Source organism: Bos taurus, chromosome 3, assembly GCF_002263795.3.
Source record: "Bos taurus isolate L1 Dominette 01449 registration number 42190680 breed Hereford chromosome 3, ARS-UCD2.0, whole genome shotgun sequence".
In the NCBI taxonomy this organism is placed as follows: domain Eukaryota; kingdom Metazoa; phylum Chordata; class Mammalia; order Artiodactyla; family Bovidae; genus Bos; species Bos taurus.
The window spans coordinates 13,394,807-13,466,895 of record NC_037330.1 but is presented as its reverse complement, the minus strand read 5'-3'; the positions used below and the strand labels follow the sequence as shown (position 1 = coordinate 13,466,895).

General features: G+C 41.1%; 1 protein-coding gene across 2 annotated transcripts; it reads left to right on the top strand.

Moving 5' to 3' along the window:
• The first annotated feature begins 21,530 nt into the window (after positions 1-21,530).
• On the top strand, positions 21,531-40,462 carry LOC100850659 (uncharacterized). 2 transcript variants are annotated; one of them, XM_024989910.2, is made up of 7 exons: positions 21,531-21,658; positions 24,530-24,603; positions 26,841-27,218; positions 32,204-32,500; positions 33,949-34,083; positions 34,283-34,371; positions 36,265-40,462. In XM_024989910.2, exons 3-7 carry the CDS (start codon positions 26,912-26,914, stop codon positions 36,391-36,393), a joined length of 957 nt encoding a protein of 318 aa, XP_024845678.1. In that variant the 5' UTR covers positions 21,531-21,658; positions 24,530-24,603; positions 26,841-26,911; the 3' UTR covers positions 36,394-40,462. The 2 variants fall into 2 exon arrangements, with proteins under 2 accessions (XP_024845678.1, XP_024845676.1); XM_024989908.2 differs by lacking the exon at positions 24,530-24,603.
• Positions 40,463-72,089: the final 31,627 nt, after the last annotated feature.

Sequence of the window (72,089 nt, the reverse complement as noted above, 5' to 3'; positions counted from 1 at the left end):
TGGTCATAACTTTCCTTCCAAGGAGTAAGCGTCTTTTAATTTCATGGCTGCAATCACCATCTGCAGTTATTTGGAGCCCAAAAAAATAAAGTCTGACATTGTTTCCACTTTTTCCCCATCTATTTCCCATGAAGTGATGGGACCAGATGCCATGATCTTCGTTTTCTGAATGTTGAGCTTTAAGCCAACTATTCACTCTCCTCTTTCAGTTTCATCAAGAGGCTTTTTAGTTCCTTTTCACTTCTGCCATAAGGGTGTTGTCATCTGCACATCTGAAGTTATTGATATTTCTCCCGGCAATCTTGATTCCAGCTTGTGCTTCTTCCAGCCTAGTGTTTCTCATGATGTACTCTGCATAGAAGTTAAATAAGCAGGGTGACAATATACAGCCTTGACGTACTCCTTTTCCTATTTGGAACCAGTCTGTTGTTCCATGTCCAGTTCTAACTGTTGCTTCCTGACCTGCATACATATTTCTCAAGAGGCAGGTCAGGTGGTCTGGTATTCCCATCTCCCAGAATTTTCCACAGTTTCTTGTGATCCACACAGTCAAAGGCTTTGGCATAGTCAATAAAGCAGAAATAGATGTTTTTCTGGAACTCTCTCACTTTTTCGATGATTCATTGGATGTTGGCAATTTTGTCTCTGGTTCCTCTGCCTTTTCTAAAACCAGCTTGAACATCTGGAAATTCACAGTTCACGTATTGCTGAAGCCTGGCTTGGAGAATTTTGAGCATTACTTTACTAGTATGTGAGTAAGAGCAATTGTGTGGTAGTTTGAGCATTCTTTGGCATTGCCTTTCTTAGGGATTGGAATGAAAATTGACCTTTTCCAGTCCTGTGGCCACTGTTGAGTTTTCTAAATTTGCTGGCATATTGAGTGCAATGCTTTCACAGCATCATCTTTCAGGATTTGAAAGAGCTCAGCTGGAATTCTATCACCTCCACTAGCTTTGTTCATAGTGATGCTTTTTAAGGCCCACTTGACTTCACATTCCAGGATGTCTGGCTCTAGGTGAGTGATCACACCATCGTGATTATCTTGGTCATGAAGCTCTTTTTTGCACAGTTTTTCTGTGTATTCTTGCCACCTCTTCTTAATATCTTCTGCTTCTTTAGGTCCATACCTTTTCTATCCCTCATTGAGCCTATCTTTGCATGAAATGAAAGACCTTTTGGAACTAACACCCCCAAAAGATGTCCTTTTCACTATAGGGGACTGGAATGCAAAAGTAGGAATTCAGGAAACACCTGGAATAACTGGCAAATTTGGCCTTGAAGTACGAAATGAAGCAGGGCAAGGCTAATAGAGTTTTGTGAAGAGAACGCACTGGTCATAGCAAACACCCTCTTCCAACAACACAAGAGAAGACTCTACACATGGACATCACCAGATGGTCAGCACCAAAATCAGATTGATTATATTCTTTGCAGCTAAAGATGGAGAAGCTCTATACAGTCAGCAAAAACAAGACCAGGAGCTGACTGTGGCTCAGACCATGAACTCCTTATTGCCAAATTCAGACTGAAATTGAAGAAAGTAGGGAAAATCACTACAGCATTCAGGTATGACCTAAATCAAATCCCTTATGACTATACAGTGGAAGTGAGAAAGAGATTTAAGGGGCTGTATCTGATAGACAGAGTGCCTGATGAACTATGGATGGAGGTTTGTGACATTGTACAGGAGACAGGGATCAAGACCATCCCCATGGAAAAGAAATGCAAAAACACAAAATGGCTGTCTGAGGAGGCCTTGCAAATAGCTGTGAAAAGAAGAGAAGCCAAAAACAAAGGAGGAAAGGAAAGATATTCCCATTTGAATGCAGAGTTCCAAAGAACAGCAAGGAGAGATAAGAAAACCTTCCTCAGCGATCAATGCAAAGAAATAGAGGAAAACAACAGAATGGGAAAGACTAGAGACCTTTTCAAGAAAATTAGAGATACCAAGGGAATATTTCATGCACCAACCTTAGGAGGAGAGAAACCAAAAGCAAGAAAGAATTCAACTTTGCAACCTGGGAAAAGGAGACCTCAAATGCAGTAAGTTAAACAAAATAATGAAAAGGCAGAGAAATACTACACAAATGTAGGAACAAACTAGAAACGCACAAGTCCAAATAAATGAAGAGGAAATAGACCAACTCCTTGAAAAAGAATTCAGAATAATGTTAGTAAAGATGATAAAAAATATTGAAAAGAAAATGGAGAAAATACAAGAATCAATTAACGAACACCTAGAAGAATTAAAGAATAAACACACAGAGACAAAGAACACAGTGCTGAAATAAAAATACTTTAGAAGGAGTCAATAGCAGAGTATCTAAAGCAGAAGAATGAATCAGTGAGCTGGAAGATAAAAGGGTGGACATAACTTCTGAAGAGTGGAATAAAGCAAAGGAATGAAAAGAACTGAGAATAGTCTCAGAGACCTCAGGCCATATCAAATGCACCAACATTCGAATCATAGGGGTCCCAGAAAAGAAGAGAAAAAGAAAGTGCATGAGAAAATTTTTGAAGAGATTATAGTTGAAAATTTCCCCAACTTGGAAAAGGAAATAGTCAATCAAGCCCAAGAGGCACAAACAGTCCCATACAGGATAAACCCAAGAGGAAACATGCAAAAATACATACTAATCAAACTAACAAAAACTAAACACAAGGAAACAATATTAAAAGCAGCAAGGGAGAAACAACAGTTACAGTAAAGGAAACCCCATATATTTAACAGCTAATCTTTCAGCAGAAACTCTGCAGGCCAGAAGGGATTGGCAGGATATATTTAAAGTACTGAAAGGGAAAAAACAACAAGCAAGATTACTGTGCCTGGCAAGGATCCCATTCAAAATTGATGGAGAAATAAAAAGCTTTTCAGACAAGCAAAAGTTAACAGCTTTCAGTACCACCAAACCAGCTTTACAACAAAAGTCAAAGGGACTTACTTATATAGTCAAGAAATATAACAGAAGAAAAAAGATCTACAAAATCACCCCCAAACAATTAAGAAAATGGCAATAGGAACATATATATATCAATAATTACTTTATTTTATTTTTTATCATATTATTTTTATTTTATTTTTTAACTTTACAATGTTGTATTGGTTTTGCCATATATCAAAATGAATCCGCCACAGGTATACATGTGCTTGTAAATGGATTAAATGCTTCAACTAAAAGACACAGACTGGCTGAATGGATACAAAAACAAGACCCATATAAATGCTGTCTACAAGAAACCCATTTTAGATCTAAAGCACATATAGACTGAAAGTGAGAGGATGGAATATATATTCCATGCAAATAGGAAGCAAAAGAAAGCTGGAGTAGCAATCCTCATATCAGACAAAATAGACCTTAAAATAAAGAAGATTAGAAGAGACAAGGAGAGATACTACATAATGATCAAGGGATCAATCCAAGAAGAAGACATAACAATTGTAAATATCTATGCATCCAACATAGAAGCACCTCAATACATAATAAAAACACTAACAGACATAAAAGGGGAAATTGACAGTGACACAATAATACTAGGAGACTTTTTAACACCCCACTCACACCAATGGATAGATCATCAAAACAGAAAACTAATAAGGAAACACAAGTCTTAAATGATACATTAAATAAGATGGATCTCATCGATATCTTCAGGACATTCCATCCAAATGCAGAAGAATACACCTTCTCAAGTGCACATGGAATATTCTCCAGGATAGACCACATCTTGGGTCACAAATCAAATCTCAGTAAATTTAAGAAAATTGAAATTGTATCAAGCATCTTCTCTGACCACAATGCTATGAGACTAGATATCAGTTACAAGAAAAAAAGTGTAAGAAACACAAACACATGGAGACTAAACAGCACATTTCCAAATAACCAATAGGTTACTGAAGAAATCAAAAGGGAAATAAATTTTCTAGAAACAAATGACAATGAAAACATGACAACTCAAAACCTATGGGATGCAGCAAAAGTCGATCTAAGATTGAAGTTTTTAGCAATACTCCTACCTCAAGAAATAAGAAACACATCGAATAGACAACTTTACACCTAAAACAACTGGAAAAAGAAGAACAGAAACACCCCCAAAATCAGTAGAAGGAAAGAAATCATAAGTGAAAAAGAAATGAAAGGAACAACAGTAAAGATGAATAAAACTAAAAGCTGGTTCTTTGAGAAGATTAAAAAATTGACAAAACTTTAGCCAGACTCATCAAAAAAAAAAAAAAAAAAAAAAAAGAGAGAGAGAGAGAGAGAAGAATCAAATCAGCAAAATCAGAAATGAAAAAGGAGAGGTTACAACAGAGAATGCAGAAATATGAAGGATTATAAGAGACTATTATGAACAACTATACGGCAATAAAATGGATAACCTGGAAGAAATGGACAGATTCTTAGAAAAACTCAATCTTCCAAGACTGAACCAGGAAGAAATAGAAATTATGAACAACACAATTACAAGCTATGTAATTGAAGCTGTGATAAAAAATCTCCCCCCAAAAAAACCTAGGACCAGAGGGCTTCATAGGAGAATTCTATCAAACATTTAGAGAAGAGCTAATGCCTATCCTTCTAAAACTCTTTCAAAAAGTTGCAGAGGAAGGAACACCTCCAAACTCATTCTACAAAGCCACCATCACCCTGATACCAAAACCAGACAAAGACAACACAAAAAAAGAAAACGACAGTCCAATATCACTGATCAACATAGATGCAAAAATCCTCGGCAAAATTTTAGCAAACAGAATTCAGCAATACATAAAAAAGCTCATACACTATGATCAATTTGGGTTTATTCCAGGGATGCAAAGATCCCTCAATATACACTAATCAGTCAATGTGATACACCATATTACCAAATAGAAAGGTAAAAGCCATATGATAATCTCAATAGATGCAGAAAAAGCCTTTGACAAAATTCAGCACCCATTTATGATTAAAAGTCTTCAAAAAAAAAAAATGGGCATGGAAGGAACCTACCTCAACATAGTAGAGGCCATATATAATAAGACTACAGCAAACACTATTCTCAGTGGTGAAAATTTAAAGGCATTCCCCCTAAGATCAGGAATAAGACAAGGTTTTCCACTTTCACCACTATTATTCAATATAGTTCTGGAAGTCCTAGCTATAGCAATGAGAGAAGAAAAAGAAATAAAGGAATCCAGATTGGAAAAGAAGAGGCAAAGCTCTCACTGTTTGCAGATGCCATGATACTGTACCTAGAAAATTCTAAAGATAGTATCAGAAAATTCCAAGAGCTAATCAGTGAACTTAGTAAAGTTTCAGCATACAAAATCAGTACACAGAAATCATTTGTATTTATATATACTAACAATGAAAAATCAGAAAGAGAAATTAAGGAATCAATCCGATTCACCATTGCAACAAAAAGAATTAAATATCTAGGAATAAACTCAACTAAGGAGACAAAAACTGTACACAGAAAATTATAAGACACTAATGAAAGAAATCAAAGATGACATAAACAGATAGAGAGATATTCCATATTCCTGGGTAGGAAGAATCAATATTGTGAAAATTACTGTACTACCAAACACAATCTACAGATTTAATGTGATCCCAATCAAATTACCAAAGGCATTTTTCACAGAACTAGAACAAGGAATTTCACAATTCATATGGGAACACAAAGGACCCAAATAGTCAAAACAGTCTTGAGAAAGAAGAATGGAGCAGGAGAAATCAACCTTTGTGACTTCAGATTATACTACAAAGCTACAGTCATCAAGACAGTATGGTACTGGCACAAAACAGTACCAATGGAAATATAGACCAATGGAACAAGATAGAAAGCCCAGAAATAAACGCATGCACCTATGGATAGCTTATTTTTGACAAAGGAGGTAAGAATATTCAATAAGGCAAAGACAGCTTCTTCAATAAATGGTGCTTGGAAAACTGGACAGCTACATGTAAAAAAATGAAATTATAACACTTTCTAACACCATACACAAAGATAAACTCAAAGCGGATTAAAGACCTATATATAAGACCAGAAACTATAAAACTCGTAGAGGAAACATAGGGAGAATACTCAGTGACATAAATCAAAGGAAGATCCTCTATGACCCACCTCACAGAGTTACAGAAATAAAAACAAAAGTAAACAAGTGGGACCTGATTAAACTTAAAAGCTTTTGCACAAAAAGGAAAACTATAAGCAAGGTGAAAAGACAACCCTCAGAATGGGAGAAAATAATAGCCAATGAAACAACTGACAAAGGATTAATTTCCAAAATGTACAAGCAGCTCCTACAACTCAATGTCAGAAAAACAAAAAACCCAATCAAAAAGTGGGAAAAAGACCTAAGCAGACATTTCCCCAAAGGAGACATACAGATCGCTAACAAACACATACAAAGATGCTCAACATTGCTCATTATTAGAGAAATGCAAATCAAAACCACAATGAGATATCACCTCACACTGGTCAAAATGGCCATCATCAAAATGTCTACAAAGAATAAATGCTGGAAAGGGTGTAGAGAATAGGGAATGCTCTTGCACTGTTTGTGGGAATGTAAATTGATACATCCACTAGGTAGACGGTATGGAGATTCCTTAAAAATCAGGAATAAACCAAAATATGACCCATCAATCCCACTCCTAGGCATATACCTTGAAGAAACCAAAATTGAAAAAGACATATGTATCCCATTGTTCATTACAGCACTATTTACGATAGCTAGAATATGGAAACAATCTAGATGTCCGTCATCAGATGAATGGATAAAGAAGTTGTGGTACATATACACAATGGAATATTACTAGACCATAAAAAGGAATGCATTTGAGTCAGTTCTGGTGAGGTCGATGAACCTAGAACTTATACATAGAGTGAAGTGAGTAAGAAAGAGAAAGATAAATATTGTATTCTAATGCACATATATGGAATCTAGAAAAATGATACTGAAGAATTTATTTACAGTGCAGCAATGGAGAAATAGACATAGAGAATAGACTTATGAACATGGGGAGAGGGGAGGAGAGGGTGAGATGTAATATGGAAACTGATATTACCATATGTAAAGTAGATAGCCAATGGGAATTTGCTGTGTGGCTCAGGAAACTCAGCCAGGGGCTCCTCATCAACTTGGAGGGGTGGGATGGGGAGGGAGATGGGAGGGAGGTTCAAAAGGGAGGGGATATATGAATACCTATGTCTGATAGACAGAGTACCTGATGAACTATGGACGGAGATTCATGACATTGTACAGGAGACAGGGATCAAGACCATCCCCATGGAAAAGAAAAGCAAAAAAGCAAAATGGCTGTCTGAGGAGGCCTTACAAATAGCTGTGAAAAGAAGCAAAGCCAAAAGCAAAGGAGAGAAGGAAAGATATTCCCATTTTAATGCAGAGTTCCAAAGAATAGCAAGGAGAGATAAGAAAGCATTCCTCAGTGATCAATGCAAAGAAATAGAGGAAAACAACAGAATGGGAAAGACTAGAGATCTCTTTAAGAAAATTAGAGATATCAAGGGAACATTTCATGCAAAGATGAGCTCGATAAAGGACAGAAATGGTATGGACCTAACAGAAGCAGAAGATATTAAGAAGAGGTGGCAAGAATACACAGAAGAACTGTACAAAAAGGATCTTCACGACCCAGAAAATCATGATGGTGTGATCACTGACCTAGAGCCAGACATCCTGGAATGTGAAGTCAAGTGGGCCTGAGAAAGCATCACTACGAACAAAGCTAGTGGAGGTGATAGGATTCCAGTTGAGCTATTCCAAATCCTGAAAGATGAAAGTGCTGCACTCAATATGCCAGCAAATTTGGAAAACAGCAGTGGCCACAGGACTGGAAAAGATCAGTTTTCATTCCAATCCCTAAGAAAGGCAATGCCAAAGAATGCTCAAACTACCACTCAATTGCACTCATCTCACACGCTAGTAAAGAAAGGCTCACAATTCTCCAAGCCAGGCTTCAGCAATATGTGAACCATGAACTTCCTGATGTTCAAGCTGGTTTTAGAAAAGGAAGAGGAACCAGAGATCAAATTGCCAACATCTGCTGGATCATCAAAAAAGCAAGAGAGTTCCAGAAAAACATCTATTTCTGCTTTATTGACTATGCCAAAGCCTTTGACTGTGTGGATCACAATCAGCTGTGGAAAATTCTGAAAGAGATGGGAATACCAGACCACCTGACCTGCCTCTTGAGAAATTTGTATGTAGGTCAGAAAGCAACAGTTAGAACTGGACATGGAACAACAGACTGGTTCCAAATAGGAAAAGGAGTTCGTCAAGGCTGTATATTGTCACCCTGCTTATTTAACTTATATGCAGAGTACATCATGAGAAACGCTGGACTGGAAGAAACACAAGCTGGAATCAAGATTGCTGGGAGAAATATCAATAACCTCAGATATGCAGATGACACCACCCTTATGGCAGAAAGTGAAGAGGAACTCAAAAGCCTCTTGATGAAGGTGAAAGTGGAGAGTGAAAAAGTTGGATTAAAGCTAAACATTCAGAAAACGAAGATCATGGCATCCGGTCCCACCACTTCATGGGAAATAAATGGGGAAACAGTGGAAACAGTGTCAGACTTAATTTTTCTGGGCTCCAAAATCACTACAGATGGTGACTGCAGCCATGAAATTAAAAGTCGCTTACTCCTTAGAAGGAAAGTTATGATCAACCTAGATAGCATATTCACAAGCAGAGACATTACTTTGCCAACAAAGGTCCATCTAGTCAAGGCTATGGTTTTTCCACTGGTCATGTATGGATGTGAGAGTTGGACTGTGAAGAAGGCTGAGTGCCGAAGAATTGATGCTTTTGAACTGTGGTGTTGGAGAAGACTCTTGAGAGTCCCTTGGACTGCAAGGAGATCCAACCAGTCCATTCTGAAGGAGGTCAGCCCTGGGATTTCTTTGGAAGGAATGATGCTAAAGCTGAAACTCCAGTACTTTGGCCACCTCATGCGAAGAGTTGACTCATTGGAAAAGACTCTGATGCTGGGAGGGATTGGGGGCAGGAGGAGAAGGGGACGACAGAGGATGAGATGGCTGGATAGCATCACTGACTCAATGGACGTGAGTCTGAGTGAACTCAGGGAGTTGATGATGGACAGGGAGGCCTGGTGTGCTGCGATTCATGGGGTCACAAAGAGTCAGACACGACCGAGCGACTGATCTGATCTGATGGGATGAAACCATTTACATAGATGTACATTTGACTCTCATCAAGCCTGGTAGTGTCAGCTGGCCTCGTCCCATTCTAATAATGTATTATTATGTCACACTGTTTACCCTTTCTTTTTCCTGAGTCTCTGCCTAGGGAATATATGGAGGAGGGAAGTCAAGTCCATTCCACATTCTCTGTAGGGCTGGCAGATCTAGGATGACTTGTTTATTGGAATCTAGGTAATTGATCTACATCTCCAACCCCCATGTGTACCACTAATTACTCTGCCTGGGGATCACTATATTTTGGCCCTTGAAATAGTGCTGATCCATATTCTAAAACTACCCTCACTAAAACCCCAAAAATGCAAGCAGAGCTGTTTAGAGAGCACCTCTGGTGGGCAGGGGCCAAGTAGTGTGTCACCTTTGGGGCTCTCCTCTCCCTGCAACCTAGAGCGGGCACCACAGTGAGCCCTTCAGGCGGTCACCGGGGTCTGGGCACTGGGAATTGGGGGCAGCATGTGGAGGTGCCAGGACCATGCAGCTGCACACCCAGGAGCTGAACAACTTCAGGTGGAAGAACCTGGGCACAATCATGTTGTGGAGGCACCAGGTTCTGAGCTTGTGCAGCTAGCAGGACATTGAGGGCTGGCTTGAGGGAACAACAGATGCAGGGACCCAGGCCTCTTCTCAGCCTTGTGCATGAATGTGATCCGTGCCCCTGAGCCTGGCCTGGCAGGCGACGGTGGCCCGGGCCCACCATTGCCTTCACTGGAGATGCCTAGGAAGCCATTCGTGAGCTCTCAATGAGCAGCCCAGGTAGGATGTGGACCCCATCATGGGCCTGTTAGCACTGTGTCAGAGGCACCTGGCTAACTTTCCCGACACCATCCAAGTTCATAAAGGAGCTCTTACCAAATTAGAGTTGGTGACATGTGGAAGAAGGAAAAATTGAAGTGCTGATGGCCTTGAGGATTGCTGTTACACTATTTCTTTTTGCCACTTTGGCTGAAATTCATCACTTTCATCAAACTGGAGTAAGAGACTTTAAATCACAGAGGCAGCATTCCTTACAACAACAAATAAAATTTTTCCCAAAAGAGTGACACAGAAGTTGGAAAAGACTCTTCATAAAGTTGGTAGTGTTTAATGACTGGACTTGGATTATGGAATGTTTTCCAGTTCAAGGATAATTCTTACAGTAGAATAAAAGCTGCTATTAAAGAGCTATTACCAGCTATCAGCAGTGGTAAAAGGATGGTTCCATGTTCAACTAAAACTTGGCTGAATAGATAACTATGTAGGAAAAAAGCAGTTAATATGATTGTATAATAGAAACATTACCACACATGGTAACTAAATTATACCATGTATGCCTACACCACTTTTGCAACTTTCAGAATAATGATTGTACTATTTGTCTTATTGCTTTTTGAAGTATAGTGCATACTTTGTAGGCTTCAAAACCCTTTAGTTCAGTTCAGTTCAGTCATTCAGTCATGTCCGACTCTTTGTGATCCCATGAATCACAGCATGTCAGGCCTCCCTGTCCATCACCAGCTTCCAGAGTTCACCCGAACTCATGTGCATCGAGTCGGTGATGCCATCCAGCTATCTTATCCTCTGTCATCCCCTTCTCCTCCTGCCTTCAATCTTTCCCAGCATCAGGGTCTTTTTCAATGAGTCAACTCTTCGCATGAGGTGGCCAAAGTATTGGAGTTTCAGCCTCAGCATCAGTCCTTCCAATGAACACTCAGGACTGGTCTCCTTTAGGATGGACTGGCTGGGCCTCCTTGCAGTCCAAGGGACTCTCAAGAATCTTTTCCAACACCACAGTTCAAAAGCATCAATTCTTCGGCGCTCAGCTGTCTTCACAGTCCAACTCTCACATCCATACATGACCAGTGGAAAAACCATAGCCTTGACTAGATGGACCTTTGTTGGCAAAGTAATATCTTTGCTTTGTAATATGCTATCTAGGTTGGTCATAACTTTCCTTCCAAGGAGTAAGCGTCTTTTAATTTCATGGCTGCAATCACCATCTGCAGTGATTTTGGAGCCCCCCAAAATAAAGTCTGACACTGTTTCCATTGTTTCCCCATCTATTTCCCACAAAGTGATGGGACCATATACCATCTTCGTTTTCTGAACGTTGAGCTTTAAGCCAACTTTTTCACTCTCCACTTTCACTTTCATCAAGAGGCTTTTTAGTTCCTCTTCACTTTCTGCCAAAAGGGTGGAGTCATCTGCATATCTGAGGTTATTGATATTTCTCCTGGCAATCTTGATTCCGGCTTGTGCTTCTTCCAGCCCTGCATTCTTCATGATGTACTCTGCACATAAGTTAAATAAGCAGGCTGACAATATGCAGCCTTGACATACTCCTTTTCAAAACCCTTGGATGGTCTCAAAGAAGCTGGCTGGTTAAAAGCCTACTGTGGTTGCCTTTTTACTCTCATAGGTTGGGATTACCTAAATTCAACCTATTCTCTGTTTCCAAACTCCAAATAGAGCAGCTATTGAACTTTGTGCCTTTAGACTCCTGGTTTTTCATTTCTCCACCCCATTCCCCTTTTAAAGTAACCACAACTTTTCTGATTGAAAGAGTGAAAGTCCAGTATATACACAATGACAAACTGCTGGGAACCTCCTATTGGTGCTGGGGGCAAGGTTGGAGGATGAGCTGTTATCAGTCTCGTGATACATGCTGGCAAGCACAGTGGAAGAAGACTCAATGCTCATCTTTGAATACAGTGTCTGTCAGGGAAGAAAATGGTGCCATTCTGTTCTCTTAGATGTTGGCGTAGCCTCTTCACTCAAGTGACCTGGAAACTTGGTGTGGAGATGTAACCAAACATGTCTTATAACCTGAAGAAGAGGTTTAATTAGTTGGGGACTTGAGCACAGAATCAGTGACAAACCACACTCAGTTTTAATATTTAGGAAGGTTTTCTTTTCTGACTGGTAGATGTGATCTCTCATGTAGTTTTGATTTACATTTCTCTAATAATTAGTGATGTTGATCATCTTTTCATGTGTTTGTTGGTCATCTATATAGAAATGTCTGTTTAGGTCTTCTGCTCATTTTTTGATTGAATTGTTTGTGTTTTTGATATTGAGCTGCATGTGCTGTTTGTATATTTTGGAGATTAATCTGTTGTCAGTTGCTTCATTTGCAAATATTTTCTCCAATGCTGAGGGTTGCCTTTTCATCTTATTTATGGTTTCCTTTGCTGTGCAAAAGCTTTTAAGTTTATTTAGGTCCCATTTGTTTATTACGCTAGGAGGTGGGTCAAAAAAGAGCTTGCTGCAATTTATGCCAAAGAGCATTCTTCCTATGTTTTCCTCTAAGAGTTATTATAGTGTCTGGCCTTACATTTAGGTCTTTAATCCATTTTGAGTTTATTTTTGTGTATGGTGCTAGTGGGGCTTCCCAAGTGGTGCTGGTGGTAAAGAACCCATCTGCCAATGCAGGGGACATAAGAGATGCGGGTTTGATTCCTGGGTGGGGAAGAGCCCCTGGAGGAGGGCATGGCAACTCATTCTAGTATTCTTTCCTAGAGAATTCCATGGACAGAGGAGCCTGGCAGGCTACAGCCCACGTTGCAAAGAGTTGGCATGACTGAAGTGACTTAGCATGCATGCATGGTGTTAGGGAGCATTCAAATTTCACTCTTTTACATGTTAGCTATCCAGATTTCTCAGCACAACTTACTCAAGAGGCTGTTTTTGCTCCATTGTATATTCTGTCATAGATTAAGTGACAATAGGTGGGTAGTTTTATCTCTGAACTTTCTGTACTGTTCCATTGATCTATATTTCTCTTTCTGTGCCAGTACCATATTGTCTTGATTACTGTAGCCCTATAGTATAGTCTGAAGTCAGGGAACCTGATTCTTCTAACTCCCCCTGCCCCCCCTCAATATTGCTTGCCCTTCGAGGTCTTTTGTCTTCCCACAGAAATTGTAAACATTTTTATTCTAGTTCTGTGAAAAATACCATTGTTAATTTGATAGGGTTTGCATTCAATCTGTAGATTGCTTTGGGTGGTATAGTCTTTTTCACAGTATTATTCAGTGCATGAACTTGGTGTATCTCTCCATCTGTTTATAACATCTTTCATCACTATCTTATAGTTTTCTGCATGCAGGTCTTTTACCTCCTTAGGTAGATTTATTTCTATGTATTTATTTTTTGGTTGTTGCAATAGTAAATGGGATTGTTTCCTTAATTTCTCTTTCTGATCTTTCATTGTTAGTGTATAGAAATGCAAGAGATTTCTGTATACTAATTTTGCATCCTGTGACTTTACTAAATTCATGGATTAGCTCTAGTAGTTTCCTGGTGGCATCTTTAGGGTTTTCTATGCATAATATCTGGAGAAGGCAATGGCACCCCACTCCAGTATTCTTGCCTGGAAAATCCCATGGGTGGAGGAGCCTGGTGGGCTGCAGTCCATGAGGTCGCTAAGAGTCGGACATGACTGAGCGACTTCATTTTCACTTTCATGCATTGGAGAAGGAAATGGCAACCCACTCCAGTGTTCTTGCCTGGAGAATCCCAGGGACGGGGAAGCCTGGTGGGCTGCCGTCTCTGCGGTCGCACAGAGTCGGACACGACTGAAGTGACTTAGCAGCAGCAGCATGCATAATATCACGTTATTGCAAACAGTGACAGATTTACTTTTTTTTTTTTTTTTGCCAATTTGGATTTATTTTACTTTTTTTTCTTCTCTGATTGTTGTGGCCTGGACTCGCAAAACTATGTTGAATAATAGCAGTGAGAGTGGGCACTCTTATCTTGTTCCTGATCTTAGAAGAAAGGCTTTCAATTTTTCACCCTTGAGAATAATGTTTATTGTGGGTTTGTTATGTATTAAATATGACCTTTATCAAGTTGAGGTAGGTTCCTTCTGTGCCCACTTTCTGGAGAGTTATCATAAATGAGTGTTTAATTTTGTTGAAAGCTTTTGTTGCATCTATTGAGATGTTCATATGGTTTTCATTCTTTAATTTGTTAATATGGGGTATCACATTGATTGCATATATCAAAAAATCCTTCATCCCTGCAATAAATCCCACTTGATCATGGTGTATGATCCTTTTAATGTGTTAATGGATTCATTGTCTAGTATTGTATTGAGGTTTTCTTTGTCTATGTTCATCAGTGATATTGGCCTGTAATTTTTTTGTTTGTGATATTTTTGGTTTTGTTATCAGGGTGATGGTGATCTTCTTGAATGAGGTTGGGAGTGTTCCTTTCTCTGCAATTTTTGGAAAAGTTTGTGAAGGATAGGTGTTAGTTCTTAGCTAAATGTTTAATAGAATTCACCTGCGACTACCTGGTCCTGAACTTTTGTTTATTAGATGATTTTAAGTGATAGTTTCAATTTAATTATTTGTGACTGGTCTGTTCATATTTTGTAGTTCTTTCTGGTTCAGTGCCTGTCTAAGAATATGTCCATTTCTTTCAAGTTGTCCATTGTATTGTCATACAGTAGTAGTAGTAGAGCTTGTATTTGTCTCTTAAGATCCTTTGTATTTCTGCGGTGTCAGCTGTAACTTCTTTTTCATTTTTAATTTTACTTATTTGCAGCTTCTCTCTTTTTTTCTTGATGAGTCTGGGTAAAGATTTTTCAAGTTTATTTATCTTCTCAAATGATAAATTTTTAATTTTATTGGTCTTTGCTATTTTTTTCCCATTTCTCTTTCATTTATTTCTGCTCTGATCTTTGTGATTTCTTTCCTTCTACTAACTTTGGGCTTTGTTTGCCCTTCTATCTCTAGATGCTTTAGATATAAGGTTAGATTGTTTATTTGGGATTATTATTGTTTCTTGAGTTGGAATTGTATTGCTATAAACTTCTCTTTTAGGACTGCTTTTGCTGCATCCCATAGGTCTTGGGTCATTGTGTTTTCATTGTCACTTGTTTCTAGGTATTCTTTTATTTCCTCTTTGATTTCTTCAGCAATCTCTTGGTTTATTAGTAGCACATTATTTGGTCTCCTTGTGTTTGTGTTTTTTACAGTTTTTTTTTTTCCTGTAATTAATTTCTAATCTCATAGTGTTGTGGTCAGAAAAGATGCTTGATATGGTTTCAGTGTTCTTCACCTTACCAAGCCTTGATTTGTGACTCAAGTTGTGATCTATCTTGGAGAATGTTCTGTGTGCACTTGAGAAGAAACTGTTTTCTGCTGCTTTCGAATGGAATGTCTTATAAATAGCAACTAAGTTTATCTGTTCTAATGTGTCGTATAAGGTGCATGCTTGCTTATTAATTTTCAGTCTGGATAACCTATCCATTGGTGTAAGTGGAGTGTTAAGGCCCCCCATCATCGTTATGTTACCATCAGTTTCCCCTTTTGTGGATATTAGCGTTTGCCTTATAAATTGAGGTGTTCCTATGTTAGGTGCATAAATATTTACAGTTGTTATATCTTCTCCTTGGATTGATCCTTTCATCACTATGTAGTGTCCCTCTTTGTCTCTTTTAAAGTCTATTTTGTCTGATATGAGTTTTGCTACTCTGGCTTTTTTTTGATTTCCCTTTGCATGAGATATCTTTCTCCATCCCCTCTCTGTCAGTCTCTATGTGTCTTTAGGTCTGAAGTGGGTCTCTTGTAGACAACCTATATATAGGTCTTACATGTAAATGGATTAAATGCTCCAATCAAAAGAAATGGAAAGCCAGCCCATTTCTTTTGATGGAGCATTTAATCCATTTACATGTAAGGCAATTATCAATATGTATGTTCCTATTACCATTTTCTTAATTGCTTTGGGTTTTTTTGGTTGTTGTTTTTCTTCTCTTGTGTTTCCTACCTAGAGAAGTTCTTTTAGCATTTGTTGTAAAGTTGGTCTGGTGGTGCTAAATCCTCTTAGCTTTTGCTTGTCTGTCAAGCTTTTGATTTTTCTGTCAAATATGGATGGGAACTCAGTTAGGTGGAGTAATCTTTGTTGTAGGTTTTCCCCTTTATCACTTTAAATCTATTCTGCCACTTACTTTTGGCCTGTAGAGTTTCTGCTGAAATATTAGTTGATAATGTTATGGGGATTCCCCTGTATGTTATTTGTTGATTTTCCCTTGCTGCTTTTAACATTTTTTCTTTGTATTTAATTTTTGATAGTTTGATTAATATGTGCCTCAGCATATTTCTCCTTGGGTTTACTTTATACACAACTCTCTGCACTTCCTGAACTTGATTGACTATTTTCTTTCTCACACTGGGGAGGTTTTCTACTATAGTCTCTTGAAATATTTTCTCAGACACTTTCACTTTGTCTTCCAGGACCTCTATAATTTGAATGTTGGTGTATGTAATGTTATCCCAGAGGTCTCTGAGGCTGACTTCAATTCTTTTCATTATTTTCTCCTTATTCTGCTCTCAGGTAGTTATTTTCACCATTCTATGTATCCACCATTTTATTAACCTCATTCATTCTTCTGCCTCAGTTATTCTGCTATTGATTACTTCTAGTGTGTTTTCAATTTCAGTTATGGTGTTATTCATGTCTGATTGTTTGCTCTTTAGTTTGTCTAGATCCTTGTTAAATGTTTTTATATTTTATCCATTCTATTTCCAAGATTTTGGATCATCTTTACTATCAGTACTTTGAATTCGTTTTCAGGTGAGTTGCCTAGTTCCTCTTCATTTATTTGGTCTTGTAGGTTTTTACCTTGTTCCTTCATCTGCAACGTATTTCTCTGTCCTCTCATTTTGTCTAATTTACTGTATTTGAGTTCTCCGTTCCACAGGCTACAGGATAGTAATTCTTTTTGCTTCTTGTATCTGTCTCCAGTGGGTGAGGTTTGTTCAGAGGCCTGTGTAGGTCCTGGTGAGAGGGATAGGAGCTTGTGTTCTGGTGGTTGAAATAGGATCTTTCCCCTCTCATTGGAAGGGCCATATCAAGGGGTGTGTTTTGGGGGTGTCTGTGGAGAAGACAATGGCAACCCATCCAGTACTCTTGCCTGGAAAATCCCATGGACGGAGGAGCCTGGTAGCCTGCAGTCCATGGGGTCACGAAGAGTCGGACACAACTGAGCAACTTCACTTTCACTTTTCACTTTCATGCATTGGAAAAGGAAATGGCAACCCACTCCAGTGTTCTTGCCTGGAGAATCCCAGGGACGGGGGATCCTGGTGGGCTGCCGTCTATGGGGTCGCACAGAGTCGGACACGACTGAAGCGACTTAGCAGCAGCAGCAGCAGCAGCAGTGGACTTAATACAACTTTAAGCAGCCTGTCTGCTGATTTGTGTGTTTGTGTTCCTGTCTTGCTTGTTGATAACATGGGACATTTAGCATTGTGCTTGCAGGTAGTTGAGTGGATCCAGGTCTTGGAATTGAGATGGAGACCTCTGGGAGAGCTCTCATAGATTAAAATTCTCCGTGGCTTGGAATTCTCTAGTGTTTCAGTGTTTTGGACTCCGTGCTTCCACCCCAGAGGCTTAGGCCCGACCCCTGGCCTAGGAACCAAGAATCTGCAAGCTGCACATCTTGGCAAAAAGAAAAAATAAAATTAAAAAAGGATGGGATGAAAACAAACAAGCAAAACCCAAGGGAAATAGCAAAGAAAAAAACAAGCAAACAGCAATGATTAAAAACAAACAAACAATACCCCAGACAAATGGTGAAAACAAAAGCAAAAGAGCCCCAAAGAAACAGATGCACATTCAAAATAAGAAACAAAAATGAAAATCCCCAAATGAAATCAAACAATTAAAAACAAATCTAACAAAATCAAGATAAAAAACAAAATGCAAACAGAATGCAAATGGAAGGAAAAAAGCAAACAAAACAAAACAAACACAAAAATAATATAGAAAAACAAACTCAGATAGGGGCTTCCTTGGTGGAACAACAGTAAAGAATCTGCCTGCAATGCAGAAGACCCCTGGGTCAGGAAGATCCCCAGGAGAGGGAAATGGCAACTCATTCCAGTATTCTTGCCTGGGAAATCCCATGGATAGATGAGTCTAATGGGCTACAGTCCGTGGAGTCTTAAAGAGTCAGATACCACTTAATAACTAAACAACAATAACAGGAACAATTAGGACAAAGAAACAAAGTAGAATAAAAGAGGGGAAAAAAACAAGGAAAAACACAGAGCAACTAAAAAGTAACATTTAAATAGAAATATAAAACATTAAAAAATACATTAAAAATTAAAAAAAACTAAAACTAAAAACAAATAATTATAAACAACAACAGAGCAAAACAAAACACAAAAAAGTAATAGTGTTTTCCTAGTGTCTTAGCTGTCAGTATTCTGTCCTCACCGTGAGTCACAGCCAAACTTTGCCTCCCTAGGAGGCCGTTCAAAACCTCTAGATAGGTCTCTGGACTCTATGTACGCTGTGAGGGGAGCTTGGACCTGGCCCTACTCCCACATGTACTAGTGCCCAAAATCCACAGCTGCTAGAGCTAGATTGGTTTCCTTTGTGGGAGCACTCATTGTCTATTCAGATATTCCAAGGATGTAAGGTTTACCAAGGTGATCTTGGGAATTTAAGCTGTGGTTTGTGCCACTTCACAGAAAGATTTTTGTTCCTCTTCCTTAGTCACTCCATCCCTGGGGCTCAGCTCTGGTTTTAACCCCCTCTGTGTATGGGGCCCAGTCACAGGAGTCTGCTCCCAAGACCACCCTGGAGCAGTCTGCTCTGGCGAGGACAGGATGCAGAGGTGGCATAACTGCTTGAGTCATGGGGGCCTCGGTGGCAATAGGTGAGCAGGAAAGCCAGCAGCCATGGGTGCAAGAGATCTGGCCTTAGGGGGAGACTCTCATAGATCCTGGCAGCCAGCACCAGAAGGCCAGACATGGTGGGAGCTTTTACTAGTACCTGGTGGGTCAGGGGGCTATCATGTAGGGAGAGTGGGGCTGCAATGGTGGCTTCATGCCCTGCATGTGATGTCACTCAACAGTGGTGCCTTACTTCTGTGGCAGTCTGGATATCTTCCACAAGCATTCCTGGTTGTAAATTTCCTCCCTTCCATCCCCTCAGACTGTCTCCTCACAGTCAGTGGCAATCTTCCTCCTGAGTTTGGTCTCCAATCCCCATGTTCAAGCTTTCAGCCCCCACTGTGAACTGGCAAACACACCCCCAAGTCTTGGGTGTATAGGGCTTTGGCACAGACCATCTGTAGGTCTCACTCTTCTGTCCACCACATATCAGCTGTTTCATCCTCCTTCAATAGCTTCAGATGCTTCCCTTCCATCCCAACTGATTTCCCCATCAGTGAGTGGGCTTCCCTGGGTGCAGGAACCTCTCTACACCCCAGCTCCCCAGGGGTGCAAATCCTGTCCTGCCTCCTCTCCTTTCTTTTTCTCTTCTTTCTTTGGGACTGGTTTCCTTTATGATTGACTGGTTTGATCTCTTTGGAGTCCAACTGATTTTCAAGAGTCTTCTCGAGCACCACAGTTCAAAAGCATCAATTCTTTGGCACTCAGTCTTCTTTCTGGTCCAACTCTCACATCTGTACATGACTACTGGAAAAACCATAGCTTTGACTATTGATCTTTTCGACAAAATGATGTCTCTGCCTTTTAATATAGTGTCTATTTTTGCTACAGTTTTACTTCCGAGGAGCAAGCAGGTTTTATTTCCTTTAATTCCTCAAAGATTCCTGGCACCAAGGGTTTGTGTTTAGTAAACTCTTCACAAAGTTTCTGCAGTTGGTATGTGTGCTTGCTTATGTGTTATGCCCTAGTACAAGGTGGTAAGTATGTTGAATGTGAGATAGGATACCTCAACTTTTTAAAAGTTCTAGGTGTTTTTCCAGCATATAAATTCTACTGTCTGGCTCTCTCCCAGTGTCCGTGGCCTGAACCACATTGCTGGTTTTCTCTCTCTAGGCTCCTCCTCCCCAACCCACTTAAGCAAATGATGTTCAAAACCAGACAGTTCTCACACGAAGATTGCTCACTACAGGGGTAGGGACTTGGGGGAGGAGGATGTACCAGACTCGTTCCTCTTCACCCTGGGAATGACCAGTAGATGAACTGCCTGGATTTTGACTGCATTCAGAAATTTCTGACCACAGGACTCATGGACCAACTTTTGAAGTAATTACCTCATTAGTAGATTGGGTTGGAGGGAATGAGCCGGTGCTGGATATTCTCTTGTCTGAGATGTTGCAGAGCGGTTTAAGGGAGCAAGCAGAAAATGGACTCCTGTGAGTTGTGTGAGGCCATAGAGAGGGATGGGACAGTGACTGTGATGTGGGGAAATTTTTTTCTAGAGTTTGTTGTCAAGAATCCAGACCTTACCCGTGATTCACTGTGTGACTTTCTGCAGGTCATGCAGCCACTCTTGATCTCAGTTTTCACATCCAGAAAGTGGGTTTAGAGCACTGTGCCCTGAGTACCTTGAGTGCATGATTATGGGGCCAGTCTTGTGGATGCAACACTGGGGCATGGGCAGCTGAGGAGAATGCCTCAGTGGGCAGGAGAAGGAGGCATGGACCAGGAGTTAGGTATATGGGGTTGCTCCTGTGGTGTGTGGGGCATGACAGTTCTCAGGTGTGAGGTATTCAGTCTGGGGAGAAGACACCAGCGTGTGAGCCTCAGTGGGTGGTAGTGAGTCTGAGGCAGCTGAGGCTGTGGCCAGAAGGAGTATAGATATCTACTCCTGCCCCTCTGTGATAGCAGGAGCAGTGCTGGCAAAGGATGAAAGGGAAGTGGTGGGTGTAATGCAGACAAGAGCCTATCAGAGACCGTGGGGTCTGGTTTGTCCTGTGTGTAGGGAGGATAACTGCTATTAGTGACAACTAAGAAAACCAGAAGAGAGCAAGCAATAGATAAATGCCAATATTTGTACTGGGCATGTGGAAATGTGACACTTTTCACAACGATCTTTATTTTCTTTTGGTTATGGCTTCTTACTTAGGCAACAGATAGTTGGAATTCACAGAAAATCAAAAAGGAAATTTATCTCACTAAATGGTATAAAGAAGATGTCTTGCCCACCCTGGCTGTAATAGTGTGGTGCTGTAGTGTAATAGTATCATTTCTGTGCTGGACCATAGGTTGATATTAGTGGCCAAGGATGCCTGGACTGAGCTGTTAACCAGGGGAAACTAGTAAAGGGATTATAATGGGGGTAGGGGTAAGGAGTGTGCGATCACCAAACTAGCGTGACCACAGGAATGCCAATACAGTACAGGTGTATCATAAAGTGGACTTGTTTATATATTTATTATGAAATTGCTTATTGATGTCCTGTTGTAGGTTCTGGGGATAATAAGAAACATCTGAATGGCTTATTCTAGCCCTGTGAGCTGACCTCCGGAGCTAACTTGGTAGCCCCACCCTTCGGGTGGGGAAAAGCCCAAGAACTCTTAGGAGTGAAGCCTTTCCCGCTCTCTTGCTGCTCCTCCTAAATGTTTCCTCTGCAGCTGCATAGGCTGGCAGGCAGCCTGAGATGGAGCCCTACTCAGAAGATCCCCACCTCTGCTGGGTTGCCCGGCTCCTGGGACTCACCAGCCTCCTCCTCAGTGAGTAGCCTGGGCTCTTTGTGGTGGGGGGCAAGATTCAGGGACCCCTTCTCTCTCTGATGTCTTAAGTTGTGTTGAGGCTGGGAACCCTGAGTGGAGGCAGCCTTGGCTAGCATTAAGGGATTTTTTTATTAGGGAGGTGAAGTCACTACTGTTTCAATAACAGTGAAGCCAAGAGAGCCTGGAGCTCCATGTGGAGAGGAATAGAGAGAGGTACAGAAGCAGCTCTTGGGGACCAAGGGAGTGGGAACAAGGCCCTCCTGACCTGGCAGAGGGGATGTGCCAGCCTCTGTCACTGTCCCATGGAGAAGGGGCAGACCTAGAACCCTGGGTCTGAACTGGAGGAAGGAAATGGAGTCTAGTTTTCTTGGGCTGGTGCAGGATGTTGAATACAATAAAATTCTAATTTTGTAAAGGGAGGAGCGGCCTCCAAAATTTAAGTGTGTCTGTATAGCCACATGTTGTAATTCCACTGCTGGGCATACACACCGAGGAAACCAGAATTGAAGGAGACATGTGTACCCCAATGTTCATTGCAGCGCTGTTTATAATAGCCAGGACATGGAAGCAACCTAGATGTCCATCAGCAGATGAATGGATAAGAAAGCTGTTGTACATATACACAATGCAGTATTACTCAGCCATTAAAAAGAACACATTTGAATCAGTTCTAATAAGGTGGATGAAACTGGAGCCTATTATACAGAGTGAAGTAAGCCAGAAAGAAAAACACCAATACAGTATACTAACGCATATATATGGAATTTAGAAAGATGGTAACAATAACCCTGTATGCGAGACAGCAAAAGAGATACAGATGTATAGAACAGTCTTTTGGACTCTGTGGGAGAGGGAGAGGGTGGGATGATTTGGGAGAATGGCATTGAAACATGTATAGTATCATATATGAAACGAATCGCCAGTCTAGGTCTGATGCAGGATACAGGCTGCTTGGGGCTGGTGCACTGGGATGACCCAGAGGGATGGTACGGGGAGGGAGGAGGGTTCAGGATGGGGATCACGTGTACACCCGTGGCAGATTCATGTTGATGTATGGCAAAACCAATACAATATTGTAAAGTAATTAACCTCCAATTAAAATAAATAAATTTAGATTAAAAAGAGATAAAAGTTAACCAGAAAAAAAAAAAAGAATGAAGAAATCATGGAAGGAATAGTAGACTGCTATGTGGATTCCAGGATGGGGTGAACTTGGAGAAGAAAGAAAGGAGGGTGAAGCAGGGAAGATGGAATTAAACAAAAAGGGAACTTAAAGAAAGACTGTCCTGAGAAATCTGTATATCTCATTTATGACTTCCTCAGATGTCATATGTTTGTAATGAAGTTAAATAAAAACTGATGAGAAAATAATGAAGTGTAGTATCAATTCTGAAGAAAGTTTGGAAAGGTTTTATTGCTTTAATTTTTGGTTTTAGAGGCTTTCCAGGTGGCTTAGTGGATAAAGAACCCACCTGCCAATGTAGGAGATGTAAGAGGTACAGGTTTGACCCCTGGGCTGGGAAGAATCTCTGGAGGAGGGCATGGTGACCAGTATTCTTGCCTGGGAAATCCCCATGGACAGAGGAACCTGGTAGGCTACAGTCCATGGGGTTGCAAAGAGTCGGACACGACTGAGTGACTGACACACACACACATCCAAGTCATTATATGAACTTGTTGGAATTAAATAAAATTCAGTGGGTTAGAGAGCATTTGTAAAAGCTCATTCTAAGTTGAATGTTCTAAGTTCTAAATTCTAAGTTCATTCAGTCGTATCAAACTCTTTGTGACCCTATGGACTGTAGCCCTTCAGGCTTCTCTGTCCATGGGATTCTCCAGGCAGTAATATTGGAGTGGATTGCCATGCCCTCCTCCAGGGGATCTTCCTGACCCTGGGATTGAACCTATTAGATTGAACCTGACCCATAAGATTGAACTCTTATGTCTCCTGCATTGGCAGGCCAGTTCTTTACCACCAGTGCCACTTGGAAAGCATTTGTAAACAGGTGTCTTGAAATAACAGTGAACTTTGCATGATATTACATCCCATTTAATTGGTACCTTTGTGACAACAGTAAAATGTAAGCTTTTTATTCTCTCTCTCAATTTTGTTTAACTGGAGAGATATGTTAGAGTTTTTTTTTTTCTCCTGTAGTTCCTGGGGCTCAAAGATTACATAAGAAGGACAGACAAATACACTCGATCTTAGCCAAAAGGCCGAGAAGTGATAGGACAGACAAATAGACATGCAGAGAGAGAGTGAGTGCGAGAGAACAAGAGAGAGAGAGAGACCTCTCTATCTTCTTCTTCTTCATATATAGGCACTAATCTCTTCATGAGAACCCCAAATCTGGATGGCATAAAAAAGCAGAAATGTATTATTTCAGTTCTGGAGCCCCAAATTCCAAAATCAAGGTGTCAGCAGGACTACATTCTCTCTAAAACCTGTAGGGTATATTACTCCATGTGGGCTGCCAAAACAAGATGCCACAGACTGGGTGGCTTATCAGCAGAAATTTGTTTTCCCTTAGTTCAGGAGACTATATTCTAAACTCAGGTTTCATGCCAATTCTGTTTCTGGTGAGAGAGGGATAGGGCTCTGTATCATGGGGACCTGCTGGCCATGGTGTCTGTGTCCTGATTTGTTTAGAGGGACTGGTAACTCAGTCTTGCCCAACTCTTCTCAGCTGACCTTCTGTGAACTGTGTGGGGGAGTCCATTCTCACACCAGGGTGTGTGCTTTACAGTGGGGCCCCCAATTCCCAGGCCATGGACAAGAACTGGTCCCTGGCCTGTTAGGAAGAGACTAACAGATCACACAGCAGAAGCTAAGTGGCAGGTGAGTGAGTGAAGCTTCATCTGTATTTACAGCCACTCCCTATCACTCGAATTGCTGCCCAAGCTCAGGAAAACAAGCTCGGGGCTTCCACTGATTCTGCATTATGGTGAGCTGTACAATTATTTCATATATATCACAATGCATTATTATAATAATAGAAATAAAATGCACAATAAATATAATGTGCTTGAATCATCCTGAAACCATCCTCTGCCCCCGTTTATGGAAAAATTGTCCTTCCATGATACCAACCTTCACCGGTGCTGAAAGGTTGGAGACTGCTGCTCTACAGGGTAATATGTACTTTGCAGCAGACCTAGTCTTGCTCTAGGGTCTCAGAGGGGAGGGAGGTGTAGAATGAATGGGCAGAAGAGGGGCTGTGAGGAGCCAGATAGGATGCATGGATGAGTGAATACCGTTTACTCTCATGAACCACTGTCCCCACTGATACAGATCATGAAGGCTTTTGACCTGGGACTAAAAGGTTGTTAAGCTCAGTGTGAGGATCATGGTTTTGCAAAAGAAGCTGAAAGGACTGTGGTGAAGGCCTGATCCTGAGGAAAGGCCTTATTAAATGAGCTGATGTTTAAGTGAATACAAAAGTATCTGAAACACCTGTGCATATGAATGCTGGCATGAGCTATTCTCTGCTTCCAGTGAAACCAGGAATAGGTATTAGTACAGCAGGAGGGAGGCAGGTTTGAGATGAGAACTTGATGATTTGAAGAGAAAACTGGGTCCTTGGCAATTGGAGCCGCACCCGATTGAATCAGGTGAATCTTGACCTGAAGGAAGAAAGAGATTGTTTTTGCTTTCAGGATAAAGTTTTTCTGTGGCACTTTCCCTGGTCCTACACTGTCCTACCCTGGTCCCCTAAAGGACAGAGGGCATCAGGTCTCTGGAACTTAAGCTTCAAGTGGGAAGATGGGCTCTGGATCAGGTCATCCTGAAGGGAATGTACCCAGTGGTCACAGCTCTGCAGGAAAGTGTCTGAGGAAGGCCCACTGTAACCTCTCAGGGACTGGCTGATTTGGTGGCAGGGACAGCAGGGCTCACTAACTGATCACTTGCTCCCTCTCATATTCTAGTCGCTGGCAGTTAGCCAGGGCCTTGTGACCAGTGCTGGCCAAAATCAAGAGCAGAGAGCTCCCTACTTCTGGACAGAAGCAGGGAAATCCCCGTGTAACTCTCCTTTCTTCCCTCCCTGCTGTGGGGCTGGGAGCCCATGAGGATGCTGTGAGCTCCGTGTGTGCAGCTGCAAGGAGGTGGAGCCTCTTCCATGTGTGATAGGACCTCTCTCTGTCACTCTTTCATGGGAACTGTGGTGGGGGATATAAACACCCCTTGTTCTAAGACCATGAGGTATTATAACCATTTTTACACAGTATAGTGTATTTTATCCTGACTACTATACTGCCTGTAAAGAGCAGGAAGGAGACCAGCTTTTGTATTTGTATTAGGTGTCTATTGTGATTAGTTGTCTATTGTATAACCTGTCACCCCAAAACTTAGTGCCTTGAATACCACCCAGTCAGTTTCTGTGAGTGAGGGCCCAGGGGCATTTCAGCTTGGTCCTCTGGCCCATGGTCTCCCCAAGTGAAATCAAGGTCTTGGCTGGGGCTGCATCAGCCCTAGGGTCATCTGAGAAGGATCTACTTCTAAGCTCTCTTGTGCAATTGCTGATGGGAGGCAGTTTCTGTGGCTGTTGGGTTGAAGGCCTCAATTCCTTCCTGGCTGTGGGCCAGAGGCTCTCTCAGTTCCTTGCCATGTGGGCCCCTCCTTAGGGCAGCTGACAACATGATAGCTGGGTTCCTCAGAGTGAGAAAGAAAGAAAGTGAAGGAGAGAAAGTGTGTGTGTTTAAGGAAGAGGGACCCTACAGTCTTGTATAACCTAGTATCATGGAGTGGCATCCAACTGTGTCTGTATTCTATTCCTTAGAAGCCAGTCACTAGGTGCAGCCCATATTCCAGGGGAAGAGGTGTCAAAAGAGTGTGAACAGGAGGAAGGGGGGGTCTTTGGGAGACAATTTAGATCCCCTCCTACAATCTTACACTTAATATATACCTGAAAACGTGATTCAGACCCATGATCTCACATAATTCACACACATCATTATCAACCAAGTACGGAAAATGTGGATTAGCAAGCTTAAGTAACTTGTAGAAGGTTACGCACCACCAGAACCAGGACTTGATTCCAGAATTATTTTAAATTCATTGTCCTTGCATTCCAAGAATCAGGAGAGTATATTGGATGGATTTAATGAAAAAGGTGAATCATGTTGTTTTCTACTTTATTCTTAACTGAGAAACTACTCACATTTCCTATCTCCATTGTCCTAGGCATCTGCAGCACAGTGGTCCAGAGTTCTGGAAAATATGGTTCTGAAGTTCAGAATTCTAGATTTGTTCCCATGCAGGGGATCCAAGGAGGTTCTGTGCTGTTTCATATAGTCAAGAAGCAAGAAGCTGACCCAGAGGAGGTCTCATGGGGCTTTGGCCCTGAGTTAAACTACAGAGTCCTGCTGCGAGCCCACCGTGGGGCAGACACCCCAACCTGGGTCAGCCTCCAGGACAAGTACCAGCAGAGGGTCCAAGTGCCCAATGTGACATCCTTGAAGATTGAGAACCTGACCCCAGAGGACAGTGGGCAGTACCGGGCTCGAGCCAGCTTCACTGGAGGAATGGAATTGAACCAGGTTTTCCTCCTCACTGTCTATGGTAAGTGACACCTCCTTACCCCACCCTATGGCTTCTCTCCTGCTTTTGTGCTAGGAGTTTCACATAAGCCCCATTTTTCATGATCCCTTCCAGACACCAGCCTTCATATCCTGTTTTCTCTTTCAGAATTAGGGTAGATAGGTTTGCCACAAATGGTGTACAGAGCTGATATTCATACCAGGGATAAAATCACTTCAGTGTTTTGGGAAAGGAGGATGAAAATTTGGGTAAATGTATTTCTCATTAGCTCAGTTCAGTTCAGTTGTCTTCAGTCGTTGAGTTGTGCCTGACTCTTGTGACCCCAAGGACTGCAGCATGCCAGGTTTTCTGTCCATCACCAACTCCAGGAGCTTGCTCAAACTCATGTCCATTGAGTTGATGATGCCATCAAACCATCTCTTCCTCTGTCATCCCCTTCTCCTCCTGCCTTCAATCTTTCCCAGCATCAGGGTCTTTTCCAGTGAGTAAGTTCTCCCCATCAGGTGGCCAAAGTATTGGAGCTTCAGCTTCAGCATTAGTCCTTCCAATGAATGTTTCGGACTGATTTCCTTAAGGATTGACTGGTTGGACCTCCTTGTAGTTCATGGGACTCTCAAGAGCCTTCTCCAACACCAAAATTCAAAAACATCAATTCTTCAGTGCTCAACTTTATTTATGGTCCAACTCTCTCATCCATACATGACTACTGGAAAAACCATAGCTTTGACTAGATGGACTTTGCTGGCAAAGTAATGTCTCTGCTTATTAATATTCTGTCTAGATTGGTCACAGCTTTTCTTCTAAGGAGCAAGCGTCTTTTAATTTCATGACTGTAGTCACCGTCTGCAATGATTGTGGAGCCCAAGAAAATAAAGTCTGTCACTGTTTCCATTGTTTCCCCATCTATTTGCATGAAATCATGGGAATGGATGCCATGATCTTCATTTTTTGAATGTTGAATTTTAAGCCAGCTTTTTGATTCTCCTCTTTCACTTTCAACAAGAGGCTCTTTAGTTCTTATTCGATTTCTGTCATAAGGGTGGTGTCATCTGCATATCTGAGGTTATTGATATTTCTCTTGGCAATCTTGAGTCCAGCTTGTGCTTCATCCAGCAGAGCATTTTGCATGATGTACTCTGCATATAAGTTAAATAAGTAGGGTGACAATATACAGTCTTGATGTACTCCTTCCCAATTTGGAACCAGTCTGTTTTTCCATGTCTGGTTCTAACTGTGGCTTCTTGACCTGCATGCAGATTTCTCAGGAGGCAGGTAAGGTGGTCTGGTATTCCAATCTCTTGAAGAATTTTCCACAGTTTGTTGTTATCCACATAGTCAAAGGCTTCAGTGTAGTCAATGAAGCAGAAGATGATTTTTTTTTGAATTCTCTAGCTTTTTCTATGATCAAACAGGTGTTGGCAATTTTCTCTGGTCCCTCTGCCTTTTGTAAATCCAGTTTGAACATCTAGAAGTTCTCAGCTCATGTACAGCTGAAGCCTGGCTTGGAGAATTTTGAGCACTGCTTTGCTAGTATGTGAGATGAGTGCAATTGTGTGGTAGTCTGAATATTCTTTGGCATTGCCTTTTTTTTGGGATTGGAATGAAAACTGACCTTTTCCAATCCTGTGGCCACTGCTGAGTTTTCCAAATTTGCTGGCATATTGAGTGCAACAGTTTCACAGGATCATGTTTTAGGACTTGAAATATCTCAGTTGGAATTCTGCCACCTCCACTATCTTTATTCATAGTGATGCTTCCTAAATCCCACTTGACTTTGCACTCCATGATGTCTGGCTCTAGGTGAGTGATCACACCATTGTGGTGATCTGGGTCATTTAGATCTTTTTTGTATAGTTCTTCTGTGAAGAAGTTCTCCACTTCTTGCTAATAAGTTCTGCTTCTGTTAGGTCCATTCTGTTTCTGTCTTTTATTGTGCCCATCTTTGTATGAAATGTTCCCTTGGTATCTCTAATTTTCTCAAAGGGATCTCTAGTCTTTCCCATTGTATTGTTTTTTTCTATTTCTTTGCATTGATCATTTAGAAAAGCTTTCTTATCTCTCCTTGCTATTCTTTGGAACTCTGCATTCAGATATACCTTTGCTTTTCTCCTTTGCCATTTGCTTGTCTTCTTTTCTCAGCTATTTGTAAGGCTTCCTCAGACAGCCATTTTGCCTTTTTGTATTTCTTTTGCTTGGGGATGGTTTTGAACACCACCTCCTGTACGATGTTACAATCCTCCATCCATAGTTCTTCATTAGTATTTGTTATAATAATTATTCTTCTTTATAGGACTCAGTTTATTTGATTTGTGTATTAACTCCATCTATTGCTTCTATCACAAATCACAAATTATTGGACATGAAACCACAGACTGGTTCCAAATGGGGAAAGGAGTACATCAAAGCTGTATATTGTCACCCTGATCATTTAACTTATATGCAGGAGTACATCATGATAAATGCTGGGCTGGATGAAGCACAGCTGGAATCAATATTGCCAAGAGAAATATCAATAATCTCAGATATGCAGATGATGCCACCCTTATGGCAGAAAGCAAAAAAGAAATAAAGAGCCTCTTGATGTAAGTGAAAGAGGAGAGTGAAAAAGTTGGCTTAAAACTCAACATTCAGAAAACTAAGATCATGGCATCTGGTCCCATCACTTCATGGGAAATAGATGGGGAAACAGTGACAGGCTTTATTTTTTTGGGCTCCAAATCACTGCATATGGTGACTACAGCCATGAAATTAAAAGACACTCACTCCTTGGAAGAAAAGTTATGACCAACCTAGACAGCATTTTAAAAAGCAGAGACATTACTTTGCCAACAAAGGTCCATCTAGTCAAGGCTATGGTTTTTCCAGTAGTCATGTATGGATGTGAGAGTTGAACTATAAAGAAAGCTGAGCACTGAAGAATTGATGCTTTTGAACTGTGGTTGGGGAAGACTCTTCAGAGTCCCTTGGACTGCAAGGAGATCCAACCAGTCCATCCTAAAGGAAATCAATCCTGAAAATTCACTGGAAGGACTCATGCTGAAGCTGAAACTCCAAGGCTTTCGCCACCTGATGTAAAGAACTGACTCATTGAAAAGACCCTGATGTTGGGAAACATTGGAGGTGGGAGGAAAAGAGGCGACAGAGGATGAGATGGTTGGACGGCATCACCGATTCGATGGACATGAGTTTGAGTAAGCTCTGGGAGCTGGTGATGGACAGGGAAGCCTGGCATACTGCAGTCCATGGGGTTGCAGAGTCTGACGTGACTGAGTGACTGAACTGAACTAGTGGCTTAAGACACAAAAATATTATTTTATCTTTCTGGAGGTCGGAAGTCAGACAAAAGTCTCACTGGGCTAATCAAGTTGACTTAAAAAAATTAGTAACAATCTAGAAGTTGAGTGTTACGCTTTATTTGGTAGACATTTTCAGGACTTCCAGCCTGAGAGACAGCATCTGAAGTAACCCTGAGAGAACCGCTCTGAGGAGGCAGGTTATATAGAAGTTGCAACAAGGGGCAGGTAGTCTGAACATTAAAGGATTATTGGTAATTAAGCAAAACCAGATATCTCAAGGAATTTAGCACTTTTCCGTGTATGGGAAGATGCAAAAGTCTGGGCTTACTGAGTCATTCCTATCATATTCATCTCAGCTCTCTGGGGTTTTTTCCCTCCCTCCCCACCCCATCACCCCAGCTCCTCAGGGATCACCATGGGAAATGACTGAAGGCTGCAAGATAACAGGCATTGTTCTTCCTGGGCCCCTTCTGAGCTCAGCAAGTCATATTTGGGGGCTGGAATCACTGATGGCTGTGACTTCCTTGTTTATTGATGTGACAGGAAATGCTCCATTTCTTAGTGCTGTCAGAACTGTCTTCCTTCCTTTAGGTTCCAGAGGAACAAATGACTGCTGGCATTCTTTGGCTCATGGTCACACTTGTCCATCTTCAGAGCCAGCAATGGAGGGATGATTTCCTCTCACACTGATCCCTCTGACCTCCTCCTCTTCTTCCTTCTTCTACTTTTAAGGACCCTTGTATTGCCTTGGTTCCAACCAGGTATTCTGGAATAAATCCCTATTTGAAGGTCAGTTAATAAACATCCTTAATCCATCTGTTACCTTCATTCCTCTTTGTCAAATAGCCTAACATAAACAGAGGTTCTGGGGATTAGGGCATTACACATCTACCACAATTTGGAAATCCATAGGTAGGTAGTCCTCCCTGTCCTCTCTCTTTTTACCAGCCAGAGCTATAATTGCTCACTAAGACCCCTCAAATCTCTCTCCCAAATCCTCAATAGATATAGGAGAAAATTTACACTGCATCCTAAGAGCCTTATTTAGTCAACTCTTTGTTTCCCTAAAGTTTCTGTTGCATAGGGAAATATCTACTATGAGAATGACTTTGAACCCTTTAGGACCCCATGTGATATCTGTAACAAACTTGTTAATCAGCAACTTCTCTACCTGTGGGGATTTCAAGTTTAGTGGCATGTTCTAACCACACTTGGGTTGTAGTTCCTGGTCACTACCAGTGAATCTCTTAGAAATGTCTTTACTTTTGGCATTTAGCACAGGCCATATGTCAGTACTCCACAAGGGCTGTGCAGTCCTGGGAATCATCTGAATAGGAGAAGCAGGGCAATGGCTCTGGACCAGGTCAAGTCCTTCCTTCCCCGACTCCTTCCCTTGGAAAGAAGGAAACACCCCAATTTCTTACATACAATGAGTCCTGGAAGGTGAAGTCCATCATATAGTTTTTTTATGGAAGAATTTTAAGGCTTGCTAATCTACTGAGCTCACACAGGGCTTATCTCAATTGTTTCCTTTCTTATTGTCATTGCTGTATATTTGGGATTTGGGAAAATAGTGTTTCTTCTGGAAAATGCATTGACCATCCTGAGAGGGAGGTTGCCAGAGCTTCAGTAAGACAATGGATGAGAAAATGTGAACTGCTGTGTTCTCCACTCATGTGATGCTCTGTTCTTTTTTCTCACCTGCCCCAGAGCCTGTGATCCTTCCTGAGATCCTGGTCAAGTCATCATCAATCACACCAGGCTTGTGCAATGTCACCCTGGAGTGCAGGGACCCAGGGAAGAGAAAGGACCTGAAGGTGACCTGGGAGAGCGAGGGCCTTCCCAGGGAGCTGGAGTGGAGTGGGACACCAGGACCAGCCCCCAGCTCCTGGAGCCTGACTGTGAACCTGTCCCTGAGCCAGCCCAATGCCAACCTCACCTGTGTGGTCAGCAACCATGCAGACAAGAAAACTGCCACTGTAGACTTTGCACAAGTCTGTTTCCCTGGTGAGTGCAACCTTCCAGAGGAGAGGGACACTCTTGGAGCTCAGGTGCACTGGGGTGAGAGCTCTGGGCTTTTGTCCCCACTGTGTTATTAGCACCATCTTCCACCGGGTCACCCCATACAGGAGCCCGGGAAGCACAACCAATTTGCTTCTGTTTTTGAATTTCTCTCACATCCATGCTCTCCTCTCCACCCCTTTCCCCTGTTGGTCCAGGCAGTAGCCTTCCAGTACCTCTCCCCACATCATTCATCATTCATTGTGTGTCATAGAGTGATCTTTAGGAAAAGTGAATTGGATTGTGTCATCTGAGGGACTTGACTCACAGTGTCTCCCTGTAGGAGTCAGGGCTCAATGTCTCTCTTCTCATGTATTTCACACTGGATTGTTTGCCTAGAGCCCCTTCTGACCCTCTAGAAATGCTATTTCCTTTACCACCAGCCCTCCCAAGTCAAGAGTCCTTCACTTCGTTACTTACTGCTATTGAAGGATGTCTCTCAGTTAAGGCCAGTGATCTTAACTGAGTGATCAATACAGTTACACAGGGCCCCATGCTGGTTATAGTTCTGCTCTTAATAATGTTTGAAGAAAAGGAACCTCAGTCTCATTTGGCAGAGGGCCTTGCAGATACTGGAACCTTCCAGCAGAGACATTATGTTTTTAAAGTTGTGATCAATGGCCACTCCACACTGAGTAGCAATGCTGTTTGTGGACTTGTCTCCTGTGCGGATTAGAACACCTTGAGGGCAGAGGCCATGTCTGGTCTTCTTTGAATTCATGTCCCAAGCAAAGATCCTGGCAATGTTTCCTCACACTCAGTGTTTCATTGAATTATGAATCACCTAGTGTGTAGTTCACCTTTCTAACCCGTCCTCCCCAAGGGAGACCTGACATGCTGGGGAGATCTGATATGTCAGCATCCCTTAAATACCCTAAAACTCTTGGCTCAGCCTCATCATGGACTCTCAGATAAAATTAAACACTCAGCAAACCCTTAGGAAAGAGATTCTTACCCTCTCTTATCCTCCTTGCCCAATTCTTTCCTGCCCTGTCCTTCTCTTGCCTGCCACAGTGGGGTGATGGCAATCCCCATGGCTGATGATCTGACACAGACATGCCGTGAATATTATGTTCCTCCTTCCTGAAATGCTGTGCCTACCCTGAATATCTGGGAAACTTCTCCTTCAAGACTCAATTTATGCATCACCTCCTCTGGAAGGCCCTCCCTGAAGATACGTGTACAAGATGTAAACCTCCATTGAACTGCAGTGTCTCTGACTGGGAGATTTTGGTATTTTCTCAGTTCAGTTATGAATGAACCTGCTGCACTCTTCAACTTCCAGACCAGGACTTCAGACTTCTCCCTGTGTTCTCTATCTCACTATGGCAACGGTTATTTTAAATTCTGTCTTCCCTTAACCATTCTCCATTTTCTCTGTGTGAGGGAAACAGGTTCACAAGAGCAGACCATTGCTGGTCTTCTTGAAGGCATCCTATGTGGCGTCGTGGCTGTGCTATTCTTCCTGGGAGCTGGACTGTACTTTTGGAAGACATATAAGAAGGAAAGGAACACAGAGACTGAAAGAGGCAGGTTGCACTTCTCTTTCATCCTCAGATAACTCCTCTCTTCCACTGAAACCCTTTCTTCTTCATTTTGCTGCTCAGAGATTGCCCTTGCCAAGGGGCTGGTGTGTGTGATCATGGCATTGGGGTCATAACCATGGAGCTGGGCACAGGTTTTTGAGACTGAGATTCAAGCTCCACTCTGTGTATGTGTGTGACTCAGGAGCAGCATTGCAGGAGGACCACAGGAACCAAGATGATGGCGATTGGGCAGAGCAGAGCCAGGAAGAGTATCAACAAGGCATGTACCAGGTGAGAGGCGGAAGCTGAGTTCCTCCTAGGCTGTACTGGGTCCCTCTGCAGCTGCACTTGTGCTTATCAAACCTAGTCATTGCTATTTCTGGTCCTACTGTTCTTTCTGAACAACCAACAGCATTAACTAGGAAAATGTATATCTGAGGCCCGTGTGGTACTGGGTACTTAGGGGGAACCAGAAACAGTGCATGTCAGCAGCATTGTTCGCATGTGGGTTTCTTTGCGGTCCATTTTTTAGTCACTAAGTCACATCCAACTCTTTGCAACCCCATGGACTGCAGCACTTCAGGCTTCCCTAACCTTCCCTATCTCATGAAGCTTGTTCAAACTCATGTTCATTCAGTTGGTGATGCCATACAACTATCTCATCCTCTTTCACTCCCTTCTCCTCCTGCCCTCAATCTTTTCTAGCATCAGGGTCTTTTCCAATGAGTTGGCTGTTCACATAGGGTGATCAAAGTATTGGAGTTTCAGCTTCAGCATCAGTCCTTCCTATGAATATTCAGGACTGGTTTCCCTTAGGATTGACTAGTTGGATCTCCTTGCAGCCCAAGGGACTCTCAAGAGACTTCTCCAGCACCAAAGTTCTAAAGCATCAATCCTTTGGTGAGCACTCAGCCTTCTTTATGGTCAACTCCCACATTTGTACATGACTACTGGAAAAACCATAGCTTTGACTATACATACCTTTTCAGCAAAGTAATTCTGCTTTTTAATATGCTGTCTAGGTTGGTCATAGCTTTTCTTTCAAGAAGCAAACATCTTTTAATTTCATGGCTGCAGTCATAGCCCGTGCTGATTTTGGAGCCCAAGAATATAAAACCTGCCACTGTTTCCACTTTCCCCTCATCTCTTTGCATTGAAATGATGGGACCAATGCCATGATCACTGTTTTTTTGAACGCTGAGTTTTAAGCCAGCTTTTTTCATGCTCCTCTTTCACCTTCATCAAGAGGCACTTTAGTCCTTCTTCGCTTTCTGCCATAAGGGTGTTGTCATCTTCATATCTGAGATTGTTGATATTTCTCTCAGCAATCTTGATTCCAGCTTATGATTCATCCAACCTGTTTTTGTGTGTGTGTGTGTGTGTGTGAGATGTACTCTGCATATAAATTAAATAAGCAGGGTCACAGTGTACAGCCTCGATGTACTCCTTTCCCAATTTTGAACCAGTCCATTGTTCCAAGTCTAGTTTGAACTGTTGCTTCTTGACCAGCATATAGGTTTCTCGGGAGACATGTAAGGTGGTCTGGTATACTCGACTCTTTAAGAATTTGTCCACAGTTTTTTTGTGATCCACACAGTAAAAGGCTTTAGTGTAATTAATGAAGCAGAAGTAAATATTTTTCTGGAACTCCCTTGCCTTTTCTATGATCCAATGCATGTTGGCAACTTGATCTCTTATTCCTCTGTCTTTTCTAAATCAAGCTTAAGTGAAGTCGCTCAGTCATGTCCTACTCTTTGAGACCCCATGGACTGTAGCCTACCATGCCCCTCCATCTGTGGGATTCTCCAGGCAAGAATACTGCAGTGGGTTGCCATTTCCTTCTCCAGGAGATCTTCCCAACCCAGGGATCGAACCCAGGTCTCCCGCATTGCAGGCAGACGCTTTACCATCTGAGCCACCAGGGAAGCTCAAATCCAGCTTGTACATCTGAAATTTCTTGGTTCATGTACTGCTGGAGCCTAGCTTGAAGGATTTTGAGCATTACTTTGTTAGCATGTGAAATGAGTGCAATTGTATGGTAATTTGAACATTCTTTAGCATTGCCTTTCTTTGGGATTGAAATGAAAACTGATTTTTCCAGTCCTGTGGACTCTGCTGAGTTTTCCAAATTTGGTCTAGTTTATACTTTATCTGCTGTGAGAATCCATTGTCTTTCACTCCTAGAGTATCAGTGCACAACGTATGGAACAAGAGTTGCCTCTCAACACTGTCTACTTTGCACAACATCTGGAACAAGAGTTGCCTCTCAACACTGTCTACTCTGCGATCCAGAACATACCTGTGAGGGTATGAAGATAATATAATTGGAGGAAACAGAGGAATCTTGGGACACCTCCACTCTGATGCTGACATCCTTCAGATACCTGCTTGAATTCTGGTTCAGCTCTGGCTGCTCCTTGTCTTTTACTCTGACCTTTGTGATCTCAGCTCAACAAGAGATGGAGCTGGAATTTCAGAGCCTATAATGGACCAAGTTTTATCCTGGGCACTCTACAAATATTATCTCTTCTAATTTTCACGAGGAACCTCTAGGGTAGGTATCATGTTCTGTATTTTATAGGACAGTAAATATTATTCCCAAGCTGTTGGTGGCAGATGAAAACCTTAAATTCAACGCTGAGTGAATCCAGATTTCACATATTACCCTTTCTGTACATGGGCACTGAATCCTGAAATATTGGATGGGAATATCCTTCCTTTGTTCCTCTCCCAAAGACCTAGCCTCTGATGCTGGTGCTGAAATATGGACTGAGTTCATTGGTAAATCATCTGGTGGCTAAAGAGGTATTACCCCTTAAGTGGACAATGGGGACTTGGTGCATGGGAGGCCTGGAAAGAGGGATCTTGACTTCAGTTTAGAGGAAACATTCTGAGAGGAATGCTTCGCACTCTTGGGTCTTGTAAGAGTTCTTCCTCTCTTTACAAGATGTATTGTGGATTTCAGCAGCACAGTCTTCAAACCAGCTCCACTTACATTGTTATTCAAAAGTTCACTCAATAGATTTTACATAAGTTTTTCATTTAAACATTCAGTGATTCTGTGAGGCAGAAATTTCCACTGCACAGGTGGAAAACTAAAACTTGCAGATTTTAAACACCACATTTAAGCATATCAAGTAAAGTGATATGCTTGATTTGGGTTTACAGAGGATCACAATTTCACTAATTTTGACTCTTTTTATCCTCCATTATTCCAGACACCCAACCAATCATTATCTTCCATTGGGTTATCCTTCAAGATGATTTTTGTAGTCCACCCTCCTCTCGTTCTTTTATTCTTATTTTCTACCTATAGAAATATTCTACCTGAAGTTTCACCATTTTCACCTTTCCACCAGCAATATAGGAGGATTCCTGCACATAACTCTTATAATTTTTTTGATTATAACCTTCCTAGTATGTGTGTGATGTAGTATCTCACTGTCATTTTGAATTGCATTTAACTAATAATTAATGAAATTAGAATATGATTGCTTCTTGGCAGGGAAACTATGAAAACCTAGACTGTGTTAAAAAGCAAAGATGTCATGATGGTGACACAGGTCCATATAATCAAGGCTATGGTATTTCAAGTAGTCATACAGTTGTGAGAGCTGGGCAATAGAGAAGGCTGAGTGCCAAAGAAATGATGCTTTCAAACTGTGGTGGTGTAGAAGACTCTTGAGAATCCCATGGAAAGCAAGGAGAGCAAACCAGTCAATCTTAATGGAAACCTGGAATACTCATTGGAATGCTTGATGCTGAAACTGAAGCTCCAATAGTTTGGCTACCTGATGTGAACATCTGACTCATTGGAAAAGACCCTGATTTTGGGAACTGAAGGCAGAAGGAGAAGAGGGCAACAGAGGATGAGATGGTTGGATGGCATCACTGCTTCAATGGACATGAACTTGGGCAAACCTGGGAGTTGGTGAGGGACAAGGAAGCCTGGTGTGCTGCAGTCCATGGTGCTGCAAACAGTTGGACACGTCTTGATGACTGAACAAAAACAGTGATGATGAAAAAGGTTGAATGTTTTTTCATGTGTATTAACTATTTGTATACCTTATTTGAATTAATCCATCTCTCCCTCTAAGTCTCTCTCCTCATGCTTTGTTTCCACCATACCAATAGAACTGCTTTTGTTCAAGTCACTAGGAAACCTCATGTCATTAAATCTAATAGACAGTCTGTTTCATCTCCCTTGAAGCTCAGCAGCAGTGGCGCTGTCCTTGCTTGAATCCCTGCATCACTTTGTATTCAACAATCACAATTCTTTCTCTCACACTCAGTGGTAGCTTCCTTGTTGCTTTGACTAGTTTCTTTCTTATCTCTTCAATCTCACAATTCTGAAATATCCCAGGGATCAGACACAGACCATCCACATCACCTTTCTTCACTATCTACACTCATTACCTTCTGGTGTTATGCTTCTGCTGCTGCTAAATCGCTTCAGTCGTGTCCGACTCTGTGCAACCCCATAGACGGCAGCCCACCAGGCTCCCCCGTCCCTGGGATTCTCCAGGCAAGAACACTGGAGTGGGTTGCCATTTCCTTCTCCAATGCATGAAAGTGAAAAGTGAAAGTGAAGTTGCTTAGTCGTGTCCGACTCTTTGTGACCCCATGGACTGCAGCCTACCAGGCTCCTCCATCCATGGGATTTTCCAGGCAAGAGTACTGGAGTGGGGTGCCATTGCCTTCTCCGTTCTGGTGTTATGGCCATGCACTAATCCCCAAACCTGTGTCTATGTAAGTTTATGAGGGAAAAATGTCTTACAGATGTAATCAAAGTTAAGGTCCTTGAGATTGGGAGATTACTCTGGATTATCTAGGTGGTCCTATTTTAATCATGGAAGTTCACAAAAGTGGAAGAATAAGAGGTAGAAAAGTGGATCTGAGAGATATGAGGTGAGAATTTGACATACTACTGCTGTCTTTGAAGATGGAGTAAGAGGACCATAAGTCCAGCACATGTGGGGGTCTGTCGAAGCTAGGAAAGCTTACAACTAGGTGAACGTGAAGACTTCAGTCTTACAACTGCCAAGAATGGAATTCAGGTCATAACAAGAACCAGCAGAAAATGAATTCTCCTACTGAGACTCTAGAAAGGATCATAGCTTATGAATACCTCAATTCAATATCAGTGAGATTCACACCAGATTTCTGATTTTCAGAACTGTGAGATAATAATTTTGTGTTGAGCAGCTATATTTGTAGTGATTTCTATGGAAGCAATAGAAAACCAATATAGATATCATCTGATGATTTTAAATACTTGACTGCTCCAAAAATTCTGGTCTGGATTTCTCCAAAGGAGTCCACATTGTAAATATCCAACTGTTTACTTGACATCTCCACTTCGATGTATAATAGATATCTCAAACTTTACATGTCTATGTTTAAGCTTCCTAACCATGTTCTTATACAGTTTTCCAATCCCAATAAATGCTACCTTCATACTCCCATGTTTTTTATCACATAATTTTACTGTTATCCTTGATTTTGTTCATTTTCTCACAACCCACATTCTATCAGCAAATACTGTTATATTTTCTATCAATATTTCTAATCTATCATCTATTTATCAATCATCTATTTGTATTCATAATATGACTACCTCTTACCACATATCTGATCCAAGATGGCCACCAATTTTCACCTGGAGTAGTTTACTAGCCTCACAGTCTCTCTGTTTCTGTAGCACTGTAGGTCTATTTTCAAACAGCATTCAGAGTAGTCTTTCTAATAATAAGTTACATCGTATAGGCAGGATGGGATTAACAGCAGATATTGGGTTATCTTGGTATTATAAATAGATATTCACATATGTTTATCTGGGCCACAAGGAATATAAAAATTGATGTGAAGGTGTTGATAGTGGTTGTCTTCTGGGGTCTGTCTCTTCTGTATCATATCTTCCAAAAAGACTTAACAGAAAGGAAAGATCATTTATTTAAATTTTTGAGCATGAGATTGACATGACCTAATGTCATGACTAAGAGCTGATCTTAGTAAAGCCACATACATACCAAGCGGAAGTTTATTATCTTGTAAACTAGTTGTTATGGACTGAATTATGTCCCCTCAAAATCTGCATGTTGAAGCCCTAAATCTTAATGTGACTGGAATTTGAGATATAGCCTTTATGGAGGTAATTAACATTCACTGAAGTCAACAGGGAGGAGACTAATTTGATAGAACTTATGAGAAGAGAAAGAGCTCTCTCTCTGCCCTGACAGAGAAAAGGCTATATAAGGTCACAGTGAGAAGCTGTTGTCTGCAAGCCTAGGAGGGAGGTATTACCAGAAACCAGCCTTTACTGCACCTTGATCTTGGACCTTGAACCTTCAAAAATACGAGAAAATAAATTTATGGTATGTAAGTCATGCAGTCTGTGATATTCTACTAAAGCAGCCAGAGAACACTAATATATGTTTTCATTGAAATCCCCCATAAACATACTTATATCTGTCTAGACACTAAAGGCAGCAATAGAAAACAAGTAGATGATACATTTTATTCTATAGATGAACATTTTGTTCTAATTGTTGTTCTAATTGATGCCAACATAAAATCCTTATTAACTGCTCACAACTCTGACTATTCTTCAGGTCACCTACAGAGTTTTCAAAAATACAATTGCCTGAAACCCTTACCCAAACTACAAATCATTTGTATTTAAAAAAATCTAAATAGATCATTCTGAAGCATAGTGGGTGTCAAGAACTGAAAACCTTTGGTCTAGATGGTGTTTTCAGAAAGTTCAAATGGGAAGACAAAGAAAGATTGAGAGTTTGCTTTCCAAGATGATGCTTAATGTGTGCTCAGCACAAAGTGCAGCAAATATCAGTTGAGTGGAGGAAGGAGTGAATGATGAGGCTCCTCAACTTGGCATTATTTGCATGTGTTCACCAAGGTTCAGAATCTGACCCTTAGGCTCAGGCTGAGTCCAGAAACTCCATCTCATCATTTGCCAAGAAAACGGATTAACTTGGAGATGAAAAATCTTGATAACAAATGTCATCAGACGCTGATACATAAAATCACGTTCCTTATTTATAAAATAACAGTAAAAATGATACTTGTCAACTGGGTTGGATACTTCTCTTAGGGCATCCTCTTCTCAGAAAAGGCCACATGGGAAACCAAGGTACCACAGAGCTGCCTGGGGAGCCCTGAGTGAGGACAGGTGAGCAGATGCTGTTGGTGTGGATCCCAATGGCCTTCTTATGTTAGCTCTCCATCTCCATGGAAGGACTTAACTGCCCAGGACATGAGATTCTCCTGCCTGCCCAACTGCATACTTCATTTGTCTTTGTCCCTGATCTCTGCTTATGCTACTTTTTCTTGTTTATCATCTCTGATTAATATACTATTTCTTTCATAATGTGCATATGTGAGATTAACTCTTGCTCTGGTCTGAAAGGGAATCTCAGTATCTGTCATTTGAGAGAATCTCAAATACTCTCATCTGGGTATTTGGTATTTTACTTAACTTTTAAGCAAGAACAACATGAAAAACAAACAAAAAGCCCTAAAAACTCTAACTAGCTCTATTTAGTTATTTCTAAGGTCTTAGTAGAGAGTATGGAAGGAGAGAGAGGACACCTTCTTAGTATACCACATAGCACCAGGTGAACAACCAATCTGATTTTATGCAGAGACCTCACAAATATGTGGTGATCTGGTTAATGAACTCTGCAACTCTCAAGGTTGGAATCTTCACCTATTTTATCCCTTAGCCTTTCAGTAAATTCTTCTCATATTTAAAACCACAAAATAGAACACAACAGCAACAAAACTCTAAGAGAATGTAATGAATAATTAACATCTATTAAATGAAAAAGTTTCATGATGGGCAATTTCTTGAGAAGTATAAATCATTAAAATTTACTTATGTGTATACATCAACCTCAGAAAACCAACACAGAAATTATTGTAAAACTTATAAATATTGTATTGGTAAAATAAATTTGTATTTAAAAAACAACAAAAAACCTACAAACTTATAAATACATATTTCTCCTTTAAAAGCATAAAGGTCAAATTCTATCAACAGTGAATTCCTTCAAATCTTTAAAGAGGGGTTAGCTTTTATACCAACAGACCTTAAAACTTGACAGATGATAGAAATCATTCATTTATGATTCTGAAAACTTGACAAAGCACAAAATAAGTAAGCCCTGACCCATTTCTCAAGATTGTTTGGGCACCTCTTACTTTCCTTCTTCTGATGAAAACCTCTTCTTGTGCACTAAACTTTCAGTTCCCCAAGGAGACCGAGGAGCAGAAAGCCTTCCACCTTCTATAGAAATGGGAATAAGAATAGAGTTCTGGTCTCTAATGGGTAGAAACAAGAGGAGGGTGAGACAGGCTTCTGGATGATGGATACTGGACTGGCTATTCTCCCTTCAGTGGGCTGGCTTAATGCCAGGAACTCTGCTTCACGTGATGGTTATGGGGAAAATGGGTCTTCAGGATCTGAATTATCCTGTTATTTTGGTAAAGAGAGTTTCTTAGAGTCTAAGGATGTCTCGTTGAAAGCCGGGCTTCCCCAGTGGCTCAGATGGTAAAGAATCTTCCTGCAATGTGGGAGACCTGAATTTGATCCCTGGTTTGGGAAGATCCCCTGGAGAAGGAAATGGCAACCCACTACAGTATTCTTGCCTGGAGAGTTCCATGGACAGAGGAGCCTGACAGGCTACAAACCATGGGTTGCAAAGAGTCAGACACAATTGAGTGAGTAACACTTCAATGGAAATAATCTCACCACGAGGTTCTATCCCATCCTGTGCCTTATAACTACCCATCAGCTGACTGAGCCTATGACTGTGTTCTATCAGTGATGGGAGCTTACTATGTCCCAAAGCATCTATTTCATTTTTGCATGACTCTGATTATAGAATCATTTTCTCTAATATTTAAGGTAAAACCTGCCTCCCTCTATCTTCCTCCTCTGACAATAATTTTGGTCTTGAGGTTTCTCATACAAATATGATTCCTTGTCAACTCAATGGCCCTTCAAGTGGGTTTTTGAGCAGACATAAACAGTGCACAGGACAGCTGTTTCTTGTTTTTTAAAATCTCTACTTACCCATGGTTTTCTGGGGCACACAGCAATCTTTACTGTCTTTGGGATCCCACTTGGTGTTGTGCCACAGCCTGGGGAGATTGGATTTCACATTTCCTGGGGACAGTGAGCATCACCTCTCCCATAATCTCCTGGGAAAGGAGTGTTCTCTGAAGTGGATGACATCACTTGCCTGGACATTTCTTGATCCTAACAGATTTCTAGGATTGAACAACAGCAACAACAAAAACATGACGGTAAGCTCATGTCATTTTACATTTGTCTAAACCCATAGAATATATAATACCAAGAATGAAAAGCAGAGTCAGCTATGGACTTTCAGTGATAATGAATGTAGGTTTGTCAACTCTAACAAGCATACAACTCAGATTAGGGATTTTGGTAGTGGGAGAGGCTATGGACGTGTGGGGCAGGAGGTATATGGGAACAGTTTGTACCTTCTATTGGGAATTCCTGTGACCTTAAAAACCTAAAAATGCTCAAAAATAAAGTTTACCAAATAAATATATACAAAGTATATATAAATAAGAACTATTAGAAAACATGTATGTATATATACATAAGAAAATATATGTATATATTTTTCAGAAAACTAGCAAAAAAGTGACTACAACCACTATTTCACAAGGTGGTTCTGAGGATTTAGATAATTTATTTCAACTGTCTCATACAGTATCTAAAACAGAACAGAGTGGGCACTTCAAAAATGTTTTTTGAATAAATGATGATAGTTATTTGCTGTCATTAACAGCAACAGTAGCAATCATAAAACAAAGTAAGAACATCAGACAAGGCTTCATTTGTGCTGAGTTTTAAAAAAAAATTAATTTTGTTGCTGTAGCACTCTGAGCCTTTAAGCCTATTGGTAATAGGGAATAAGGCTACATCTCATCTTAGAATCTTCTCTCTTTTAAGGAATAGGAAAACACGATGGGCCCCACTGCTGTATTCTATATTGCCCTTGTCCCAGAATTTTCTGGTTCTACTTCCCCAGCAATTCTATAAATGTCTGAAGCAACCAAATTTCCTCTTTAGATCAGCAACATCTCACTTAGTTTTTGCATTGTAGAGCATATTGCTCTTCTATTATCTTATTTAGTTTCAGAAAACCCTGCTAGGAAGGCAGGACATTTCACAGATGAAGCAACAGAAGTTTGGAAAGAGAAAACATTTTACCCAAAGTTTTATAGTGAGAAAGGGGTTCAGAGTGTCAGTTTTAGAGAAGGAAAGGTGGCTAAATTCTCTCAGTTTCCCCCACCATGCATATCCCCTGCCCATACCACGCAAACAGGTGAATTCACCAGTTGACCTCCACACATGTCACCAGATCCTTAACAAGACCCATGGCCTTTGGGAAGTAAAGTAAAATCTCTTGGGAAAATACCTCCACATTCAGAATTTTCAAATGAGTGTATGAAAAGTGGTTTGAGATTCTTGACCTGTCACATATACTGAAGGCATAAAAAAGTAGAATTGGACACAAGGAAAAAGATAATCTGAAGAATATGAGCTGGTGAGACTGAGCTTTAATGAGACTACTCAGAGAGTTTGATGTATCTCTTGTCCTTTGAGGATGCACTGGACAGGTGACTGACTCACACCTGAGAAAACCCAAGGGAGAAATGCCACTGAGACAGCCCACACTGCCTCCTGGAGTGAGATCTATGTCCTCTCATCTTTCTTTTTTCATCTCAGGCATATTCTGCCACATGATCCTCCCAGCACTTTCTTTCTCCTGTAAGGATCCGTGAGAACCTCTGAATCTCCCTATCATTGTGTAAAGGTTGATGGGAACTTGAAATACTTTTGAGGTTTTTCTTCTGCCTAGATGCACCATGCTTTGACTCCTATCTATGAAGACTTTCTGGGAGATGGAACTAACATTCCAGATGAATTATGAGAGTCACCAAAGCTCCTTTGGCTGCAGTGTGCACATGTGTGTGCTGAGTTGCTTCAGTCCTGTCTGAATCTTTGCAACCCCATGGACTGTAGGCTTCCAGGCTCCTCTGTTTTTCCAGGCAAGAATACTGGAGTGGGTTGCCATGCCCTCCTCCAGGGGATCTTCCTGACCTAGGGATAGAACCCATGTCTCATATGCCTCCTGCATTGGCAGGAAGGTTCTTTACCACTAGCACCACCCGGGAAGTCTCTGCTACCTCTGCTGCAGCCCCCTTCTTAATGTGTTTGGAGTTTCTGTCACCTGGCTTGTTCCACATCTCAGCTCTACAGCTCGCCTGGCATCTTTTTAGTTTGTTATCAGTACTTTTTGAAAAATATTTTTGCTCTGAATCTACAATCCTTGGTTTTGGAAAACACGAATCTCTTTTTTAAAATCCATAAAATATAGTCGGCATATTTTGAAGTTAAAAGATGAATATAGAGTTTCACCTTCTCAGTTGAGTTCTAGCTTCTGCCTTGTCATGGCTGCTTCAGCCTCAAGTGTTGGCGGCTGTGGGGAGCAAGGATTATAAGAGTGGAAAAATACTTTAGAATTTTCCAGAGAAGAAGACACATGAACTGACTCAGGAGAACCTCCTCAAACTCTGACTATACAGTGATGCTTGATAGCTATACAATAAAAGTGGTTTAATTAGGTAGCTACAGTGCTTTATTAAACTTAATGTTTAAATTGTGTACGTTAGATTCAGGATACTCCAGTTACAGAAACAAGAGAGAACTAAGGGTTAAAAGGGTGCATGAGATTTAAACTTCTCATATCCCATGGAGTTGTCAGAAACTTATCTGTCCCTTAGAGGCCAATGTTATATGTGCCTAAGGAGGGATAGAATTTTACGTGTGACTTTGACCTTTAGGGGTATTGCACAAGGCCAGATAAGCAGCTGGGGTAAATAAAGGGGGAGAAAGTATTTGCCTTATAGGAAATTGGCTTGAGGGCTGCCACCCGCACTGTATGGGAGGAATCTGTGATAAATTTGTGAGAAACTGGCACTCAAGCCTGCACTAAATATAACTGTGAGTGTGATTTCTCACTATGGACTAAAACTCAAAAAATACTTTAAAATAGAGCCTATAGGGCTTTGGTAGGAGCACACAGTAAACAGACCAGTAAGGAAACTTCCATATCAGATCATGTGTATGGATTTTTGTAGAGAACAATTGCTACTGTATGTATGATAATAGCAGAAAATTACTAGCTTGTTAGGAAATGCATATCTCTCTGAGACAGAGTCAGCAGAGGCCACTAACAGGAAACCGCAGTCTAAAAACCACTTTTTACAGTTAACTATAAAAAGCTGCAAGGAAACTTCAGAGAACTATGTTTATACTTTTCAAAACATATAGAAAGGAATTAAGCCTAGAGTACAAAATGAAAAATATTTGAAGCAAGAACAGAGAGGAATGGATTAAGGAGAAAATTAGGGCAAAATAACAGGTAAAAGAGATTGGTGAATCTAAGTTTGTATTGATAAGATTGACATCACATATGTAAAATCAAATGGTATTATAATAAGATTTAATTTATCTGCAGACTGCATTCCAGGGAAGTGTCTTTGTGAGTCAGTCCAGGTTCATTACTCTTGGAGTCCAAGACAAAACCAATCCAAGTCATGACCTTCAAAGTTTGTGCCTGTTGGGAGTGACCTGAAGAGAAAACCAACCCAAGTCATAACCTTGGGAGCTTGTGCCTGTTTGCAGTGACCTTCTTGACTGAGTGTTACACTAAGGACCACTTAGTGCAGGAGGACATGGTCCCTAGTTCACTGGGATAAGAGTATGCCTGTCTCCACCAGTGGTCCTGTGGTGTTTCTTTGACAAGTGGTGGAAGCAGGGTGCCAGATATCTTACTCTAGACAAGGTCTGCCCCTGTCGTTCAGGAAAAGTTAAAATAAAGATATTTCCAGTCAAATTAAAACTGAGAATGTTACCACCAATAGTTAATCACAAAACATAACTTCATTAGAAAACCACCCATAGGGAAGTTTGAAAACATAAAGAAATAGTGAGTGGAAAAAGTGAGGAAAGCTTAAACAAGGAGTAGAACTTAGCACTGACTATATAAAAATAACAAAAATTTACAATCTTAAAATGTTATTTTTTGTTGGAATAAAGTTATTTACAATGTTGTGTTAAGTTCAGTTCCATTGTAAATCATGTCTGACTCTTTGTGATGCCATGGGCTGTAACATACCACGCTTCCCTGTCCATCACCAACTCCAGGACCTTGCTCAAACTCATGTCCATCAAGTTGGTGATGTCATCCAACAATCTCATCCTCCATCGTCCCCTTCTCCTCCTGCCTTCAATCTTTCCCAGCATCAGGGTCTTACAAATGAGTCAATTCTTTGCATCACATGGCCAAAGTATTGGAGATTTAGCTTCAGCATCAGTCTTTGCAATGAATATTTAGGACTGTATTTCTTTAGGATTGATTCTCTTGATCTCCTTGCAGTCCAAGGGACTCTCAAGAGTCCTCTTCAACACCAAAGTTCAAAAACATCAATTCTTCAGCACTCAGCTTTCTTTATGGTCAAACTCTCTCATCCATGGAAAAATCATAGCTTTGACTAGATGGACATTTGTTAGCAAAGTAATGTCTCTGCTTTTTAATATACTGTCTAGGTTGGTCATAGCTTTTCTTCTAAGGAGGAAGTGCCTGTTAATATCATGGCTGCAGTCACCATCTGCAGTGATTTTGGAGCCCAAGAAAATAAAATCTGTCACTGTTTCCATTGTTTCCCCATCTATTTGCCATGAAGTCATGGGACTGGATGCCATAATCTTCATTTTTTTAATGTTGAGTTTTAAGCCAGCTTTTTCACTCTCCTCTTTCACTTCCATCAAGAGGTTCTTTAGTTCCTCTTTGCTTTCTGCCATGAGGGTGGTGTCATCTACATGTCTGAGGTTATTGATATTTCTCCTGGTAATCTTGTGTTAATGTTGTGCTAGTTTCTTTTGCACAGCAGTGAATCAGTTATAGATATCCATAAATTCACTTTTTAAAAGATTCTTTTCCTATATAGGTCATTACAGAGTATTGAGTTCCCTGTGCTATACAGTATGTTCTTATTAGTTATCTATTTTTATATATAGTAGAATGTATATGTCAATTCCAATCTCCCAATTTACCTCTTCCTCTCCTTTCCCATTCATATATGCCCATCTGAATGCAGAGTTCCAGAGACTAGCAAGGAGAGATAAGAAAGCCTTTTTAAGTGAAGAATGCAAATAGAGGAAAACAATAGAGTGGGAAAGATTAGAGGTCTCCTCAAGAAAATTAGAGATACCAAGGGAACATTTCATGCAAAGATAGGCACAACAAAGGACAAAGATGGTATGAACCTAACAGAAGCAGAAGATATTAAGAAGAGGTGGCAACAATGCACAGAAGAACTATACAAATAAAGGTCTTAATGACCCAGATAACCACGATGGTGTGATCACTAACCTAGAGCCAGACATTCTGAAGTATGAAGTCAAGTGAGCCTTAGAAAGCATCACTATGAACAAAGCTAGTAGAGGTGATGGAATTCCAGCTCAGTTGTTTCAAATCCTAAAAGATTATGCTGTGAAATTGCTGCAATCAATATTCTAGCAAATTTGGAAAACACAGCAGTGACCACAGGACTGGAAAAAGTCAGTTTTCATTCCAATCCCAAAGAAGGGGAATGCCAAAGAATGGTCAAACCAGTGCACAATTGCACTGATTCCACATGCTCGCAATATAATGCTCAAAATTCTCCAAGCCAGGCTTCAACAGTATGTGAACCAAGAACTTCCAGATGTACAACTTGAATTTAGAAAAGGCAGAGGAACCAGAGATCAAATTGCCAATATCTGTAGGATCATAGAAAATGATAGGGATTTCCAGAAAAATATCTACTTCTGATTCATTGCCTACATTACAGTCTTTGACTGTAGAGATCACAACAAACTAGAAAATTCTCAAAAAGACAGGAATACCAGACCACCTTACCTGCCTCCTGAAAAACCTGTAGTCAGGTTAAAAAGCGGCAGTTAGAACTGGACATGGAACAATGGACTGGTTCCAAGTTGGGAAAGGAGTCCATCAAGGCTGTATATTGTCAGTCTGTTTATTTAATTTATATACAGAGTATATCATGCAAAATGCCAGACTGAATGAAGCACAAGCTGGAATCAAGATTGTGGGGTGAATTAACAATAACCTCAGATATGCAGGTGAAACCACCGTTATGGCAGAAAGCAAAGAGGAACTAGAGCCTCTTGATAAAAGTGAAAAATGAGAATTAAAAAACTGGCTTAAAACTCAACATTCAAAAAATGAAGATCATGGCATCCGGTCCCATGGCTTCATGGCAAATAGATGGAGGAACAATGGAAACAGTGACAGACTTTATTTTCTTGGTCTGCAATATCACTGTGGATGGTGACCTCAGCCATGAAATTAAAAGGTGCTTGCTCCTTGGAAGAAAAGCAATGACAAAACTAGACAGCATATTAAAAATCAGAGACACTGCTTTGCTTACATAGCATTTATAGTCAAAGCTATGTTTTTTTCAGTAGTCATGTATGGATATTAGAATTGGAAAATAAAAAAGGCTGAGAGCCAAAGAATTGATGCCTTTGAACTGTGGTGCTGGAGAAGAGAATCTTGAGAATCCCTTGAACTGCAAGGTGATCAAACCAGTCAATCCTAATGGAAATCAGTCCTGAATATTCATTGAAAGGACTGATGCTGAAGCTGAAGTTCCAATATTTTGGCCACCTGCTGCAAACAGCTGACTCATTGGAGAAGAACCTGACACTGGGAAAGAGTGAAAGCAGGAGGCAAAGGGGATGACAAAGGATGAGGCAGTTAGATGGGATCACCAACTCAATGGACATGAGTTGAGCAAACTCCAGGAGATGGTGAAGGACAGGGAAACCTGGCGTGCTGCAGTTCATGGGGTAACAAAGAGTTGGACATGACTGAGCAACTGAACAACAATGCTTTTCCCTTGATAACTCTAAGTTTCTTTTCAACATCTGTGACTCAGTCTCTGTTTTGTAAATAAGTTCATTTTTACCACTTTTTATGATTTCACATTTAAGTGATATTATGATATATGTTGTTGTCTAACTTGCTTCATTATATATAATCACTAGGCCCATCCATGTTGCTGCAAATGCAATATTTCATTCTTCTTTATGGCTGAGTAATGTTCTATTGTATATATGTACCACCTCTTCTTTATTTATTCTTCTGTTGATGAACATTTATGTTGTGTCCATGTCCTGGTCATTGTAAATAGTGGTACAATGAACATTGGGATGCATATATCCTCTCAAATTATGATTTTTTCTGAATATATGACCAGAATTGGGGTTGCTGGATACTATAGTAGCTGTATTTTTAGTTTCTTAAGGAACCATCATACTGTCCTCAATAGTGGCTATACAAATTTACATTCCCACTAATAATTTAGAATGGCTCCATTTTCTCCACACCCTCAACAGCATTTATTGTTTATAGATTTAAAAAATTTGAATTTATTTTTTAATTGGAGGAAAATTGCTCTATAATGTTGTGTTGGTTTCTGCTACAGAAAAACATGAATCAGTCATAATTATATATATGTCCCTTCCCCACTGAGCCTCTTTCCCCTCCCTCCATCACACTTTTTATTTTTATTTTTGATTTGTTTGATAATGTAGTTATTAGTGATGTTGAGCAACTTTTTATGTGATTTCTGGCACACGTGTCTTCTTTGAAAATAGATTTATTTATATCTCCGGCTCATTTTTTGATTTGCTTTTTAATATTGAGCTGCATAAGCTGTTGTACACTTTGGAGATTAATCCCTTGTTGGTTGCTTCATTTGCAAGTATTTTTCTCCCATTCTGAAGGTTGTCTTTTCATTTTGTTCTGTGCAAAATCTTTTCAGTTTAATTTGGTTATGTTTGTTTATTTTGTTTTTATTAATATTTTCATTGCTCTAAGAGGTGGATTGAAAAAATTTTTTTGCTGCAATTTGTGTCAAAGAGTATTCTGCCTATGTTTTCCCCTAAGAGTTTTATAGTGTCTGGCCTTACATTTAGGTCTTTAATCCATTTTGAGTTTATTTTTGTGTATGGTGTTAGGGAGTTTTCTAATTTCATTCATTTACATGGAGCTGTCCAATTTCCCCAGAACCACTTGTTGAAGAAACTGTATTTTCTTCTTGTATATTCTTGCCTCCTTTGTCATAGATTAAGTGACAATAGATGTGTGGGTTTATCTGTGGACTTTCTGTCCTGTTCTATTGATCTATATTTTTGTTTTTGTGCCCGTACCCTACTGTCTTGATGACTGTAGCTTTGTAATATGGTCTAAAGTCAGGAGACCTAATTCCTCCAGCTCAATTTTTCTTCCAGAAGATTACTTTGGCTATTCGAGGTCTTTTGTGTTTCCATACAACTTGTAAAATTTCTGTTCTGATTCTGTGAAAAATGCCATGAGTGATTTGAAAGAAATCACACTGTATCTGCAGATAGCTTTGGGTAATATAGTCATTTTCACAATATTGACTCTTCCAATCTAATCACACTAGGACCACAGCCTTGTCTAACTCAATGAAATTAAGCCATGCCCAGTGGGGATACCCAAGACAGGCTGGTCATGATGGACAGGTCTGACGGAATGTGGTCCACTGGAGAAGGGAATGGCAAACCACTTCAGTATTCTTGCCTTGAGAACCCCATGAACGGTATGAAAAGACAAAATGATAGGATACTGAAAGAGGAACTCCCCAGGTCAGTAGGTGCCCAATATGCTACTGGAGATCAGTGGAGAAATAACTCCAGAAAGAATGAAGGGATGGAGCCAAAGCAAAAAGAATACCCAGTTGTGGATGTGACTGGTGATAGAAGCAAGGTCCGATGCTGTAAAGAGCAATATTGCATAGGAACCTGGAATGTCAGGTCCATGAATCAAGGCAAATTGGAAGTGGTCAAACAAGAGATGGCAAGAGTGAATGTCGACATTCTAGGAATCAGTGAACTGAAATGGACTGGAATGGGTGAATTTAACTCAGAAGACCATTATATCTACTACTGCGGGCAGGAATCCCTCAGAAGAAATGGAGTAGCCATCATGGTCAACAAAAGAGTCCAAAATGCAGTACTTGGATGCAATCCCCAAAACGACAGAATGATCTCTGTTCATTTCCAAGGCAAACCATTCAATATCACAATAATCCAAGTCTATGCCCCAACGAGTAACTCTGAAGAAGCTGAAGTTGAATGGTTCTATGAAGACCTACAAGAACTTTTAGAACTAACACCCCAAAAAGATGTCCTTTTCATTATAGGAGACTGGAATGCAAAAGTAGGAAGTCAAGAAACACCTGGAGTAACAGTCAAATTTGGCCTTGGAATAAGGAATGAAGCAGGGCAAAGGCTAATAGAGTTTTGCAAAGAAAATGCACTGGTCATAGCAAATACCCTCTTCCAACAACACAAGAGAAGACTCTACACATGGACATCACCAGATAGTCAACACCGAAATCAGATTGATTATATTCTTTGCAGCCAAAGATGGAGAAGCTCTATACACTCAGCAAAAACAAGACCGGGAGCTGACAGTGGCTCAGACCATGAACTCCTTATTGCCAAATTCAGACTTAAATTGAAGAAAGTAGGGAAAACCACTAGACCATTCAGGTATGACCTCAATCAAATCCCTTATGATTATACAGTGGAAATGAGAAATAGATTTAAGGGCCTAGATCTGATAGAGTGCCTGATGAACTATGGAATGAGATTTGTGACATTGCACAGCAGACAAGGATCAAGACCATCCCCATGGAAAAGAAATGCAAAAAAGCAAAATGGCTGTCTGCGGAGGCCTTACAAATAGCTGTGAAAAGAAGAGAAGCAAAAAGCAAAGGAGGAAAGGAAAGATATAAACATCTGAATGCAGAGTTCCAAAGAACAGCAAGAAGAGATAAGAAAGCCTTCTTCAGTGATCAATGCAAAGAAATAGAGGAAAACAATAGAATGGGAAAGACTAGAGATCTCTTCAAGAAAATTAGAGATACCAAGGGAACATTTCATACAAAGATGGGCTCGATAAAGGACAGAAATGGTATGGACCTAACAGAAGCAGAAGATATTAAGAAGAGATGGCAAGAATACACAGAAGAACTGTACAAAAAAGATCTTCATGACCCAGATAATCACGATGGTGTGATCACTAACCTAGAGCCAGACATCCTGGAATGTGAAGTCAAGTGGGCCTTAGAAAGCATCACTACGAACAAAGCTAGTGGAGGTGATGGAATTCCAGTTGAGCTCTTTCAAATCCTGAAAGATGATGCTGTGAAAGTGCTGCACTCAATATGCCAGCAAATTTGGAAAACTCAGCAGTGGCCATAGGACTGGAAAAGGTCAGTTTCCATTCCAATCCCAAAGAAAGGCAATGCCAAAGAATGCTCAAATTACCGCACAATTGCACTCATCTTATATGCTAGTAAAGGAATGCTCAAAATTCTTCAAGCCAGGCTTCAGCAATATGTGAACCGTGAACTTCCGGATGTTCAAGCTGGTTTTAGAAAAGGCAGAGGAATTAGAGATCAAGTTGCCAACATCTGCTGGATCATGGAAAAAGCAAGAGAGTTCCAGAAAAACATCTATTTCTGCTTTATTGACTATACCAAAGCCTTTGATTGTGTGGATCACAATAAACTGTGGAAAATTCTGAAGGAGATGGGAATACCAGAGCACCTGACCTGCCTCTTGAGAAACCTATATGCAAGTCAGGAAGCAACAGTTAGAACTGGACATGGAACAACAGACTTGTTCCAAATAGGAAAAGGAGTATGTCAAGGCTGTATAGTGTCACCCTGCTTATTTAACTTATGTGCAGAGTACATCATGAGAAACGCTGGACTGGAAGAAACACAAACTGGAATCAAGATTGCCGGGATCAATAACCTCAGATATGCAGATGACACCACCCTTATGGCAGAAAGTGAAGAGGAACTCAAAAGCCTCTTGATGAAAGTGAAAGTGGAGAGTGAAAAAGTTGGCTTAAAGCTCAACATTCAGAAAACGAAGATCATGGCATCTGGTCCCATCACTTCATGGGAAATAGATGGGGAAACAGTGGAAACAGTGTCAGACTTTATTTTTGGGGGCTCCAAAATCACTGCAGATGGTGACTGCAGCCATGAAATTAAAAGACGCTTACTCCTTGGGAGGAAAGTTATGACCAACCTAGATAGCATATTCACAAGCAGAGACATTACTTTGCCAACAAAGGTTCATCTAGTCAAGGCTATGGTTTTTCCAGTGGTCATGTATGGATGTGAGAGTTGGACTGTGAAGAAGGCTGAGCGCCAAAGAATTGATGCTTTTGAACTGTGGTGTCGGAGAAGACTCTTGAGAGTCTTTTGGACTGCAAGGAGATACAACCAGTCCATTCTAAAGAAGATCAGCCCTGGGATTTCTTTGGAAGGAATGATGCTAAAGCTGAAACTGAAATACTTTGGCCAGCTCATGCGAAGAGTTGACTCATTGGAAAAGACTCTGATGCTGGGAGGGATTGGGGGCAGGAGGAGAAGGGGACGACAGAGGATGAGATGGCTGGATGGCATCACTGACTCGATGGATATGAGTCTGGGTGAACTCTGGGAGTTGGTGATGGACAGGGAGGCCTGGCGTGCTGCGATTCATGGGGTCGCAAAGAGTCAGACACGACTGAACGACTGATCTGTTCTGATCTGATCTGACTCTTCCAATCCAAGAACATGATATATCTTTCCATCTGTTTGTTTCTTTGTTCTCCTTCTTCAGTATCTCACAGTTTTCTGAGTACAGATCTTTTTCCTCCATAGGTAGGTTTATTTCTAGAAGACTGATTCTTTTTGATGCAATGGCAAATGAGATTGCTTCTTTTGTTTCTTTTTCTGCTCTTTCATTGTTGGTATCTAGGAATGTAAGAGATTTCTGTGTATTAATTTTTTTATACTGCAACTTTGCCGAGTTCATTGATTAGGTCTAGTAGTTTTATTTAGTATCATCTTTAGGATGTTCTATGTATAGTAGGCCATCTGCAAATAGTGACAGTCTTACTTCTTTTCCAATTGGTATTCCTTTATTTCTTTTTCTTCTCTGATTGCCATGGCTAGAACTTTCAAAATTATGTTTAATAGTGGTGAGAGTGGACATCCTTTTCCTGTTTGTAATCTTAGAGGAAATGTTCTCAGTTTTTCAGCGTTGAGGATGATGTGAAAGTGAAAGTCGCTCAGTCGTGTCTGACTCTTAGGCCCCATGGACTTCTCTAGCTCAGAATATTGGAGTGGGTAGCCTTTCCCTTCTCCAGGGTATCTTCCTAACCCAGGGATCAAACCCAGGTCTCCTGCATTGCAGGTGGCTTCTTTACCAGCTGAGCCACAGGGGAGCCTGAGAATGATGTGAGTTTGTTGTATACGGCCTTTATTATGTTGAGGTAGTTTCCCTCTATGCCCACTTTCTGGAGAGTTGTTATCATACATTGGTGTTGAACTCTGTCAAAGCATTTTCTGCATTAATTTAGGTGATTGTATGGTTTTTGTTGAACTTCATCAAAGCTTTTTTGCATCAGTTGAGATGAGTGTATTGTTTTTATTCTTTAATTTGGCAATATGGCCTATCACATTGATTGATTTGCATAGACTGAAGAATCCTTGTATCCCTGGGATCAGTCCTACTTAAACATGGTATATGATCCTTTTAATGTGTCTTTGGATTCAGTTTGTTAGTATTTTATTGAGGATTTTCACATCTATATTCATCAGTGATATTGGCCTTTTTTTGTGATATCTTTGTCTGGTTTTGGTATCAGGATAACAGTGACCCATAGAATGAACTTGGGTGTGAAGAATTTATAAGTGTCATAGTGAAAATACAGAACACAAACATTGGATAAAAGAGGCATTTAGGAGTAGAGAAAGAAAAATGAAAGTGTTGTAAGGTTCTTTTCAGTTTCAGGAGGTGGACAGAGGTATTGATGTAGGGTTTGAATTAAGTATGCATGTCATAATGTTAAGTCAAATCTCCAAATGAATAGAAATGAAGCATAAACTTCCAAGGAAGAAGCTGACTGATTAACTGTGGTCCTGGCCTCAGAAATAGAATCAGCTCTCTACCTCTGAGAAGTCAGTTAGAACCCCTTTTGGCTGTGGGCCTGTCACCAACATAGGCAGAAGAACCAGGAAAAATCATGTCCACCTGTGCATCAGGTAATAGATATACAGACCTTGGCCCTGGCTGTGGACCCTGATATTGCCTGTGAAAGTGGTGCATGCCCTCTGTGGTAGGGAAATTTTGTGGTAAGCCTACCAAACTTAGTCTGACTAGATTCTGAAAGGGCCATGTAAATGTGCCCCTTCTGTCCCAGTCGCAGACCAAGAATATTCTTGATGATACAGATACCCTGCATCTGCATCTCTGGGGCTACCTAAAGGGTTCCATATTAGCCATTATCTCTCTTTCAACTGCCATCCATGGACTACTTGCTAGGCAGGGACCAGGCCAAGGAAATTCCCATCTGTACCCCTAGAGATCCTGAAACATACATGGCTCCAGCTTCCTAATAGCTCTTCTATAACCAAGATTGTAGAGAAAGGATACATGAAGTCTGATAGGAAAGAAGGAGAAGTGTTTTGGTCATGTCTTATGGCACTATTAGGGGGCACAGAGAGGAGAAGGGGTAGCAGAGGCTCAAGAATCCCCCTTGGGGATGAGGAGTATGAGACATATATTAAACACACTACCCTGGCTCTGACACTGGGAAGATAAACCCCCTTAGCTGGTTTGAATACCCATGTGCTTATTAGAGTGCTTTAATGAAGAAATACTGAACTTTTGAAGAGCATTCACACATATATGCTTACTCTCAGTCACCATTTGGAGACAGCAGATGGAAAACTGCCTGTGACTCTTGCTAGCTTGACAAGACTACCCAGCCTTCCCCCCTGGGCACACAGCCTTCCCGCCTGGGCACACAGTGGGTTCCTGATTCAGTCCCTCTAGTTCCAGTTCTGCTCCCCACTAATTCAGAGGCTGCTATTGCCAATGAAAGTGTGCACACTTGGAAAGAATGGAGCCAGCTTGGACCCTGAACTTGTCTTTTAACAGGGTAGAGGCAGCCATTGTCAACTCATGTATCCCTGCATACACTCCAGAGTGAGAAAGCTATCTCTAGGGCAGAGATAACCATCACCAGAGTGTGTGTCATTGTGCACATTTAGGAGGTGGCTGGGCCAGCTCAGTGATGTAGCATCTACCCCTCTGGCCCTGACTGAGCAACTCTCCAAGGCACACACATCAGGGAAAAATGGCACCAACACAGAAGTACATCCCCAAGCTGTCAGGAGCCCAAGGCTTCCTGACCATGTCCCAAACCAAAGAAGACAGTGCCATCACACTGAGAGAAACCCAACTCCTTCTGGGTTCCTGCTCTAGCCCCTTGAGCCCCCCTCTGCCCCCAGTAGGGTGGTGGCAGCCATTAGGGCATAGGAGCTTTACCTGGCTCTGTTTATAGCTCCTACACCTCCAGCCTAGCTCCCACTAAAGTGGTGGCTGCCAGCATACCCCAGAGAAAGACGCAGCCTGCTCTCACTTAAGATCCAGCTCTCCCACCAAAGCCATTGGCTAGATGCAGATTGCATAGGGACACTCCCACGCAAGGATATGCCTTCAAGACTGGGATAGGCAATTGTTTTGCCTAATTTCATAGAGACACAGGGAATTAAACAAAACAAGGACACAGAGGAATGTGTTTCAAGTGAAAGAACAACAACAACAACAAAAGGACCTTGAAAAGACCTTAATAAGACAGACACAATTTGTCTGATAAAGAGTTCAAAGCAATAGTAAGAGAATTCTAATGGAACTGGGAAAAATAACACGTGAACATAGTGAGAATTCCTGGGAGACTGTGAAGGACAGAGAAGCCTGGCGTGCTGCAGTCCATGGTGTCACAAAGAGTCCTACGTGACAGAGTGACTGAACAGCAACAAGAAAATATAGCAAAGAACTGGTCAGACTGGAAAATAAAATAATGAAATAAAACTACACTGGAGTGTATTAATATAGGATGAGGTGACATAGAAGAATATATAATTAATCTGGAAGATAGAATAATAGAAATCACTCAATCAGAACAGCAAAAAGATAGTTTAAGGGACCTCTGGGACAGCATTCAACACACTCACATTCACATCATAGGTCTCATAAAGAGAAAAGAGACAGGTAGGAGGCGAAAATGTATTTGATGAAATTATGGCTGAAAATTTCCTGAGTCTGAAGCAGGAAACAGAAATCCAGGTACAGGGATTACAGAAAGATTCAAACAAATGAACCCCTATAAACTCACACCTGGACATATCATGATGCCTAAACCAGATAAAGACACAGATAAAAGACCAGATAAAAAATAAAATTATATCCCTGATGAACATAGACACAAACATTCTTTTTTTTTCTTTTTTTAAAAATTAATATATTTTTTTAATAGGAGGCTAATTACTTTACAATATTGTGGTGGTTTTGCCATACATTGCCACACATGAATCAGCCACAGATATACATGTGTCCCCCATCCTGAACCCCCCTCCCACCTTTCTCCAATTGCATCAGTATTCTTGCCTGGAGAATTCCATGGACAGAGGAGCCTGGCAGGTTACAGTCCGTGGGGTCACAAGAATCAGACACAACTGAGCGACTAGCATTCCTTTCACTTTCTTGTGTTAGTAGGGCACAAAACAGTAACACTACTACAAACTGCAAAGTAGGAGTTTTGTGCATGCCAAATTGAATTTTTATGCCTCCCAACATAAAAACTGAGGAGGAACCCAACCAATTCCCATGGGGCCAATCTTAGCATATCTGAGATGCCTTGTCCTGATGAAGCCTGGCAATTTCAGAGAGAGAAAAAAAATGACATTCAAAAGCCCTAAAATCACAGCAAAGCAACCTATGTGTTCCCATGACTAAACTGCTATGCATATTCACCTATAAGTTATTGTAGGTAGTTTAAAGGTAATTTGATTAAGCAATTATGTATCTCAATCCAATATAATGGTATTTCAAAAAGCATTTGAATTGCTTTACCTTCTTTCCTTGAAAATGATATTACAGAATTGTCATTTGAAGAGATGATCATATGGAGTATACAACCAAAAAAATAGGGAAGATATTAATAGAAATAGGCTATGTAATTTTTCACTGTTTGGTTATATTTATGGTATTTGACACCTTTTAATTTGTCATTTGACTTTCATCCTTAATTTTGTATTCCTGTTTTGCATTCTTTTTCTTTCTTTAAATATAAATTTATTTATTTTAATTGGAGATTAATTACTTTACAATATTGTATTGGTTTTGCCATACATCAACATGAATCTGCCATGGGTGTACACGTGTTCCCCATCCTGAACCCCGCTCCCACCTCCCTCCTTGTACCATCCCTCTGGTACATCCCATCTCAATGCACCAGCCCCAAGCAACCAGTACCATGCATCGAACTTGGACTGGTGATTTGTTTCATATATGATATTATACATGCTTCAATGCCATTCTCCCAAATCATCCCACCCTCTCCCTCTCCCACATAGTTCAAAAGACTGTTCTATACGTCTCTGTTTCTTTTGCTGTCTCGCATACAGGGTTATCATTACCATCTTTCTAAATTCCATATATATGCGTTAGTATATTGTATTGGTGTTTTTCTTTCTGGCTTATTTCATTGTGTATAATAGGCTCCAGTTTCATCCACCTCATTAGAACTGATTCAAATGTATTCTTTTTAATGGCTAATACTCCATTGTGTATATGTACCACTGCTTTCTTATCCTTTCATCTGCTGATGGAAGGATAGCTTCCATGTCCTGGCTATTATAAACAGTGCTGCGATGAACATTGGGGTACACATGTCTCTTTCAATTCTGGTTTCCTTGGTGTGTATGCCCAGCAGTGGGATTGCTGGGTCATAAGGCAGTTCTATTTCCAGTTTTTTAAGGAATCTCCACACTGTTCTCCATAGTGGCTGTACTAGTTTGCATTCCCACCAACAGTGTAAGAGGGTTCCCTTTTCTCCACACGCCCTCCAGCATTTATTGCTTGTAGACTTTTGGATCACAGCCATTCTGACTGGTGTGAAATGGTACTTCATAGTGGTTTTGATTTGTATTTATCTGATGATGAGTGATGTTGAGTTTCTTTTCATGTGTTTGTTAGCCATCTGTATGTCTTCTTTGGAGAAATGTCTATTTAGTTCTTTGGCCCATTTTTTTATTGAGTCGTTTATTTTTCTGGAATTGAGCTGCAGGAGTTACTTGTATATTTTTGAGATTAGTTGTTTGTCAGTTGCTTCATTTGCTATTATTTTCTCCCATTCTGAAGGCTATCTTTTCACCTTGCTTATAGTTTCCTTTGTTGTGCAGAAGCTTTTAATTTTAATTTGTCCCATTTGTTTATTTTTGCTTTTATTTCCAATATTCTGGGAGGTGGGTCATAGAGGATCCTGCTGTGATTTATGTCAGAGGGTGTTTTGCCTATGTTCTCCTCTAGGAGTTTAATAGTTTCTGGTCTTACATTTAGATCTTTAATCCATTTTGAGTTTATTTTTGTGTATGGTGTTAGAAAGTGGTCTAGTTTCATTCTTTTACAAGTGGTTGACCAGATTTCCCAGCACCACTTGTTAAAGAGATTGTCTTTAATCCATTGTATATTCTTGCCTCCTTTGTCAAAGGTAAGGTGTCCATAGGTGAGTGGATTTATCTCTGGGCTTTCTATTTTGTTCCATTGATCTATATTTCTGTCTTTGTGCCAGTACCATACTGTCTTGATGACTGTGGCTTTGTAGTAGAGCCTGAAGTCAGGCAGGTTGATTCCTCCAGTTCCATTCTTCTTTCTCAAGATTGCTTTGGCTATTTGAGTTTTTTTTTTTGTATTTCCATACAAGTTGTGAAGTTATTTGTTCTAGCTCTATTTTTAATATTAATGAAGCAATGCCTTAAAGGTTACTGATAGTTTTTTATTATTTTGGTTGTCTGAATATATTGAATACATAGCCTTTACCTAGCAGGATGGAACCAAACATGTACCTTGAAAGGATTTGATTGAGAAGAAATGCAAAGAAGAAGAAAAGGGGATAATCAACTTCTAGGAGGCAAAAATAGCAACAGAGGATATTGCAGCAAGCCTAAATGTGGGAGTGAGGGGAGAGAAAGAAAGAGAGAGAGAGAGAGAGAAATTGTGTTGGCTGAGCTCATCATGATACAATGAGAAAGAAAAGGAAGAGGCGGTAGCAAGAGTAGGAACCCACTGAGATCCACTCACTCCTGGAAAGTCTAGTCATGTTAGAACTGGGGAAGGGAGGTTTGGAATTGGATAAAAAGTGTGGGGCTATATTTCTTTTTATGGTTAAGCTTGTTCTAGTCTAGTACTGCCTTCTGATTTCATAAGTCAGATTTTCAATCTTCAGCACCTCATGTGAAGCCATGGACTCTCTGCTTCTATTTTGTCCTGCAGGCTGACCTGGGTTGGAGAGTATGTCTGTGTGGGGACTGGCAGCATGACTCTGTAATTTCCACACTTGCTCCCCTTCATCCCCCTCCTCAGTTTCCTCATCTCCCTTGTCTGTTTCTTGAAACCCAAGTTGAGGCTCATTTTTCAGGGCTCTTCTTGGGGGTTTTGTGGCTCAGATGATGAAGCATATTCTTGCAATGCAGGGGACCTGGGTTTGATCCCTGGGTCAGAAAGATTCCCTGAGAAGGACGTGGCAGCCCACTCCCATATTCTTGTCTGAAGAATTCCATGTACAGAAGAAAATGGCAGGCTACAGTCTATGGAGTCACAAAAGGTTGGACACGACTGAGTGACTAACAGTTTTACTTAACCTCGTAACCTAGGAAAGAGAGATATTGAAGCAAAGGGAGCAAGCACCAGTTGAAAGGCAGCAGTGGATGGGCTAATGTCATGATCAGAATCAGGCTGGGATAGCGCAGGAGCCAAGGTTAGGGAGTTTCCAGGGATGGAGGGAGAAACTGAACTCTGAGCCAGCAACCTTGGTGGAGAATGTTGTAGTGGCAGCCACCCAGAGCTGGGTGTCCCTGCCTGATGTTTATCTTCCTGGACCAGGTGAGGTCTACACTAGCATGAGTTGGATTTGAGAAACTGTCCAGGAACCAGATTCTACCCTAGCACCACTTGGGGAGAGCTCCCATGCTATCTACCTCATTTTCTCATCTGTCCAGCAAGTGGTGGGTTATCACACAGTTTTTGGGGACCATTCTGGCTCTGCCATCCCAAGATTCCAGGTCAAGTAGGATGTGATCTGACCCCATTACTCCTTTGATCTCAGAATTTTCTTTCCCTCTCACCTATACTCAAATTTGCCTCAATTACATTGACCTCCTGTTCCTGGGACATATCAGGCACACTCCCAGCTGAGGGCCTTTGCAAGAATTGTCACCTCGACCAGGGAAACATTCCTTAAGGTGTCCACTCCATCACCTCCTCCCACTCTTTTCTCAAAGGTTTCCACCTTGATGAAGCCTGTTCTTACCTCCTGATGTAAAATTGAAACTATTTTCTAAGGTCCGAATCTTGCTTTCCCTAACCTTTTCCTTCTAACATATTAATACTATTCCATTTCCTTATATATTATGATTATTGTATAGTGTCTTTCTCCTCCTAATAGAATGATGAAGATAGAAGTCTTGTTGGATTCATTAGTGGATGTATCCTAAGCACATGGAGCAGAGACTGGCACATAGTAGTTTCTCATTAATATTTGTGGAAGAAACGAGGATACCACTTAAGAGGATCTGGGCTTGGGGCAGACAGGTCTACCTCAAACAGCTCATGCTTAATGCAGAGATGTGGTTGTGCTACTGACAATAAAATGGGGGTTCATTAAAAAGATCACATTACTGATGATCTACCATAGGTGGGGGAGATGGAGAGGAAGGTGAGGGCTCTTGAAGAGAACAAAACATAGCTTGGCTCCTGCACACACTGTACTGCAAGATGACACTCCATTTACCTACATGGGAAATTCTCAAGGAGCTCCATGGTCCATCAGTTCTAAGACTATTCCTCAAAAAGATGGTGGGGCACTTAGGTCAGATAATTTTGCAAAATATACAGACTGATCCCTTCTGAGAGATTTCACAGTCTCCTATTCCAGTGGGAACATCAGTTTTAGTTCTTTAATCTGGTATTTCACAACATATGTGACCATAGGATTCCATGTTCCTTCTAATTTTTTCAAGCAAAAACCTTCCTGAGCTTTTAAATTGACATCTGAGATTTTACTAAATCAGTACTTTGGAAATCCAACCTTGCAAGATAAATTTTGACTCCAAGCATGGCATCCAGGGCCTTCATGGTCTCTCTTAGTCTCCCCAGACCAGTTTCAAACATACTGAATGTTCCTTGCAGTTCTGTATCTGCTTGCATTTCTTATTCCCCCAACCCCCACTACCCCATGTCCAAAATCTTTCCTCAGACATTTCAAGGGCTCATTTCCCCACCCTGCCTGTTCATTTTGTCTACCCTCCATCACTGTGTGTGTTCCTACCAGTCCTGTGTCTCAGTTGTCTTGTTTTGACTTGTCTGCTAGCCCTCTGGACCTGCTCCTCCCAGGAATGTATGAAGTCAGCTCACTCTGCATCTCCAGGGCCTGTCCGATGAGTGGCTTCAGTGGACATAGGATGGGTGGAGCCAAACAGAAAGGATTCTCCTGGCTATGTGTCTGCATCCTGGGGAAGGGACAACAGATGGTCCTTCCAGGTATACAAACTGTCTTGATGTCTTTAGGATCTTCCTCTCATGGACACCTCATTACCCTCAAATCACTGTAAGTCAGCATCCAAAACATGACTAGACCTCCCAAATGGATAATATCCAAAGATTCTATAGAGAATTCAGAACATATAAACAGTTAATAAACATTTTGGTATGTGTTTGAACTTACTTGCAGTGGTAGAAATGCAAATGTAATGTGTATCAAAAACTATAAATTTTTCATGCCATTTGCTTCATTACTCCTATCTGGGAATAAATTCTAAGGGAAATGCTAAAAAATATTGGGAGCATTTTATGCTTCAAAGTTGTTCATAGTATTCTTTGCTAAAGGCTTTCTTAATTGTGGAAAACACAGAGGCAAAACTTAATGATTAATATATAGCTTAATGAATTATAAAGAAACAGCCAACAAGAACACCACAGGTCACTAGAAGAAACACCCTTGCATCTCAGGAATCTCTGTGTGTCCCTTACCAATGACAAGGTCCCCATCCCCAGAGATAAGCACTTGTTTTTCTCCAGAGTTTGACCACCTCAGTTGGCATTCGTGAACATGGTGACTTATATTGCCTGTGGGGGCTCACATCATTGAAGGTGCAGAGTTTGTGTTTTCTCCTCTGGCTTCACTCAACATTATAGGAGTTTTTTTTCTCATGTCCCTTTGATCCAGGGGCATGCATTTGTGTAGACCAGGAGAAGAATTAGAGTTATAGGGATAACATGGGACAATGTATATAAGCTCCTGGCATAGTGCTCTGAACACGGTGGGAACTTACTACAGTTTCATTCTTACCCTCCCTCTTTGACATGGGCCCAACTGTATGTTGAAGCAGGATTCTCCTTGCCCCCACTCTCAGTACTGATATGCTTCACATTCTGCCATCAGCACTTCTTACCAGCATCCTGAAATTGAGTTTTGTCCTCCTGGCCACCGGAGCAGTCTTAGCATTTTATTCGCTGCTATTCACACAACTCCCAGCCTGAGAGTGCCTTAGGATTTTCCTCCAGGAACAGGACAAAGGTTCCCCAGGCAGAACCCATCCCTCTGTCTCCCACTCCTCACTCTTCACTAACATCCTTCATTGATAAGAGGGTGCTGCTTCACTTTTCAGTAGGTGGGTCTTTACACTACAAATGGGAATGATTTAATATATATTTCAGAGGAAGAGAATACTTAGGCTTTTTGGACATTTTTTCCCCAAAGATATTGAGGCAAGAGAAAGAAAGCTGGAAAGTGGAATGTATAGTGATGGGCAGCAGGTGTTGTTGGGAAGCAGGGATGCTCCCTGGCTGGGTAGGGGCACTGCAGGCAGTGTAGGGCCTGGAGAAACAGCCCTGGTGTCTTTGATTTCTTTAAAAAAATCACTTTATTATCCCACTGCTGAGTTCCAGAGTCTTGTGCTGGTTTGCAAGGTGGGTCTTTTGTTATTATCATGACTGTATACCAGTCAAATTCCTGAAAACTCATATGGTTAAGGAACAGGCTTTATGGAGAAAAGTTGCCAAGAAAGGTTGGCAAGAAGAAAAGGGGAATGTGATCCTGGCTCTCTCAACATCCATCGAAAGGAGTGGCCAGACCTCAACCATTTGCTGGACGCACAGAGTGGGGCTGTGCTCAGAAGAAGGATCCTGCTCCTGGGGTATTCTCACTGCTTACAGGACAAGGGGTGAGAGTAGCCTTGACAGTGAGGGGACAGGTCAGGTGTCAACAATTTTTAAGGGTTTTCTGGTTGCAGGCATCCCAGCACCAGGCACATGAGGAAGTGGGATGTTTGTAAGTCCTCTGGTCCAGGGATAGAGCTAAGGATCTCATGGGAAGTTGAGTTTGGCTACAGACTCTTCTGGGAGGAGAAACACCTAATGTCTAGTCTGAGCTCCAGGGCCGTTTTTGTTCAGTTCTGTTCCTGGCTGTCTAGAAGGTGTGAGCAACAGTCAACCAATGCTCACTAAGTCCATGGAATGTTTGTGAGAAACTCCTGGCATGTCACCAACAGTCACTGTCCCCCATCCTGAAACTACACAGGTCCTGTGTCTCAGCTGTACTGGTTCAGGGGGAAGTTGGTACTCACCGGCTTAGGTCAGGGGTAGTGGGAGGAGGCAGCCTTGGATATAAGGGCCACTGGGAACTGAGTGGTTGGCAGGCTAAGGAGCGGAATTCAATCAGGCTTGCAACTTTGAGCACTGACTGGAGTCTGGAATATCTTCTGGGAAAAGATTAGCTCAGAGACCAAGGAAGGCCCTTATCTTCAGTGATATGTAGTATAGGAATTCTCTGTTTCAGGTGGAAGTTGAGTCAACCTAACATCTAGCAAATGTTTATTCAGCACCCACTCTCTGAAGGGCCTGCAGGAAGCCTAAGGACACAAGTGGAAAAGACTTCACAGGGTTTTCCATGAAGTAGAATTAATTCATGAGGAAATGCACAACCCTGAGAAACTATTTTGGTCCCTGGAAGGTCGGCTGATTTGAAAGACTAAGAGAAGACCCAACATCAACAGCAAGTCCAGCTCCCATATCAGATCTCTGTTACATTTTCTATGATCACTTCCTTCTCTCTGAGAGCTGGTTTTCTTTTCTGTAGAGTGAAGATTAGTCACCATTGCCTCACAGGTCAGTTTGGAGACAGCCTGAGATGAATGATGGGCAGTGCTTTGGAACCTGTAGGACATTTCTTGCCTCATTCTCATCCTGAGCACTCACAACTGAGCACCTGCCTGCTGGGGCTGGAAGTCTGACCTTCTTCCCCACTGTGTGACCCTGAGCACCTTACTCAACCTCTATGCACGCAGATTTCTCATGATCCCACTGAGGATATTAACAGGACAGACATCATCCAATTATTGTAAGAATTAACTAAATAATGTATTAGTTAGTGCCTAACATAAATACTCAACAAATAATATTTACTTATGGAGAAGGAGATGGCAACCCACTCTAGTATTCTTGCCTGGAGAATTTCATGGACAGAGAAGCTTGGCAGACTACAGTCCATGGATCACAAAGAGTCGGACATGACTGGGTGGCTAACACAATACTTAAAACAATCTAATGTTTATTAGTTTAATTTTAAAAGTGACACAGGAAAACAAATTGTGTCATGTTCTCTCTGGAATATATTTTGTGATGACAAAGATCATGTGATAATACACATATGATTAAATGGTCAATCCAATGTTTACAGAAAAAGAGAGTATCTGTAGCACCTTTATTTCCCACAGCAATTCTCCTCAAGGGTAGCCTCTCTTGCTTCTTACAATTAATAGTAATTAGTATCTTTTATCAAGTCTATAATTGTGTGTATATTAAGACATATCAGCATATTAAAAAGCAGAGACATTACTTTGCCAACAAAGGTCCGTCTAGTCAAGGCTATGGTTTTTCCAGTCATAATGTATGGATGTGAGAGTTGGACTATAAAGAAAGCTGAGCACTAAAGAATTGATGATTTTGAACTGTGGTGTTGGAGGAGACTCTTGGGAGTCCCTTGGACTGCAAGAAGATCCAACCAGTTCATCCTAAAGGAGATCAGTCCTGGGTGTTCATTGGTAGGACTGATTTTGAAGCTGAAACTCCAATACTTTGGCCACCTGATGCGAAGAGCTGACTCATTTGAAAAGACCCTGATGCTGGAAAAGATTGAGGGCAGGAGGAGAAGGGGACGACAGAGGCTGAGATGGTTGGATGGCATCACCAACTCGATGAACATGGGTTTGTAACTCCGGGAGTTGGTGATGGACAGGGGGACCTGGCGTGCTGTGGTTCATGGAGTTGCAAAGAGTCAGACACAACTGAGTGAATGAACTGAACTGAACTGAACTAAGACACATCAATATTTTTATTTACTACTAAGTAACATTGATTTGCATCCCAATTTCAAAAATATTATATATAGAAAGCACTGTGTGTGGGGTTCTTGACCTGCAGAACCATCCCTTCCATCCTCTGATCCCCAAATAACAGCAGACTCGATTACAACCTGCTTCTTGGTCTTGGGACTTAGTTCAAGCTCCTTCCCTTTGGAGGTTCTGATGGAAACAGAGGAATACCTTCCTAAGAAAAATACACACACTTGCCCAACAGCACAAGAAAGAAATAATGTGAAAACTGAGACAGACCTCAGAAATGGGGATAAGAACTCAAAGAAACAAGAAAAAATTGCTACAAGGTACTACTTCATGCAGAAGATCAAGGTCAAATTCAAGTCATGTCATGTTGATAGTACCCTTGAAATAATGAAAACAACGCTTTCCCTCTGTGGTCTTCCTCCAAAAATCTCTTAACTGAAGTTTAATTGTGGGAGAACCCACAGATAAATCACAGTTGTGGGACATTCCATAAAATATCAATACCTGACTGCAAAGGTACAAACTTTTAGTTGCAAGATACTTGAAAGCTGCTGTGAGAGTAAATCTTAAGTGACACTGGGACCAGCCCCCTCCTGGAATCTCCTTGTGAGCTGGCCTTCAAGTTGTCCCAACTCTAACCTCACCTGTTTAGTCAGCAATCAGATGGAATAGAAAACTGTCACCTGAGATCTTGAAGTCTGTTGGGATGCAGAGAGAGCTCAGTGAGGTGAGTGTGTACAGCTCCTGAGATACTTTCTCCCTTAGGAGACTGGGGATGTGGTGTGTTAGTGCTCTCCATCCCAGGAAATATGATGCCAATATTGGTTGTGGGAAGACACAGAGACAATAACTTTTACATGTGATCCAGGAAACTATGTAATGGTGGATACATGATGCCAAGTGTGCTCAAAGGGTCCTGGCATCTTTGGGTTTTGCAAGCTCTATTGGTGGTTATGAACAATTCATAGGGATTTTCTATTTGCAGTGATTAAGTCAAATTTTCATGTTTCCTGTATTGTCTACACAGGTATAGAGATATTTAGGTTAATTTCAATAAAGATACTAGAGATTACTCTGAACAATCTTTTAATGATGATACCAATATCGAACACAATAGGAAGTGAAAGGTGGAGTCTGAGAAAAGCACTTTAACTAGATTCCAAGATGATTAGCATCCTGTGGACATATATGTAGATTTATTTATTTGAAATAGCTCTAATAATATTACTGCTCTGCTTAAAACTTTTGATAGCTGATGTTTTATCTGATACATGTTATAAAAATCTTATAAAGAAAGAGACACACCCAGAAGGCAACTACTGCTGACTTCTGACACATCAATATTTAGATGTTCTTTATAACACAAAATACATATAAACATACTTATTTATATTTATATATACAATGTAGGGAAATACTACACATTGTTCTAAAGTATATTCAGTATTTCATGTACATCTTCCAATTTAAATATATAAAATGGCCTTTACTATTTTTTTAAAAATTGTCTAGTATCCCATCATGTAGATAGACTATACATTATAAATCAGTATAATGTAGTGGTCAAGATCAGTGATTTTTGAATCTGGCTTCAACTTCGGACATGACTGAGCGACTGAACTGAACTGAACTGAACTACCACATGTCTTCCAAAGGTACAGTCCACCTCCGAGGATCAACAGCATGACCAGGACAGCACCTAGGATGCCTCGCAGGGGCACAGCACTGGTCTCTTGATGCAAACCTGTTTTTCTCACACAGAGAGAATGACGAATGTTAAGACAGGAAAGAACCTGAGATACCTATTGCTGAGGGGAGATCGCAGGTGGAGAGGTTGAAGGGCCTGGTTCAGAAGCTGAATGGGAGGACATGGCATTCACTCAAGCAGGCCCTGAACTTCTGCTTGATGCCAGAGATACTGAAATGAACAAGATGTGGTCACCCATGGGGAAGACTGAGAAGATACCGTCCAAAGTCTGCCAGCCAGTGAAACTGCAGTGCAGTAGAGCTTTATAGTTTGTACACAGGACTTTCTGGCTTCTTCTCAGACAAAGTAATGTGTAACATGAGACTTAAGGAGTAGGAGTTTGCCATTCTGGTAGGCCTTTGCATTCCAGATAGGAGGAGTACCACATTCAGAAAATGTGTCAAAAGGTCAGTCCCTGGGAGTTGCCAGTGCCCAACTGAGGCAGGTAGGATGATAGGACAGGGAGGATATGTGGTCAAGGTGGGTTAGAGGGCTAGAGCTGGTCAAGGGACTGTTGAAATTTATCTGACACTTCTGCCTTTATTTAGAAGTGAAGCTAAGTAACAGACCTTTTAAGCGAGACTGACACATCAGGTATCTCTAGACACTAGATTATTGAGGACGGTTTAGAGGATGAGGCTGCACACAGGATTACAAGGTCATTCATTAATTCAATAAAATACTGATTACAATCAGAATTTGGCCGGAAGTTGTACTTGGCCCATGGATTCCAAGGAGGACAAAACGTGGCTCTTGTCATCAAGGTATTCCTGTCTATGGAAGAGACAAATCTACAACAGAACATTATCACTCATTGTGGGGGTGGCTCGACAGCTCCTTAAAGGAGGTGATGCTGGAGGGGAGGGTGAATACATCAGTGTAGAGCTCTGTGCAGAAATTAAAAATAGACTGCTTGTTAAAAATATATTAAAGTTTCAAGTTAACAGCACAGATTTTAAACCAATCATTGGGCTCTTTTAAGGGCAGAGTCATATATGTGTATGCACGTTGATATCCCCATGAATCTAGCAGTGATCGAGAAGTATTCTTCATAGAGAATAAGACAGGAAGTCAAGGACACTTGGTGAAGAAGGGCTAGTGATGGGGAAGCAGCATTTTCAGAGGTACAATAGCTTGCGATAGCAGGACACATTCTGGAACTACAAGCAAGGAATTTAGGTGAGTAAGAAGCTGGTAAGTGAGACCAGAAATACGTGCAGAGGACAATGTGAGCCCCAAATTGTAAAGAGAATCATGGAAGTCAGACTCAGAGAAAGAGCTCAGAGAAATGACCCAATATGATTTATTTTCCTGAAGCTCATGAATGAGCAACAATAGGGGATGGAGAGAGTTATTAGAAAGTTACTACCTTGACTTCAGGGGCAAGGGATTTAGAGGTAAGCTTGTATGTGAGACATTTAAAGGCAAAAATATATTGGATGTGTGTTCTAGATTCCTGTGTAAGGTGACTAGATGGAAAGTAGTGTTAATAACATGGTGGGGAGTAAAGCTCTGAACCCCCAGACCTCAGTGCTATCTGAGCTCTGAAAGTGCTCCTCCCCTCTGGCAAGCTGCACTCACCACTGGCACAGATTTTCCCAAGGTCTAAGGGGACAGTTTTCTTGTCCATCTGGTTGCTGACCACACAAATGAGGCTGGCATGGGGGTGGCTTAGGGGCAGGCTCACAGTCAGGGTGCAGGAGTTGGAGGCTAGTCCAATGTCCTTCTCTGCTCCCACTCCTTGGGGAGCCCCTTGATCTCTCAGGTCACATTCAGGCCTTCTGTGGCCACAGAGGCTCTGCACTCCAGGGTGACATTGCACCAGACTTCATCAGGATCTGGGTAAGGGGCACAGGCTCTGGGATCGGAGGCAACAAAACTATTGAGCTTCACTTATGTGGAAAACATAGCATGTCACTGTTAAACGTCTATTACGTCACTGACGCCCAGGCTCATAAGGGGGCCTGTAAGAGAAGAGGGTGCATTTTATATACAAAACACAAATTTCCTAAAGATAAACATTCACCAAGAGACAGTAAAGTAAGGACCCACTGAGTTAAACTGTAAAGCACTTTATTTATTCAACAAGACTTAGAAATCATTCAGAAGAAAAAAATAGCTAGATTCTGTTTTCTCAAAGCCTACTATTTATAAAAACCTGGAGTTTGTCCCAGAAATGATAGAACCTGGGGCAGAAGGTCTTGTCCTGGTCCAAGCCCTTTCTTTGCATCTCCAGTTGAGATGATGTCTGAGGCAGCATAGCCCTCAGGAGAATGGTCTGGATAACTCTGTGAGGCCAGAGAAGGGCTCTATGCTTCCAAAAGTAGAAATATTTTTGTGAGATGCAATGGTAGCAACTAGTAATGACAACTCCCAGTGTAGTTAGAACATATCAGTGATTTTGTGGTATATACAAGAAGAGAAATGACAGATGTACAATCTAGCCTTTGCAATCATGAGGCAACCCCAAAACTGCTTTACTCATAAGAGTATGTTTCCCTTTGTAGGGAGGAAATTTATGGAAAGAAAGAGTTTGCTAAGTGGATTTATTTATAAGTGTTGCAGTGTA

Bases quoted from the DNA above. Each gene is read 5' to 3' on its own strand.
- LOC100850659 (XM_024989908.2), top strand. From the start codon at position 21,586: ATGGAGCCCTACTCAGAAGATCCCCACCTCTGCTGGGTTGCCCGGCTC. The intron at 32,501-33,948 runs GTGAGTGCAACC...TGAGGGAAACAG, and splicing joins TGCACAAGTCTGTTTCCCTG to GTTCACAAGAGCAGACCATT. The intron at 34,372-36,264 runs GTGAGAGGCGGA...TTTCACTCCTAG, and splicing joins ATCAACAAGGCATGTACCAG to AGTATCAGTGCACAACGTAT.